The sequence below is a fragment of the Schistocerca americana genome, chromosome 7, assembly GCF_021461395.2.
Source record: "Schistocerca americana isolate TAMUIC-IGC-003095 chromosome 7, iqSchAmer2.1, whole genome shotgun sequence".
Lineage (NCBI taxonomy): Eukaryota > Metazoa > Arthropoda > Insecta > Orthoptera > Acrididae > Schistocerca > Schistocerca americana.
In genome coordinates, this window is record NC_060125.1 from 421578776 (window position 1) to 421650864 (window position 72089).

Below are 72089 nucleotides of genomic sequence, written 5' to 3' on the forward strand. Positions count from 1 at the left end.
TAGTGTGTCCTTTACAGTCTCGATCCCCAAGGTTGCCTACATACCTCAGATCAGGACTGACCTCTGATCCTCTAAAATGTTATAACTCCTTACGTTTCCATGTTTCCACTTGGGCCATAAGAGTTCTTTACACAAACATGGGTGCCAATAAATTTACTTGACCAACCCTGGCAGTGCTTTTTAGACATTCATAATCTAGTATCTTACCAGTTTCAATAAATGTGGCAGTCACAACCCCATTCAGAGAAGTATGACCTCTCTTCTTCCAAGTTCCATCAAATGCTGTTACAATGTCTGTATTCTCAGACAAGGCTATTGCTTCTTCCGCTGCTCTTTTCATTGAATGTTCACTTACACCACATAAAGCATTGTGTATTAATTTATTGTATCTGTCAAACCTCAGTGGAGGTGAAGGCAAGTCCATCACTGCATAAAAAGTCTGGGCAGCTCTCCTTCCCCTTCCAATACATCGCATTGCATAAGCAAGCAGAATATTTACACTGTAATGTCAACTGTCAGTTACTGGCGATGTCATAGTATCACTGTGCAGCTTACACAAGTTACAGGCTATCACTAACCGACTTGAAAGGCCCTTCCTTACTGAAACGTCTTCAGAAATGTTAATACTATCTTTACAATTGCAGTACTTACATTTGGTCTTGAGAGCATATTTAGGTTCACAATAACATTTCTGTCGTTATTGCTGCTCGAAATACTACTAGGCTTGTTCTGATTACATTCAGAAATCGAAAATTTACGCCTAGAACCACTGCCTGAAGACACAGTTTCTGCGGGTGACTTTTGAAGCAACTGATGTCTATTACTCAGATGTGTCTGGAACTGGTTGCCGCGAAACATTCGTTTGGGGCTAAATTTCCTTACTCTCCGCATTTGTATCAGAGGAAGCACACACACAGAAACAAAACAACACACAATAACTACAAAACAACACGTGCATGAAATTCCGAAATCGTATATTTCAGATCTTTGTTTACATTCGAACCATAGACTTCTAGACATGCCTTTACTTTGGTTCCAGGAGACAGTGCCTTCTAGAATACACCTGTGTTAACGATCCATAACTAACGACGGAAAAAACAGAAGATCAAAATAATGCATCACATATTCTGACGCTCTTCAGACTGGCAGATGGGCGTGGGCCCTGTGCAACATTACGTTCAACCGCAATTTTAGAATGAACGGAAAATGGTAATGCCCTTAAACTATACATATTTGAAATGAGGATGAAATTCTCTTTTCTATAGACCAAGAAAATGTTTTTCTGATTTCCACGAGCATGTCCCTTTAAACCACGGACGACCATCGATAACAAGAGGCCGCGAAGCCAGTGTACACGGCTCAAGCACAAGCCCAAATGTACCCAAACTCAGTCATTATCATTCTCCGTATTGCCAGTTGCTGTTTTGCTGTATACACCAGTGGCAGCCGCCACACCCAACAGCAGCCTTAGTTACCCAAGAGGAAGACACGCTTTGCCGGCCGCTGGTGGCCGAGCGGTTCTAGGCGCTTCAGTCTGGAACCGCGCGACCGCTACGGTCGCAGGTACGAATCCTGCCTCGGGCATGGATGGGTGTGATGTCCTTAGGTTAGTTAGGTTTAAGTAGTTCTAAGTTCTAGGGGACTGATGATGTGAGATGTTAAGTCCCATAGTGCTCAGAGCCATTTTTGAAGACACGCTTTACCTCAATATACTGCATATAAAGGTACATTATAGGAGACACAGTAGCAATGACGTAGAAATCTTTTTCCACCAATCGTCTCTATATTGCTTCTCCGAGTAGGAGTCTTCCATTACATGCTCTGAAGTCACAGTCAGCTCCCCAGTCAAGAGACAGATTTAGCATTCACAGGGGAAGACTGGCATGGGAGCCAAGACGTCATTCGTTTTTTTTTTAAAAAAAAAGAAGAAAAAAGAACCCACTCAGCTCTAGGAATGTAAGTGCAGTGGACGTCATGCCACGTCGACCCAGTAAGGCGACCGTAGCGAAATATTTTCCTACACAAGCCGATACGGCGTTTTCAGGAAGATTAATGGAAAAAATATCGTTAGGGCTACCTGGAGAAACAGAGACGCACTCTCTCTTCTGCAGGGATAAATTACGAGCTCCCGGTCCCGACGCGACCTGGTAAAGGAGCCATAAACTCAGGCGGTGCCTTTTGCACAGAAATGCTTTCTGACCCAATAAATGCGTGTCCCTGAGGGACACAGGCAAACTTTCTGCTGGTGTAGGTCCACCCATCGCCGTTTCTCAAAAGTGGTGGCCATGACTCGTTGGCCATCGCAGCAGTGTACCAGAGCTCAGTCATTCTCTTTCTCCATATTGTCAGTGGCTGTTCTGCTGTCTACGCCAGTGGCAGCCGCCGACTGCATGCAGAAGTACATTAAAGGAGGCACCGTGGCTGATCGCTCTCAGTCCTATATATCATTTTGCTGAATTGGTCATAATGCCTCTTTAATGCAACACGATTGGCCTATCTACATGCGTTGCACAGTTGTGCATATTTAGATGAAAGAGAGATGAGCCCAAAGGGATAGCCACCTTTCAACTTGCGGTCAGTTTTAAGCAAAAACTAGTTCCTCATGCAACTCCGTTTTTATGAAATCATATCTCTCGTAGTGTTATAGACAATGAAGTACAGCAGTTGGACAACAATATGGAAACAACACAGATACAACACATCATACTGCCTAAAATTGTGTAGGAAAACCGTTGGAGCTTAGAAGCGCCTCCAGTTGTCTCAGAATGGACAAATACAGACCCATTATAGTTTACAAGGGAATCTTACACCATTGTTCCTGCAAAATAATGGCAAGCTCAGGTAGTGATTTTGGAGGTGTACAGCGATCACGCGCTCTTCTCTCCAAAGTAGAGCACAATGCTTCAGTAATGCTGATATCTGCTGGTAGTGTTGGCCATGGCAGATGCGAATATACATCCTAGCACTCACAAAACCAGTCCTGGGAGATGTGGGCTGTGTGAAAGGAGCCTTGACGTTTTGGGACGCAGAATCACTGTTGCGGAACAAACATTGCACCAAGGGATGCATCTGATCAGCCAAATTGGCCACATCGTCTTTGGCAGGGGAACCGTTGGGCCCTTGGAACACCAAAACATGGCTACCAAAATCCTCTCTGTACCCCCGACATGTTTCGCTCTTCGGACGTAAAATCGGCCACAAAATGTAAACAGTGTAAAATTTATCAGACCAAATGACATTATTCCACAGGCCACGTTTTGGGGGTTCAGCACCACATTTTCGTGTTACTGGCATTTGTATCACTTATGTGTGGATTTGGAATTCCAATTCGCCCTGCAGTTCCTAGCTCCTTTCGTTTCTCCCTTTTTTTTCTTTTGTCTGACAGGGTTTGCGAGTATTTCTCGTCAGAATCGGCTTGAACAATCATTCCTGACGCTTACTCAACGCACACTGTCGTGTGGATTGTGACTTAGCAGGTGATATTTTTCCTCTTTTTCTGTATGTGGTTACGGTGCCTCTTGAAACACCAGACACTTCGTTACGGAAGGCCCCGCCGTAATAACACCAACAATTTTCCCACGTTCAAATTCGCTTGCCTCTTACATAATGCACCCACAACTACACAGAACACTGTTCTGACCACGAATGACACCTGCAAAGTATTGAGGACTTTGCACTGGTGTCGTTCGTAGTCAAATACAACAGCACAACCTCCTGGCTTGGCTGGAGTCTGCTTTATACCCTGGCACGAGTTTCTCGCGGTGTTTCTATATTTTTATCCAAGGTCCATAATTTTTCAGGTACATTCAGTGACATATGTAGATACTGTCTACAAATTGTATCGCGAATTTAAACGTCATGCCTAATGAAGTTTTTTCTGTGAGACGTCTTACACAAAAGCTGTTTTTCGCGCATCTAAATGTTTATTACGTCGTTCAAATGGTTCAAGTGGCTCTGAGCACTATGGGACTTAACTTCTGAGGTCACCAGTACCCTAGAACTTAGAACTACTTAAACCTAACTAACCTAAGAACATCACACACACCCATGCCCGAGGCAGGATTCGAACCTGCTCTATGGGTGGGTTTAGTGATATCTCTGAACAGTCAAAGGGACTGTGTCTGTGATACAATATACACAGTCAACGTCTATCTTCAGGAGTTCTGGGAACTGGGGTGATGTAAAATTTTTTTTAATGTGTGTATTTGAGAAGAAGGCAGTTCAGATCTCCGTCCGAGAATTCAGGATTACGTTTTCCATGGTTTCAACATGGCTGCGGTCGCGCGGCTCCAGACTGTAGCGCCTAGAACCGCTTGGCCACACCGGCGGGCTATTACGTCGTACAGTGATATAATTATTCAGGTACATTCAGTAGTTATGTGGGTACTGTCTGCAAACTGTATTGCGAATGGAATCGGTAATAAAGATGTAACAAGTCATGCATTACGCTGAAGTTGGCCTGCACGAACAGTGAAAATGTAAGCGATAAACGTTTCCCCTTTCATCATCTTGTGGTGGTATCAGCGAGAAAAATTTCGCAAAGGTTTGAAACTATGTGAATTGGAAATAGCTAAGTGTTTTCATTATCAAATACCGGTTGCATTGCCGGCAGGAGTGGCCGTGCGGTTCTAGGCGCTACAGTCTGGAACCGAGCGACCGCTACGGTCGCAGGTTCGAATCCTGCCTCGGGCATTGATGTGTGTGATGTCCTTAGGTTAGTTAGGTTTAATTAGTTCTAGGCGACTGATGACCTCAGAAGTTAAGTCGCATAGTGCTCAGAGCCATTTGAACTGGTTGTATTTAGCCGGGGTATTTGCGCGCCGTCAATTACGTCGCTTCAAGGCAAACACACGGTTTCTAACTGTAATACCTGCCTTACTGTATTGAACTTTTAAGGTAATATTATACGTCTGAATGGGTGAACTATAACAGTATTTTAAGGTTTTATTCGTTCAATAACTACGCGGAATACTGAAAATCAAATTGGTGTCGGTGCTGCAAGCTGTTAGATAGACAACCTGCCACTGGTACTGGCTGCTGGGACGCTGGTTTAGTAATACAGATTAACATACAGGTTTGAGGCCAAGCGACACAACCGGCCGCTTGGGGGCGTCAAGCTGAGAGGGCGCCAGGCACGCAGGGTGTGTCACAATTAGCAGCGAAATCTGACACGGGTGAAAGTAAACAATAATGGAAGCAAAAAACATTGAAGTAAACAATGGTCCGAAAATGAGAACGTGTTTGCGAGTTATATGTGGTTACGAATCGCCACTGACTTCCGTATCAGATATCGTGTTAGTTAGTACAAAGTTCCCACGTGATTGGGGTCGAATTTCACTCTAGGCCTATCTTAACAAGAAATATAGTAACACTTCAGCACGTTCCCTGTTACAGAACACTGGCCACTCGTAGCTCTTAGAGGAGATGTTCCACGTGTCGTCCTCATGTTTGGAAACAATACTGAACTTACATCTGCAACGAGTTCCGAATTCTATCAGACACCCTCGGATCGCCTTGTAAAGCTTGACAAGACTGTACTATTCCTTGTTCTATCGCTTAAAACGCTTAGGCAGAAGTGCTGTACATTTCAGTTTTGACATGACCTCAGTCTCTCTCCCTCTCTCTCTCTCTCTCTCTCTCCCTCTCTCTCTCTCTCTCTCTCTCTCCCCCTCTCTCTCTCTCTCTCTCCCTCTCTCTCTCTCTCTCTCTCTCTCTCACACACACACACACACACACACACACACACACACACACACAGGATGGAGGGTAGGTGACTTTGGATAAGATCTGCTGTGTCTGATACTCCTCTAGTAGAGGATACTGGCACAAAAAGTATAGGGTGATTTTGATACTGCTACCTACGTGTTTTATGCAACCAGCAGCTCCTTTAAACACCCCCTGCAAGATTTTTCACAATCTCTCGCTCTCTGCACAGAAACAATTAGTCGTACAGAACAACTGAACACGACCTCTTTGAAGGAAACTCGACCTACTTATATTTTGTACTGGAATACATTATCGTCGGAGGCCACGATTTTCTAGTTATTCAAGAAAAACGTACAAAACTGACCTCGCAACGTGATATCCGTTGCCTGCAGCGAAAACGTATCTCAGTACAAAAGTTAACTACAGTAAATTTCCTACATTTTTTTTAAACCTCACCTAATGTGTCGTTTTCGAAGGCGTTGCAGGCTGCATAAAACCTGTAGGTAGGGGCAGCTGAATCACCCTGTATGCCTGTCCACCATCATGGTGTACCACATTCTCCAATGAGACGAGAAGTGGGATGGACAATGAGTGAAATTTGAGCCAAAATATATGAGAACTTGATGTAAATGGCTCTAAGCGCTATGGGACTTAACATCTGAGGTCATCAGTCCCCTAGACTTAGATCTACTAAAAACGTAACCGACCTAAGGACAGCACACACATCCATGCCCGAGGCAGGATTCGAACCTGCGATCGGTGCAACAGTGCGGTTCCAGACTGAAGCGTCTACAACCGCTCGACCACGACGGCCGGGAATTTGATCTAAAGTTTTGGATTTCAACCACATTTGTAGTAACGAAGACAACATTTCACGCTGGAGCCAGTGTCGGCTAGTAACAACATTTTCATATGCTCTCATAAATGGCTTGTTTGCGGACCCATGTTATTGGAACGTTTTTGCTTCTCTTATGACATACTTTCACACTGTCGATTTTCACTATTAGTGGTGATTCACCTCCAGATATAATGACAGACTTTGTATCTCTAAAAGCTTTCCAGTATCTCAGAATTTCCTTAAACTGAAATAAATTACTTCTCTTCCTAATATTTAGCACTGGAATAAGATTTGTAATTTTATCATTGAAACTATATGATTCCCGATACCTTTTCAAGTCTGAAACATCTATGATGTATATGAGCAGACTGATGCGACGAATGAAAATGGTACCAAGTCTGGGATTTGAACCACGGTCTCCTGCTCATTAGAGATGCGTTGACCACTAAGCTGCCCTTTGCACAACTGCATGGACTACCCTAGCAGGACTCTTTTCTCAAACCAAATTCCCATTGACGACTCAGACCAGTCGGTATTCCGCCAACTCCCCCCCCCCCCCCCAAAAAAAAAAAAAAAAATACCTTGAACAGCATTGCAGAGGCTCTCCAATTATGTTGGACTACCCAGGCGCATATACGTTATGAAACGTAGTATCAAGAATTGGGTCAACAATCTCTGTGGTAGGAATCATCATATTCATTGTAATTATATGAAATAGAATTATTACAAATCGAGCAATTATATTCAGAGCTAATATAAGCTGATAAACCGACTGATTACAAAATAAACCTCCTGCATTTTGTTAGAATAGCCACTCAGCATCGAATGAAATGGTAATCCTGCCTGAAACCCAGCATAGGCGGGACCTTTCCTAGTTTGAAACATGTATGACGCATAAATGCAGACTGAAGTTATAAACGAAAGTCTAGGAGGTACTATCAAGTAGGCTGAAACGTGAGTGGAAATCTGGACAGAGAAGGGTGGTGAGCTAGGATTTTTTGTGCAGTTGTGCGCTATTCCAGGGAGTACCGCTTCGAGTGCCGAGCGGGAAAGTTCTTGCTTATTTCCCTTGCCGCAGCGTCGCTTGTGTGAACGTTTCCTGGTTAGTGTTGTTCTGTCTGCGGAGAGAGTCGTAGCGCCTCTGCTCCGCCTTATTGTCTGTTTGTGTTCGTCTACTTGCAGCGGTGTCGGCCTGTCCGCTATGGCTACCATGGTCTCCACGTGTATTCCACGATAAGGTACTGTGAGCTTTACTGTCGATAAAACAACGCGACACGTGCAGCCCGTGTCTCTAGAGATCCACGACTGGCTTGTCGATACAATTCATGTGAACTCTGTTCAGGCCCACACGGCTTATTTTGACGCAGACGACTACGTGTTTTAGGTGAAATTTATGGATCCCCTTCCCGTTCAAAGATTACTGTCGCGACATGGTTCTCAAGTCCCGTTCAATTATCGCGATAATTCCGTTAGTATGGTGTCACTCGCAGATGCTGAAATAAAATATATCAATGTTTGGCCGGCGGGAGTGGCCGAGCGGTTCTAGGCGCTTCAGTCTGGAACCGCGCGACCGTTACGGTCGCAGGTTCGAATCCTGCCTCGGGCATAAATTTGTGTGATGTCCTTAGGTTAGTTAGGTTTAAGTAGTTCTAATTTCTAGGGGACTGATGACCTCAGAAGTTAAGTCCCATAGTGCTCAAAGCCATTTGAACCAATGTTTGAATCTTCAATCTCCAGCCAGAAGCTGATGACAACTGTCTAAAGGACATATTAACTCCTTAAGGGAACGTGAAAAACGTCCATCATGAACGCTAGTCTTTTCAACACAGATTACAGAGTTATATTGGAATACGTTCCGTGAAAATGTAAGTCCTACGCCACATTCCATCGCATTTACAAGTGTGTGGTTACCGCGTTCATGTCATGTATACTGGTCAAGAGGGAACCTGCTTCCTATGTAATGAAAGTGGAGACGTTCGGTCGAATTGCCAGGGGAGGGTTTTTGTATCAAAGCCGTCATTAGTGCAGCGGCGCAAATTGACGGTTGCTGATCTTGTTCCTTCCCCTAACGACATCGGAACTACTTCTGCTTCGAATCATAATGAACAAAGTCAGTTCTGATAATCGTGTCAATGACCTTCCGCCTTTACTTCTGCGACAGGTTCAGAATCCTATTGCCCCCAGAACAGAACCTGTAACAGTGACAAACAAGAGACGTCGCACTCAGGATGGTGAGGATTTGCCAGTCTGACACCGCCGTGCTGCTACGGTCGCAGGTTCGAATCCAGCCTCTGGCATGGATGTGTGTGATGTCCTTGAACCATTTGAGGATTTGGCTGTGCCTTCTGCCCCGATCTCCTCCGCATCCATTGTGTCCCCTGCTCCTCTCGATGCTACGATACGTCCGTGGTACGCTGAGCGGTGAAGAAGTTATCTCCAGCATACCTCCTGCTCGCGAAGTAGCTCCTTCTGAGCTGCCTGGGTGTGGAGAGGGAGCGGCGTCCCCCCTTACGTCTCTGTGTCCTCCGTTACACAGTCTGAGTCGATGCAATGTCCTCCTGCTCCTTCGTCTTCAGCCGCCGACGGTTTCCTGAATTTGTCGACTATAGTAACTCCCGAGGAGAATCAAATTAGCGACCGAGTATCACCTGTTGCATTGTCAGTTCCACAGAATGCTTCCGCCTTAGCGACTGGAACTACCTACATGTCCTTAATTCTGAGGGGCAGGAAGCTGTTCGTATGACCCCTCCCACATCTCCGTCTGCAGAGGCCGCCATGCCATGTAGCCGACAGAAAGCGTATAAAACCTGACCGTGTGGTGACACGAAAGTAATCTAAGGAGAAAGGTTGCGATGACGGGGTTCTGGTCCCCCGATGTCTGATTCCTCTGTGGACTCCACCATGGACCTTGACTCTCAACTGTCTAAATAATTGGGCTCGAACACTTCCCGTACAACCCTGTATGGCTGTGATCAATGACCCACCCCTACGCATCCCTTTCCTTAAATGTTAATCGTGTGGAAAAAGAATTGTGATTGGATTCACTGCGTCAGTTCATTTATGATTCATGTGCGGACATAGCCTTCTTACAGGAGGTGTTATGTTGGCATCCCTCCTTACGTGGTTTTCGTGCGATCCTTAATGTAGCACCCAGATATTCTACGGGTACGGCCTCATTTTTTTCGTGAAGGCCTTCCTATCGCAGAGATGGAAATTTTGGATTCTGGCACGGGCATAGGTTGTCAACTTTTTAATATTACCTTGGTTCTTTTATATGTTCCTTCTGGCACTGGTTGTGCAATGGATCGTTAACATTTTTATAGAGAGGATATTGTTTATCTGTTGCGTAAGAGTCTTCCGGGTGATCTGTTGGGTGGTGATTTTAACTGTGTCTAGCGTCCTGCAGATCAATCTCCGAATTTTAATATCTGTCTTGAATTACATGTATTGGTTTACTCCTTATGCCTGAAACACTTCTGGATATATAAACACCCGACGTTAATTAAATTTACTCATTTTACTCCAGCTTCTAGTAGCCGGTTAGATAAGTTTTCCTTATCAGACTGCCTGAGAGATTGCTTTCTTAATGTTGAAGTCATCCCAGCTTCTTTACGGATCACTGTACAGGACTAAAACCCTCAATCTATAATGGCAACCAGTTAAATTGTTTCGCACTTCGTGGATGTCAAACGTCGCTCACCTAGCTGACCCCTCTCTCGATGATGCGAGCCGTGTGGGAGCGTACTCTACGTATCACTGGGAAGTACTCTTACATCCTTGACTGATGGACACATCAGTGCTGCCAAAGCGCGAGAATTTTGGAGAACTTACGAATATTACTATTCCATCCTGCGTGAACTTTATGATGCCGCGGATCAGGCCTTCTGCGAATAGCGGATGTTAGGTGTGTAAAGGCAAAATTTTTGACCTTGAAAAGAATACAAATGGAAGGGCTGAAAATGCGATCCAAAACACGATCATTGGTGACGGAAGAACTGACTTCCTTATATCATTTGCTTCAGCATCACACCCTTCGCTGACGCAATTGTATTCAGTCTCTCACGACAAATATTGGACGCATCGTATCGGAGCAAGCCGATATAGTGCGTGTCTTACACCAGTACTATGTACACATCTACGACGTCGATGAGTTCAGTGCAACCCCTTGCGACTCAACAGCCAGCATCTTGGACACGACAATTACACCTGAACATAATGAAAAGCTATTAGCTGCATTTCAACCTGAGAAGTTTACAACCTTATTGTAGGATCGCCTTCTCAAAAGTCTCCGGGTCTGGATGGACTTCCCAAGGAATTTTACGTGCGCTTTTGGTCGCTATTGAGTGCTACCTTTACGTCTCTTTTGAACGAAGTGTTACAGGATAGAGTGATGTCGATCTCGTTCAAAGTGGGAAAAATGGTTTTAATTCAGAAACGCCCTGGACCAGCTTCTCCTGATGGCTTTCGCCCAGTTACTTTGCTTAACTTTGATTATAAGACTGTGGCGAGGTGCAATTAATAGTAGGATGACGGCTCTGATGGAGATGGTTGTTGCCAAACATCAAAGCTGCGTACCTGGTCGTACCATTTTCACTCTTGTAGTCGAGAACCGTGGTTTCAGTTGCTGCTGTTACGTCCGTCCCTTGTGCCCTTGACTTCCTAGACTTTGATAAGGCATTTGATCGTGTTAACCACGACTTTTTGCTTAGGGTTCTGGAAGCAGTTGGTTTTACTGTTTACACACAGCGAGTGCTCTCAAATCTATTTACGGGTATTTCGGCTTCGGTGGTTGATAATGTCCGACTGACGCCCCCAATAAATATCAGTCGGGGAGTGCGTCAAGAAAGCCCGCTGTCAAATACTTAGTTTGTGTTGTCTTTGGAGCCCCTAGTTCGGATGCTGGCATCCCAGCTGACAGATTGAACGCTTTCCGAAGGGACTATAGCTGTTCGCGCACACGCGGATGACGTGAAGGTTCCACTCCGCAGTTCTGCGGAGATAACTCGACTGAAGGCTGTAATCGATAATATTGTCGGAATTCCGTTCATCTACTTAAAGAAGGTAAATGCAGGCTTCTTACTTTGCGAGGTTTTGATGACGCCGTTGTTCCATGGGCTACTGTGGTGGATCGGCATACGTCTATTGGTATCAACATTGATCGTTGTCTACTCAAAATAGGACGCTCAACGAGAAGTCTGTTACGGAAAATATTCAGGGAGCGATACTAGACCACGAAAGGCGATATCTTGCACTGTTCCAGAGTGTCCGAATACTGGATACATATATCTTATGCAAAGCCTTTTATGTAGTCCAACTTTATCCGCTTCCCTAGATGATGGCGAACAAACTACAGCAACTGTTTGATCGTTTCTTATGGAAAAGCCATATCTTTCGCTTAGGGTATGAGGTGGTCACGAAGCCTCGTTCCTTTGTGAGGGTGTGGCCTGGCTCGCATACGAAGGAACACGCAGATGCTATATGTACGACGTACTATTTCGATAACTCAAGAGACTCACACATCCACGTCGCATTTATTTCTCTGCGCCCGCCCTGCTACTCTTGAACCCCCTATTGATGTTAGTCGCATAAATTACAAGTTGAAACACGTTCGTGACTTCTATCTTCAATGAGCTGTTTAGGGGCTGACATTTTATGGAGACCCGACCTCACCATGAAATTCCTACAGACTCGTTGGAAAGCAGTGTCTTGCCCGAACCTCGTTGAAAGAGGATCCCCACAAACAAATTGGGCGACAATTTGGTTCAATATCAGTCTTCCGATTTTGCCGATGCGTGTCGCACCTCTTGGTATAAGGCAGTCAATAACTTGATTCCAACGAACGAGCGACTTTTCCGTACTTGATCTTAGCGACACGGACTTATGTAGTCGTTGTACAACTACAGATACGATTCGACATCGCTTTACTTGTGGAGGTCATATGGCAAATTGGTTCTGGATTAGGACGTAATTGGCCCTCCTTGCTCGATCTTCTGAGACTTTATACACCACGGACATCATATTACGATCAGATTCTTCCTTCTTTCCACGATCGAAAACACATACCGATATGTGGTTACCGGGACACTTCGTTCATTGTTATAAAAGGCGAGGGGGAGGATCACATTAAGTTCATGAAGTATATGATCACGACATATTGGACATGCTTGCGAATGTCTCGATATCGAGACCTTCCCGCCAACATGTTGAATCTTGTCGGCAAGGTGTTGGTTAATGTCATTTTTCTGATGATAGGTGTTTTCCTTGTTATGTATGTTTCCCATCTGATTTGCTTCGGTTTCTTCTCTCCTAGTTTACATGCTCGTTTTAAGAACTATTATGAATAATAAATAAAAATTCGACAAAAAAATAAAAAATATAAAAAGCTATTAAAAATTGTTTACATATATCATGAGAGCTTGGTGTTGGTTTTTCGGCTATGTTCTCTGTTTTATTTTCCTTTCTCCTTCTCTTATTTTTTTGTTATCATAATTAATTTTTTTCTCCCATTTTCAGCTTATATTACATGACGATTTGACTATGATCTACTGAAGATTCAAGACAGTACCAAACCATGCTGATAAAAAAAGTGTGGTGTAGTGGTTAGCATATCCGTCCAGTGAGCAAGAGCCCCGGTTTAGGATCGCGGCCTTGGTATAAATTTTCATTCATCGCATCAGTCTGCGTATATACATTTAGAAAATTATATCTGTTACAGGGAAATGTCTGTTAAGTAGACATTTTAAAAGAAAAAAAGCGCTTCAACGTCCACTAGATTTAGTTTTATTTTTAAACGTCTTACAAAGATTCCAAGCGAAGGCAACTAACTTTTGAGGGATTGAACCAAATGATATACCGCTTGTGAGGAAAAATGTTCTATTTACAAGTATCTTTTACTGCATGAGCAGAGGCAGCATAGTTGCACAGACTACCTAAATTCATTTCCCCTACCTTGCTTCTACATGTTGCACATAGACGGCAAGTCTATCGTGCGTGGAAGCTTATACGACTTTACACGAATGCTGCCGACAGAAACCGAATCTCTCGCTCACGCATGATCTTACAAGAGGTTAAGATATCTACAGCTGTGAAATACACAGTTCCCCAGTCGTGCTGGCCAAGCGATTTTGAGGAGGAAGTGGTTAAATACGGCAAATTGTTGCAACAAAAACATGTGTAACTAACTGAACAGTATGAACGGAAGCCCCGTCTTTTCAACATCACAAGATCACCACAACAGGAACAAACGTATTATGCTATGCGGTAATGGAGTGTTGACAGCAGACAACACTGGAGGGGTACGTGGTCACCACACCGCTTTCCGGGCTATTATTATTAGTTTTAGTGAACAGAGCCGCTTCTCAATTAGGCTCACAATGCCTGAATGCAACCCTCCTGTCAACGGTCCTCGCTAGAACCAGACGGGCAACCATCCTAGTGTTATCCAAGTACGACAGCAGTTAACTTCGTTGTTCTGACAAGAACCGGTATTCTTGCGACAGGGCTGCTGACATCGTAGTTACTGGCGTCAGTTAATTCATTAAATGTATTCACCAATAGAATGTGTGTTAATTACGTAAAATATTTGCTGCTTAAGTGAGAAGAGCGTTTACCTGAAATTCTGAACATATTCACTCACTAAGTCTAAATCTCCATAAATATTTATTCGTCCAACTCCGTGAAATATAGCTTAAAACCCTTGTACAATAGCTATGCTGTACAGGGAAGTACTTAACCCGCCGATATAACCTCACGTCCTATGGCGTTATCGAAACGACGGACATAACGACGTCACAAATTTTTACGTAACACGCAAGCAGCCCAAGTGGCATCAGCTAGTATAGGGTTACAATGATCCGTGATCCAAACTACATTATAAACGCTCTCGTCACAGTTACCAGCACGAGACAGTTCCGCTTAAGGTTCCTGGCACGCAAAGCAACTCAAGCAATGTCATAACGCTGCGATAGCCGGGGCGCGTGCTTAGGACGCCGTTTTTCGCGGGGGCACAGTTTTACGAAGGGCGAAAAGAAAAGAGGAATGCTAAAAGAAAACAAAGTGAAAGGAAGAGTTAAGGAGAAGGAGGGATGAGGGAAAAAGAAGGGACCAGCGACAATATTTTGTACATTTATTAAAACTGCTCTTAGGAAAAAATGTAAAAGATCACTTCAGATAGTGCATCACAACAACAGCCTTTTACTTGAGCTCCAGTAAACAGAGATAAGATTAACACAATGAACAACTGTACGAAACAAAACTCAGAGGCAAAATGACTCTACCTCTTGAAATGAAATAAAATAAGATAAAATAAAATAAAAACCACCACGCACCATGCTTAACAAAACATGTTTAAAAATATAGCTTAATGGCTGAAAAGCCAAAATTTGTATGACTTCACAGTTTTAAAACTCAGATATTTAAAAAGATTCACTTTATGATGAACTTGGTTGGTACCGGGTTTGGATCCTAGTCAATGTTGCGCAAATCAGGCTGCGATTAACAGCCCCCTGGTTGCTTTATCACGCATACTGGTGTAGACAATCAGTCTGCATCAACATGCATAGTTTAGATCATAATAAACCACTAAAATGTTCGTCTGAAATGATTCAGTGTCAGCCACGGGACACAACGTGTTTTAACATCAGTTGAAATGGATGTAAAAAGAGACTGATTCTCGAAGGTTGCACACATGAAACATGAAAGGCACCCTGTGGCATGAAACCTGGCCCGTAAATCAAACCACGAGTTACACCATTTCCCATGTAAAAAAAAAGTGCGGTCATGGTTTAAATAATGAAAACAGCACCTGTTACTTATTTTTTAATGATTAGCACAACGAGGTTTGAGAATTTATTGTTATTTTCAAGCGTATTTGTGCATTTGTTTACGTGTATACGTGTAGTGATTTTCATGTAAACATTGAAGTAAACAAATGCATGCACTTGGAAATGAGAATAAATTCTCGAAGCATGTTGTAAGCATCAAAAAATAAGTAACTCATGCAGTTTTCATTATTTAAATCATAACTGACACAGTATCAAGTTTTCCTGAATCACCTGATACAATGAAAGAGAAAAGTGCAGTCACTGTGCGGCGGGGCAGGGTTTTGTTCTCTGTGCAGGCTGCACATTAAAATGCACCTACCTCAGAACGGCGTCTGCTCGATGTCCCTTCACTCGGCAACGTAGATACTTGGAAGATAATGTAAAAGCAGCGTTGATAAAAAACACCTTCTAATATCTACAATTACTGAGGCCGCGCAACTCTAGTAACGAAAGAAAGATCTGTAGAAAAACTGTCATTCAATTTTAACGGGCAGTAAGAAAATGGATTAGCTTCTGGAAAATAATGTACGAAATTTCCACACAAAAATGTTAATTTTGTCCTTATAGTCAAAGAAACAGTACTACTCAGTCCACATTTAAACTATTAGCTATTTTCTTCCAGTTCACATTCATAGACACATTTCATACACACAGCAGCCAGTAATCTGTCCAGACCCGACCCGAATTAAACAACGTTTTCACAGTCATTAATTTCACCATTAATTTGAGTTATTACATTCGGTCCTTCTTGTGGATTTCTGAAAATGAACTTGCCCACCAAAAATGCTCAATGGTTGAATACTGAAACATGCCATGCGGATTCTATAAAGGCCAAATTTTCACACGCAAATATCTTTCCAACAAGACTACTCCAAAACTTCCAAACTCCACAAAACTGTTCGTAAATGCAACTGCTATTACGGCCACACAATCTGGACGCGAGGAGGCAAATATTTCTTCGTTTTAAACATTATTTTGACTTGCACTAGCACCATGACCATCCGATTCAGAGCTAGCGAGCGACTTCCTCCTTGCATGCAGCCTCACTCCCAGTATAAATATCAGGTAACGAGCGGGAACCGTCTCAATTCTGATTGGCTGATCATACTCGCTGCCAATCAGAATGCTCGCTCATGATCATACTCGTGCCAAATCTGGCATGCACCAATCCTTATACACAGACGCATTTGCGTCAATCTGACATGCAAATATTAATGTTTAATTAGCGAAAACGAAAAGACAATAATTCTGGAAATATTCTTTAGATACTGATTTTACTCCAGCTGACTGCTCTGTTACAATAGCAATCACACCTAGACATACGTCATCAGGCTTCTGTAACTCTTGCAGGTTACTTAAGATGGTATATCATGCAACATTTAAATCTGACGAATGTCCCATGTACACACTGTCATTTGCTCACATTTATTCCCACAACAATATTAGAAACAAATAATAATTTTGTCTGATTTTTATATTACGAAAACGAAAAATAATTAAAGCTATAATATGAAAATCTCAGTTAATTAATTCTGCACACTGAGAGTTCTGTTTATGTTTACCAATTATACCAAAAGATAATCTATTATATCTCCTAACTGAATTTAGTTCCCTAAGCGTCGATTATGACTTTTTTAGCAACTTTTCTATCTCCGAAACTATGATAGTTACAATGTCGAAATTTTTATACAACCTTCTCCTGAATAACAAAACGTAGTGTACCGATTTTGAAAATAATTGAATAATATTTAATATCATTCATTTAGGTTCATAGGTGCCATTAATGTACAGTCGCTCGAAGAGACACACGAGCAGCTGATGTATATGACATAGGTAGGACACAACTTGCGGTTCCCTTCACAGCGTCCGGCTCCAATACTACAGGCTGTACTGCAATGTAGCTTACTGCAATAGTTGTTATCGCGCATGAACTCGCGGCGTCGCAACTGAAATAAACATCAGCTTACACTGCCTGATCGAAGCGCTGCCTCTGTAGACACGTGGGTAATCATATTTATTAGCGGTACTCGCAGTAAGGTAGTTTGGTCAGTATATCACGAACCACAGTCTTAACTGCCCACAAAGTATCAGCGAGCCACACTTTCCAAACGCCAAATCTGTTCTTCGACTGATAGAGCTATTGGCTACTTCCAGTGCTGGCGTACAAGGGCATGCTGAAAATTTTTTATGTGAAATCTCTCAAAGCCTTCTAAATCAAACAAGCATATTAACATTCAACATCTTTATTCCCCATGAGTAAAAGTTTGCAGCAATCTGCCGCAAGACAATTCCGAACTCCAGCGTGTGACATAGCAGTGAGTGTCGTAACTACGACGGTGTGTGAGAAACAGCGTGTTATAACCTTGTTTCGATTTAAAAAGAGTTTGTCCATACATGTAGCACCCTCTCCTCCTCTATGACAAACCAAGTCTACACACGAGCTCTGCGGCATCTGCAACAATCCGACACCTTGAGTTCACTGCCATCTACATCTACATCCATACTCCTCAAGCAACCTGACAGTGTGTGGCGGAGGGTACCTTCAGTACCTCTATCGGTTCTCCCTTACATTCCAGTCTCGTATTGTTCGGGGAAAGAAGGATTGTCAGTATGCTTCTGTGTGGGGTCTAATCTCTCTGATTTTATCCTCATGGTCTCTTCGCGAGATATACGTAGGAGGGAGCAATATACTGCTTGACTCTTCGGTGATGGTATGTCCTCGGAACTTTAACAAACGCCCGTACCGAGCTACTGAGAGTCTCACCTGCAGAGTCTTCCACTGGAGTTTATCTATCATCTCCGTAACGCTTTCGCGATTACTGAATGATCTTGTAACGAAGCGCGCTGCTCTCCGCTGGATCTTCTCTATCTCTTCTATCAACCCTAACTGGTACGGATCCCACACTGCCGAGCAGTATTCAAGCAGTGGGCGAACAAGCGTACTGTAACCTACTTCCTTTGTTTTCGGATTGCATTTCCTTAGGATTCTTCCAATGAATCTCAGTCTGGCATCTGCTTTACCGAAGATCAACTTTATATGATCATTCCATTTTAAATCATTCCTAATGCGTACTCCCAGATAATTTATGGAATTAACTGCTTCCAGTTGCTGACCTGCTATTTTGTAGCTTAATTACCTTTTGATGCGTTCGCAGGTATAGCTCTGCAGCCCACGTATACATCACGTATACATCCGTTTGATTCCCACACAGTCCTGACTTGTCACCCTCCGATTTTCATCTGCTTCAAAAATTAAAGAACACCTTCGAGGACTTTACTTTGATAGATATGAGACTGTTGTTCTGTCGACAAAGTCAAAAATTCCACAGTGATGGTATTAAGAAACCCGTGTCCCGTTGGAAGAAATGTGTTCGTCACATGATGACTATCTTGTGAAATAAGTGTGGGGACATGAAGAATAAAGACGCAGAATGTTAATAACGTCTATTTTATTTAAAAAACACTAAGAATTTTCCCATAAAAATTGAGAGCCAATGCTATTCAGCACGCTCTCGTACATTACTGAACAGTAATGCAGCCAACAACATGCTACTCGGCTCACAGTGAAGTCTCCGTCCACCGCCCTGAGCCCGGAGGTGTGGCCATTCTCGCCAGAGGGGCAAACACCATCTCTGTACAGCGACTTTTGATTCAGGGCGGCGCCAACCTTGTCATCAAAAATAAAATCGTGACATCCTTGACATAAAGGGTGTATTGAGGAAATACGGACTGGAATGTCGACACTTCCTCCCGGGAAAAGAAGTTACATAAATAATTTTTTTCCAGGTTCACACTTGTATCAGCAGCCCTCGTACACAACAGAATATCCAAGCCATAGTAAGATAGAACTCCGCTAGGGGGCCCAAAAGAATATGGCGCAACGCATCTCCACTTTAGAATTGGGCCACACCACTTTGTAATGGGCCTCGAGCGGAGTCTTGCGGAACTGTGCGTAGGTACTCTGATGTATACGAGGACTGCAGAGCTAAACCTGCGAACGCATCAGACGATAATATCTTAACTTTGTTTTTTGTGTTGATAGTTAAAACTTTATATTTACCTCTCGCCTGCGTAGCTGATATACAGACACTTCTTTCTCGTTAGCGGCTACTAGTCGTAGCCAGTCTTCTTATAAGAAATGAGTTAATGCAGCAAAAGTGTGAGCAGTATATTTCACATTGTTTCCTTTTTTAGTTGGTTTATTAAGGTTTTGCACTGATCGACAATGAAACAGTGAAAAAGGAATCGTGTGATTGTTGCAAGGTATGTAGCGTTGGACTCTGTGTTGTTTCATGCTTTGAACCGCATCATAGAAACCGAATTATTGAAATGTCAAACTTTTACGTCACTCTAAAGACTTGGTCATTCCAGTTGTAACGACTTAAGTCACAGCCAGCACAAGTCCTGTATCTGGAACGCCAGCAGTCACTGTAATCCTACTGACACAAGTACCGCCTGAACTGTGTGCCCACTTCTTTGTCCTCACACTTCCAGTTGTCAATGATCTGGGATGCTGACCAGCTTCCAGGAAGCTCCTGCAGTTTGATACACTTTCATCTAATGCCAGATGTATTCCGGTCACTGCCTTTGTACCAGATTTTTCCGCCGCGACACACATCTACATCCATACTCCGCAAGCCACCTGACGGTGTGTGGCGGAGGGTACCTTGAATACCTCTATCGGTTCTCCCTTCTATTCCAGTCTCGTATTGTTCGTGGAAACAAGGATTGTCGGTATGCTTCTGTGTGGGCTCTAATCTCTCTGATTTTATCCTCGTGGTCTCTTCGCGAGATATACGTAGGAGGGAGCAATATACTGCTTGACTCTTCGGTGAGGGTATGTTCTCGAAACTTTAACAAAAGCCCGTACCGAGCTACTGAGCGTCTCTCCTGCAGAGTCTTCCACTGGAGTTTATCTATCATCTCCGTAACGCTTTCGCGATTCCTAAATGATCCTGTAACGAAGCGCGCTGCTCTCCGTTGGATCTTCTATATCTCTTCTATCAACCCTAACTGGTACGGATCCCACACTGCTGAGCAGTATTCAGGCAGTGGGCGAACAAGCGTACTGTAACCTACTTCCTTTGTTTTCGGATTGCATTTCCTTAGGATTTTTCCAATGAATCTCAGTCTGGCATCTGCTTTACCGACGATCAACTTCATATGATCATTCCATTTTAAACCACTCCTAATGCATACTCCTAGATAATTTATGGAATTAACTGCTTCCAGTTGCTGACCTGCTATTTTGTAGCTAAATGATAAGGGATCTATCTTTCTATGTATTCGCAGCACATTACACTTGTCTACATTGAGATTCAATTGCCATTCCCTGCACCATGCGTCAATTAGCCGCAGATCCTCCTGGATTTCAGTACAATTTTCCATTGTTACAGCCTCTCGATACACCACAGCATCATCTGCAAAAAGCCTCGGTGAACTGTCATCTACAAGGTCATTTATGTATATTGTGAATAGCAACGGTCCTATGACACTCCCCTGCGGCACACCTGCAATCACTCTTACTTCAGAAGACTTCTCTCCATTGAGAATGACATGCTGCGTTCTGTTACCTAGGAACTCTTCAATCCAATCACACAATTGGTCTGATAGTCCATATACTCTTACTTTGTTCACTAAACGACTGTGGGGAACTGTATCGAACGCCTTGCGGAAGTCAAGAAACACGGCACCTACCCGTGAACCCGTGTCTATGGCCCTCTGAGTCTCGTGGACGAATAGCGCGAGCTGGGTTTCACACGAACGTCTTTTTCGAAACCCATGCCGATTCCTGGCGCCGCCTTTCCGAAAACTCAACGCTGCATTTAAACCCCACCCAGTTCAGTACGTCATGATCGACACAGCAGGGCCACACGTGGCGGCTCTCATGTGTGAGCCACTGCTACGAGCATGTTGACATAGCCTTGAAGTCTTCACCGTAACTCTGACGCCTCCGGACCGCGACCCACAGAACTCTGCTTGTCTGCCCATCCCGAGCGGGCAACAGAGCTCCAGCCGCCCACAGTTGCTCCTCAGCACCAGTTCTAGCCATGCCAGTGGGAGGCCGTGGCCCCCCGTGATGTACCTCGACGCCTTGCTCTGTACTGCGCTGCAGCAGAGCCACGTCCGGCGTCCAGGCCGTGGCCATTGAGTCAACACGCCAACTCAGCTTAGTACTATGTAAGCAGTCCATATTCCTGCGCCCTTTGCCGTTGCTACAGCTGCTGCAACAGTGCTCGAATATTACGTGAAAACGGAAACACACTCTATTGACATTCAAAGTTGGATAGATTAATTAAAGGCTTATCACGCCTGTTTGCATCCCCTTTGACTGGTGACTTGGTTGACCTAGGTTGAATAAGTTATTTACGGAACATACTTTTATCAAGTGAATAAAAAAGTCCCAGAATGTTTTAGAAAACTGAAGATGAATAAAGACATATTTGGAAGTAGCTGGAGGCGAACCAGCTTTTTCTCATCTCGTAACGCTATCCTCTATCTTTTTTTCTGTTTCTTTGTCCTGTTTCTTCTGCAGTTTTATGTGGATGTCGCATGACATTTCTCAAATTCTTTCGATGAAAAAATACTCACATTTTTCCTTACTCCCTTTTTTTTATTACGGAGGATGGCCAGAATGCTGTGCCACCATGCCGCCTCTACTAAATCACAGTGAACGTTTGCAACTTGTGACTGTGGCCTTTCGCCTTATATCTTCCGCAGGTTGTAACCGTGGATACGTCATTATTTTGCATTTAATTATAGCAGATACCTACGACGACGCGTTTTCGATAAATCCAGAATGTGCTGGTGTTCTGGAACAGGATATGTTCATGAGACATTGCTATGCAAAACATAACAGTGAAAGTCACTTCCGCATGGTGTGGCACTGTAATGTAACATAGCTCCGTGAAATTTGGACCATACATATAACGAACTTCTGCAGTATAATACAGAAGGTAACTGAAAGAAAAAGGCAATGAGGGAAACGTAAATGGCACTTCCATTTGCGGGCTTTCAAAATAAATGAATGAAATGATGTGGTGTGGCCCTCAGACTCAGTTTTGATGTATTAAAAGTTTGGGCTGGTTTCGTTGTCTAGGTGCTGGGATACGTAGTTGCCGCATTAAAAGCCAAATACTGCTGGGTCTACAGTATACAATATGAATATACACATGAATCGAATATTCGTAGGTTCCTATCACTCGGCAATTGCGAGTTTTGAATGTCATATAAAAATTTATAAATGAAAGACTGCAATTAGATAATTTCTGCAGATACTATTTTGACGACTTTAAATGATGAGTACAGTAGCAGAAGTACCTTTTAAGAATTACTTCAGAACACTTATTGGTGTCGATGGTCCAGCAATTAAATAAAATAGAAGCTGAATAGCAGGGAAACAATAGATTCCTACTTCATGTAATTAGTTATGAACAACAACATAGCTAGCGAGATATTTACTTCTAAGCACATACTAAGTCTTCACTGCAGAAGCCATGGAAATCACATAAGAGCACAAGTCGGCACTCCGAAATATTTCTATCTCCCGCGACCATGCGCAAACTGCTCCAGCCTCCAAGTCTTGCCCGCGACCGTGCGTCCAGCGCACCGTACTTCCAGGACTTAACCGTGTTCTCTCCCGTACTGTCCAAAACTCCTCTGTCCTCTCTTGAAACAATGCTCCTCCCCCACCTCTATACAGTTTCTCCACGTGTCCTTGACAACTCAAAGGGTGTAGGCCTGGTTGGTTAGGAAGGAGTTGAAATTTGTGATGTCTGGAGATGGGTGTAATCCTGAAACGCGTAGCATGTTCTAATACAGGAGTCAACTGAACATCTCATGACTTTCTTGCGATTTTACAGCATTGGTTGCCAATTATTAACATGTAAATGACGCAAATTATGACCTGTATATCATATTTTGTTTCATTTACAAATTTCCAGAAGTGGAACTCCATTTTCAACTTGTTTGGTTTTGGTGGAATAGTAAACTGTGACTTAATGATTTGTGCCTCAAAAAATTGGACAATGACGACTTATGACGACGGCAAGTGTTCATCTGAGACAAGGGCATCGTCAGGAATAAGCCAGGGAAGTGTAAGAGGACCGCTGTTTTTCTCTACGTATATAAATCATTTGAGTCGCATGGTGGCCAGTGATCTGCCGTTGTTTGCTGATGATGCCTTGGTGTACGCTAAAGTGTCGAGGTTGAGTGGCCGTAGGAAGATATGAGGCGACTTAGACAAAATTTCCAGTTGGTGTGATGAATAGCAGCTAGCCCTAAATGTGGAAAAATGTAAGTTAATGTTGATGAGTAGGAAGATCAGACCTGTTATGTTCGGATACAGTATTACTAGTGTCCTGCTTGACACAGTCAAGGCGTTTAAATGTCTGGGCATATCGTTGCAAGGCGATATCAAATGTTACAGGCATGTGAGAACTGTGGTATGTAACGCGTAATGTTTGGATACAGTATTAGCAATGTCTTGCTTGACACAGTCAAGGCGATTAAATGTCTGGCCATATCGTAGCAAAGCGATATGTGGTACGAGCATGTAAGAACTGTGGTAGGGAAGGCGAATGGTCGACATTGATTTATTGGGAGAATTTTAAGAAAGAGTGATTCAACTGTAAAGGCGACCGCACACAGAACGCTGGTGCGACCTGTTCTTGAGTACTGCTCGAGTGTTTGGGATCCGTACCAGGTAAGATTGAAGGACGGCAGCGAAACAATTCAGGCGGGCTTCCGGTATTTGTGACAGGTAGGTTCGAACAACACAGAGTGTTACGGAGATGCCTTGGGAACTCAAATGGGAAAGCATGGAGGGAAGGCGGCGTTCTTTTCCAGAAACACTATTGAGAAATTTCTTGGAAGACATCATGTTTACGCCAGTGACTGTTAAACTTTTTGTTTCCACTACTGCAATTTGGACATGTGTGCTCGCACTACTTAGTAGCGTTACGAATGTTGTTGTTGTTGTGGTCTTCAGTCCTGAGACTGGTTTGGTGCAGCTCTCCATGCTACTCTATCCTGTGCAAACTTCATCTCCCAGTACCTACTGCAGCCTACATCCTTCTGAATCTGCTTAGTGAATTCATCTCTTGGTCTCCCTCTACGATTTTTACCCTTCACACTGCCCTCCAATCCTAAATTTGTGATCCCCTGATGCCTCAGAACATGTCCTACCAACCGATCCCTTCTTCTAGTGAAGTTGTGCCACAAACTCCTCTTCTCCCAAATTCTATTCAATACCTCCTCATTAGTTATGTGATATACCCATCTAATCTTCAGCATTCTTCTATAGCACCACATTTCGAAAGCTTCTATTCTCTTCTTGTCCAAACTATTTATCGTCCATGTTTCACTTCCATACATGGCTACACTTCATACAAATATTTTCAGAAACGACTTCCTGACGCTTAAATCTATACTCTGTGTTAACAAATTTCTCTTCTTCAGAAACGCTTTCCTTGCCATTGGCAGTCTACATTTTATATCCTCTCTACTTCAACCATCATCAGTTATTTTACACCCCAAATAGCAAAACTCTTTTACTACTTTAAGCGTCTCATTTCCTAATCTAATACTCTCAGCATCACCCGACTTAATTCGACTACATTCCATTATGCTCGTTTTGCTTTTGTTGATGTTCTTCTTATATCCTCGTTTCATGACACTGTCCATTCCGTTCAACTGGTCTTCCAAGTCCTTTGCTGTCTCTGACAGAATGACAGTGTCATCGGCGAACCTCAAAGTTTTTATTTCTTCTCCATGGACTTTAATTCCTCCTCCAAATTTTTCTTTTGTTTCCTTTACTGCTTGCTCAATATACAGATTGAATAACACTGGGGAGAGGCTACAACCCTGTCTCACTCCCTTTCCAACCACTGCTTCCCTTTCATGCCCCTCAACTCTTATAACTGCCATTTGGTTTCTATACAAATCGTAAATAGCCTTTCGCTCCCTGTATTTTACCCCTGCCACCTTCAGAATTTGAAAGAGAGTATTCCAGTCAACATTGTCAAAAGCTTTCTCTAAGTCTACAAATGCTAGAAACGTAGGTTTGCCTTTCTTTAATCTAGCTTCTAAGATAAGTCGTAGGGTCAGTATTGCCTCACGTGTTCCAACATTTCTACGGAATCCAAACTGATCTTCCCCAAGGTCGGCTTCTACTTGTTTTTCCATTCGTCTGTAAATAATTCGCGTTAGTATTTTGCAGCCGTGACTTATTAATCTAATAGTTCGGTAATTTTCACATCTATCAACACCTGCTTTCCTTGGGATTGTAATTATTATATTCTTCTTGAAGTCTGATGGTATTTCGCCTGTCTCATACATCTTGCTCACCAGATGGTAGAGTTTTGTCAGGACTGGCATTCCCAAGGCTGTCAGTAGTTCTAATGGAATGTTATCTACTCCCAGTTATGAAAAGTTAATTATTGAGAAAATTTAGTGAACCGGCATTTGAAGTTGGCTGCCGGACGATTCTACTGCCACCAACATAAATTGTGGTTAAGTGCCATGAAGAGATAAGATATGAAAAGTTAGGGCTCATACGGAGGCATACAGACACTCATTTATCCCTCGCTCTATTTGCGAGTGGAGCAAGGGGGTGGGGGGGTCGGATGACAAGCAGTGGTGCAGTGTACGCTCCGCCACCCACCGTACAAGGGCTTGCAGAGCATCGACGTACATGGTATGAATAAAATGTGTTTCGTTTTGCCTATTTGTGTGTTCTTGTTCCACCAAATAGGACAGAATACAATATGACGCCTCCCACTTTTGGAACTCGATACGACCAGGAATGTCGATAGACATCCCCAACGGTCGAAACTAGGCGCATAGACTTCACAGTGATGACCCGATGAGAGAGGGATCCGGGGGAGATTACCGTCTTTCCGCAGAATCCGGCAGCCAGAGGACGGCGCTCCACCTCGGGCCCACGGCCCGCCACCGCTGCTGCCGTCCCTGCGCCCTCGAGGCGCCCTAATGAGCGCCGCGCCAACTCCGTCCTCTCGCGGCGGTCCCACTCCGGGCCACTCGGGCGCGCGGTGCAACCAGCCGTCGACTGCAAAGCAAGGTCACGTCGCCCGCTTACCTCGCGCTCCCCACCTCACGTCGGCACACGTTGCCACGGTCCGCCGCTCACACGTTTCCACGCGTATCCCACTGTCGACAATCGCTGCCCTCGGCTGAGAGGTTTCCGTGGTAGCGCAACAAGATCGACGTGGAAGCGAGTTCCCACGCCACCTCCCTTGTCTACCAGTGAAGCGATTGCGCATCGCCAATTCTCTGTGGCACTAAACAATGGCTCCATACTCGACACACGATGGAGGCTTTATTCACTATTAGGCAGCTGGCCAGTTAATGATGCGACAAACGCGATGCATACAGCTTCAGCCACGAGTTCGCCATGCGTAATGCGCCAATATGAAGGGTAGGGATGGAAGGGAGGTGGAACCCTAAATCAGGGAAGACGTTATAGGCACCACAGGAAAATCGTATCATATAGATGTCCTGCCAAATAAAGCTGTCAAAAGTACAAAAACTAGTAAAAAGAAGAGAAGGGCAAAATGCAATAAAAAAATCTCGTCTACAACAACACTGAGACGCCCTGCTAAACCCGCAGGACATGACAGGTAGTTTAAATTCTGGAAAGGGCCTCAAGGGCAAGGCCACTTTAATTTAAAATCGGCTGAAAGCCAATAACTTAAGACTCAAACCAAAATCAGAATTTTTAAAAGGCAATAGGCCGTATCTTAAAATAGTTCTATAACTAGGGCGAAGGAGGACCCGTGGTCTAGGGGTAGCGTCTTTGATTCATAATCTAAACGTCTTCAGTCCCGGGTTCGATCCCCGCCACTGCCTAAATTTTGATAAATAATCAGCATTGGCGGCCGAAGACTTCCGGCATAAGAAGTCAGCCTCATTCTGCCAATGGCCTTGTCAAAGAGGGTGGAGGAGCGGATAGAGGATCAGGGCACTCTCTTGCCCTAGGAGTGGGAAATTGCCCCTAAAGGCAGAAGAATCAGCAATGATCAACGACGTGAGGATGCAGAAGGCAATGGAAACAACTGCATTAAAAACACGTAACGTGTATCCACAGGACATGTGGCCTGTAATTGAAGAAGTGTCATGATGATCTCTCCATTGGCAAAAGATTCCGGAATAGTCCCCCGTTCGGATCTCCGGGAGGGGACTGCCAAGGGGGAGATTACCATGAGAAAAAGATTGAATAATCAACGAAAGGATAACGTTCTACGAGTCGGGGCGTGGAATGTCAGAAGCTTGAACGTGGTAGGGAAACTAGAAAATCTGAAAAGGGAAATGCAAAGGCTCAATCTAGATATAGTAGGGGTCAGTAAAGTGAAGTGGAAGGAAGACAAGGATTTCTGGTCAGATGAGTATCGGGTAATATCAACAGCAGCTCAAAATGGTATAACAGGTGTAGGATTCGTTATGAATATGAACGTAGGGCAGAGGGTGTGTTACTGTGAACAGTTCAGTGACCGGGTTGTTCTAATCAGAATCGACAGCAGACCAACACCGACAACGATAGTTCAGGTATACATGGCGACGTCGCAAGCTGAAGATGAGCAGATAGAGAAAGTGTAAGAGGATATTGAAAGGGTAATGCAGTATGTAAAGCGGGACGAAAATCTAATAGTCATGGGCGACTGGAATGCAGTTGTAGGGGAAGGAGTAGAAGAGAAGGTTACAGGAGAATATGGGCTTGGGACAAGGAATGAAAGAGGAGAAAGACTAACTGAGTTCTGTAACAAGTTTCAGCTAGTAATAGCGAATACCCTGTTCAAGAATCACAAGAGGAGCAGGTATACTTGGAAAAGGCCGAGAGATATGGGAAGATTTCAATTAGATTACATCATAGTCAGACAGAGATTCTGAAATCAGATACTGGATTGTAAGGCGTACCCAGGAGCAGATATAGACTCAGATCACAGTACAGTAGTGATGAAGAGTAGGCTGAAGTTCAAGACATTAGTCAGGGAGAATCAATACGCCGAGAAGTGGGATACCGAAGTACAAGGAATGACGAGATACGTCTGAAGTTCTCTAACGCTATAGATACAGCAATAAGGAATAGCGCAGTAGGCAGTACAGTTGAAGTGGAATGGACATCTCTAAAAAGGGTCATCACAGAAGTTGGGAAGGAAAACATAGGTACAAAGAAGGTAGCTGCGAAGAAACCATGGGACGAGAAGAAATATTTCAGTTGATTGATGAAAGGAGGAAGTACAAACATGTTCCGGGAAAATAAGGAATACAGAAATACAAGTCGCTGAGGAATGAAATTAATAGGAAGTGCAGGGAAGCTAAGACGAAATGACTGCAGGGAAAATGTGAAGACATCGAAAAAGATATGATTGTCGGAAGGACAGACTCAGCATACAGCAGAGTCAAAACAACCTATGGTAACATTAAAAGCAACGGTGGTAACATTAAAAGTGCAACGGGAATTCCACTGTTAAATGCAGAGGAGAGAGCAGATAGGTGGAAAGAATACATTGAAAGCCTCTATGAGGGTGAAGATTTGTCTGACGTGATAGAAGAAGAAACAGGAGTCGATTTAGAAGAGATAGGCGATCCAGTATTAGAATCGGAATTTAAAAGAGCTTTGGAGGACTTACGGTCAAATAAGGCAGAAGGGATAGATAACATTCCATCAGAATTTTAAAATCATTGGGGGAAGTGGCAACAAAACGACTATTCACGTTGGTGTGTAGAATATATGAGTCTGGCGACATACCATCTGACTTTCGGAAAAGCATCATCCACACAATTTCGAAGACGACAAGAGCTGACAAGTGCGAGAATTATCGCACAATCAGGTTAACAGCTCACGCATCGAAGCTGCTTACAAGAATAATATACAGAAGAATAGAAAAGAAAATTGAGAATGCGCTAGGCGACGATCAGTTTGGCTTTAGAAAAAGTAAAGGGACGAGAGAGGCAATTCTGACGTTACGGCAAATAATGGAAGCAAGGCCAAAGAAAAATCAAGACACTTTCATAGGATTTGTCGACCTGGAAAAAGCGTTCGACAATATAAAATGGTGCAAGCTGTTCGAGATTCTGAAAAAAGTAGGGGTAAGCTATAGGGAGGGACTGGTCATATACAATATGTACAACAACCAAGAGGGAATAAGAGTGGACGATCAAGAACGAAGTGCTCGTATTAAGAAGGGTGTAAGACAAGGCTGTAGCCTTTTGCCCCTACTCTTCAATCTGTACATCGAGGAAGCAATGATGGAAATAAAAGAAAGGTTCACGAGTGGAGTTAAAATACAAGGTGAAAGGATATCAATGATACGATTCGCTGATGACATTGCTATCCTGAGTGAAAGTGATGAAGAATTAAATGATCTGCTGAACGGAATGAACAGTCTAATGAGTACACAGTATGGTTTGAGAGTAAATCGGAGAAAGACGAAGGTAATGAGAAGTAGTAGAAATGAGAACAGCGAGAAACTTAACATCAGGATTGATGGTCACGAAGTCAATGAAGTTAAGGAATTCTGCTACCTAGGCAGTAAAATAACCAATGACGGACGGAGCAAGGAGGACATCAAAAGCAGACTCGCTATGGCAAAAAAGGCATTTCTGGCCAAGAGAAGTCTACTAATATCAAATACCGGCCTTAATTTGAGGAAGAAATTTCTGAGGATGTACGTCTGGAGTACAGCATTGTATGGTAGTGAAACATGGACTGTGGGAAAACCGGAACAGAAGAGAATCGAGGCATTTGAGATGTGGTGCTATAGACGAATGTTTAAAATTAGGTGGACTGATAAGGTAAGGAATGAGGAGGTTCTACGCAGAATCGGAGAGGAAAGGAATATGTGGAAAACACTGATAAGGAAAAAGGACAGGATGATAGGACATCTGCTAAGATATGAGGGAATGACTTCCATGGTACTAGAAGGAGCTGTAGAGGGCAATAACTGTAGACGAAGACAGAGATTGGAATACACCCAGCAAATAACTGAGGACGTAGGTTGCAAGTGCTACTCTGAGATGAAGAGGTTAGCACAGGAAAGGAATTTGTGGCGGGCCACATCAAACCAGTCAGTAGACTGATGACGAAAAAAAAAAAAAAACTAGGCCGAAGGCCCAAACAATCTGACACCTTAAAAGCAAAACAACTTTAATTTAAATATCGGCTGAAGGCCCATCACTTAAGACTGAAACCAAAATAAATTTTTAGAAGGCCAAAGGCCTTACTTTAAGGCAGTTCGTTAATTAGGCTGAAGGCCCAAATAAACTGACACCTTAAGAGCAAAACGACTTTAATCCAAATCGGCTAAAGGCCCACCGCTTAAGACTTAACAAAATTAATTTTTTTTTAAAAAAAGGCCAAAGGCCTCGTTAAAACAGTTCTTTAAATTAGGCTGAAGGCAAAATCAATGTTACGCCTTCAGGACAGAATAACCGTAATTTAAAAATCGGCTAGAAGCCATACAATGCAAACAACAAGATCAAATAAGAAAAAGCAGTACATCCAATGGCGCTCAGAAGTTTCCGAGGGTCGGCCTGGAATTCAAACACTAACGCTCGCTTAGGTGAGCAGGCAGTCGGCATAACCATTCTCCCTCCGAAGACAACCCAACCGACAGACAGTCAACGGACCCATCTACAAGATAACTTCCGCTCCACCCGACCAGCAACTAACAGGGAGTTCAATGAAACAACTTAAAAAGTATTGGCGCCCACCACCAATTATACATTGAGCTGTCGAACTACACACCGTGCTGGAGAATGACAACACGATGAGGAAAATACACTGCCTGAATTTACGTCAACGGCCATGGCAGGTAACCGGAACGTTAACGGCCACATGGCATAAGATTCCGCTGGTGATCTTCAATTAGAAATAACCAAGTACAGTTAAACTCCACCGGAGGGTGACTAACATTTGCCAACTTGAAAACACATGTTGTTGCTCGCGGGAATGTCCCAACAGCCGACAACGAAATCCAAACGACACATGTGAACAGTCGTTGCAGGTTTTTTTTTTTTTTTTTTTTTTCATCAGTCTACTGACTGGTTTGATGCGGCCCGCCACAAATTCCTTTCCTGTGCTAACCTCTTCATCTCAGAGTAGCACTTGCAACCTACGTCCTCAATTATTTGCTTGACGTATTCCAATTTCTGTCTTCCTCTACAGTTTTTGCCCTCTACAGCTCCCTCTAGTACCATGGAAGACATTCCCTCATGTCTTAGCAGATGTCCTATCATCCTGTCCCTTCTCCTTATCAGTGTTTTCCACATATTCCTTTCCTCTCCGATTCTGCGTAGAACCTCCTCATTCCCCACCTTATCAGTCCACCTAATTTTAAACATTCGTCTATAGCACCACATCTCAAATGCCTCGATTCTCTTCTGTTCCGGTTTTCCCACAGTCCATGTTTCACTACCATACAATGCTGTACTCCAGACGTACATCCTCAGAAATTTCTTCCTCAAATTAAGGCCGGTATTTGATATTAGTAGACTTCTCTTGGCCAGAAATGCCTTTTTTGCCATAGCGAGTCTGCTTTTCATGTCCTCCTTGCTCCGTCCGTCATTGGTTATTTTACTGCCTAGGTAGCAGAATTCCTTAACTTCATTGACTTCGTGAACATCAATCCTGATGTTAAGTTTCTCGCTGTTCTCATTTCTACTACTTCTCATTACCTTCGTCTTTCTCCGATTTACTCTCAAACCATACTGTGTACTCATTAGACTGTTCATTTCGTTCAGCAGATCATTTAATCCTTCTACACTTTCACTCAGGATAGCAATGTCATCAGCGAATCGTATCATTGATATCCTTTCACCTTGTATTTTACCTCCACTCGTGAACCTTTCTTTTATTTCCATCATTGCTTCCTCGATGTACAGATTGAAGAGTAGGGGCAAAAGGCTACAGCCTTGTCTTACACCCTTCTTAATACGAGCACTTCGTTCTTGATCGTCCACTCTTATTCCCTCTTGGTTGTTGTACATATTGTATATGACCAGTCCCTCCCTATAGCTTACCCCTACTTTTTTCAGAATCTCGAACAGCTTGCACCATTTTATATTGTCGAACGCTTTTTCCAGGTCGACAAATCCTATGAAAGTGTCTTGATTTTTCTTTGGCCTTGCTTCCATTATTTGCCGTAACGTCAGGATTGCCTCTCTCGTCCCTTTACTTTTCCTAAAGCCAAACTGATCGTCACCTAGCGCATTCTCAATTTTCTTTTCCACTCTTCTGTATATTATTCTTGTAAGCAGCTTCGATGCGTGAGCTGTTAACCTGATTGTGCGATAATTCTCGCACTTGTCAGCTCTTGTCGTCTTCGAAATTGTGTGGATGATGCTTTTCCGAAAGTCAGATGGTATGTCGCCAGACTCATATATTCTACACACCAACGTGAATAGTCGTTTTGTTGCCACTTCTCCCAATGATTTTAAAATTCTGATGGAATGTTATCTATCCCTTCTGCCTTATTTGACCGTAAGTCCCCCAAAGCTCTTTTAAATTCCGATTCTAATACTGGATCCCCTATCTCTTCTAAATCGACTCCGGTTTCTTCTTCTATCACGTCAGACAAATCTTCACCCTCATAGAGGCTTTCAATGTATTCTTTCCACCTATCTGCTCTCTCCTCTGTATTTAACAGTGGAATTCCCGTTGCACTCTTAATGTTACCACCGTTGCTTTTAATGTCACCAAAGATTGTTTTGACTTTCCTGTATGCTGAGTCTGTCCTTCCGACAATCATATCTTTTTCGATGTCTTCACATTTTTCCTGCAGCCATTTCGTCTTAGCTTCCCTGCACTTCCCATTTATTTCATTCCTCAGTGACTTGTATTTCTGTATTCCTTATTTTCCCGGAACATGTTTGTACTTCCTCCTTTCATCAATCAACTGAAGTATTTCTTCTCTTCCCATGGTTTCTTCGCAGCTACTTTCTTTGTACCAATGTTTTCCTTCCCAATTTCTGTGATGGCCCTTTATAGAGATGTCCATTCCTCTTCAACTGTACTCCCTACTGCGCTATTCCTTATTGCTGTATCTATAGCGTTAGAGACTTCAAACGTTTCTCGTCATTCCATGTACTTCCGTATCCCATTTCGTGGTGTATTGCTTCTTCCTGACTAATGTTTTGTACTTCAGCCTACTCTTCGTCACTACTATATTGTGATCTGAGCCTATATCTGCTCCTGGGTACGCCTTACAATCCAGTATCTGATTTCAGAATCTCTGTCTGACCATGATGTAATCTAATTGAAATCATCCCGTATCTCCCGGCCATTTCCAAGTATACCTGCTCCTCTTGTGACTCTTGAACAGGGTATTCGCTATTACTAGCTGAAACTTGTTACAGAACTCAGTTAGTCTTTCTCCTCTTTCATTCCTTGTCCCAAGCCCATATTCTCCTGTAACCTTCTCTTCTACTCCTTCCCCTACAACTGCATTCCAGTCGCCCATGACTATTAGATTTTCGTCCCGCTTTACATACTGCATTACCCTTTCAATATCCTCTTACACTTTCTCTATCTGCTCATCTTCAGCTTGCGACGTCGCCATGTATACCTGAACTATCGTTGTCGGTGTTGGTCTGCTGTCGATTCTGATTAGAACAACCCGGTCACTGAACTGTTCACAGTAACACACCCTCTGCCCTACGTTGCTATGCATAACGAATCCTACACCTGTTATACCATTTTGTGCTGCTGTTGATATTACCTGATACTCATCTGACCAGATACCCTTGTCTTCCTTCCACTTCACTTCACTGACCCCTACTAAATCTAGATTGAGCCTCTGCATTTCCCTTTTCAGATTTTCTAGTTTCCCTACCACGTTCAAGCTTCAGACATTCCACGCCCCGACTCGTAGAACGTTATCCTTTCGTTGATTATTCAATCTTTTTCTCATGGTAACCTCCCCCTTGGCAGTCCCCTCCCGGAGATCCGGATGGGGGACTATTCCGGAATCTTTTGCCAATGGAGAGATCATCATGACACTTCTTCAATTACAGACCACATGTCCTGTGGATACACGTTACGTGTCTTTAATGCAGTGGTTTCCATTGCCATCTGCATCCTCAAGTCGTTGATCATTGCTGATTCTTCTGCCTTTAGGGGCAATTTCCCACCCTTAGGGCAAGAGAGTGCCCTGAACCTCTATCCGCTCCTCCACCCTCTTTGAGAAGGCCGTTGGCAGAATGAGGCTGACTTCTTATGCCGGAAGTCTTCGGCTGCCAATGCTGATTATTTATCAAAATTTAGGCAGTGGCGGGGATCTAACCCGGGACCGAAGACGTTTTGATTATGAATCAAAGACGCTACCCCTAGACCACGGGTAGATTAAGTCAATACGCAACTTTCGTGTCCAGAAGCGGTGAGCCACGGACCTCGTAGTAATGGGAACAGCACCACACACTCCGACCGCGCATAGACGCCGCCAGCGGCCTCGGCCAAACTACGCGCCGCGGAGATTTCGTCGCTGTTCCACGCCAACCGACCAATTGGTCGCACACAGCATAGCCGGAAACTATAAGCGCCAAGCGAAAGATAGTACGAGGTGGGAATATCGTTACACACCGCTGCTGCCAATCGCGTTGAGAGAGGCCTAATCGCGATAACCGCAGGAGACTGAACACAGAATAGCAACCAAGGTTTAATCCAGCGCATAACATGAGCCAGCCACGGCTCAAGCACTAATGGCCAAGATATAGCAGGATATCCTCCACAGTCATACAATCATGCCACCAGTAAACCATGACAACCGAATGATTAGACAGTGACAGTAGTTTAGAAGCGGCTCTCCACGAATTCCACTCCTGTGCCAATCTCAGAGTAGCACTTGCAACCTACGTCCTCAGTTATTTGCTGGGTGTATTCCAATCTCTGTCTTCGTCTACAGTTATTGCCCTCTACAGCTCCTTCTAGTACCATGGAAGTCAAGCCCTCATGTTTTAACAGATGTCCTATCATCCAGTCCCTTCTCCTTATAAGCGTTTTCCAAATATTCCTTACCTCTCCGATTCTGCGCAGAACCTCCTCATTCCTTATCTTATCAGTCCACGTAATTTTCAACATTCGTCTGTAGCACCACATCTCAAATGTTTCGAATCTTTTCAGTTTCGGTTTTCCCACAGCCCATGTTTCACTGCTATACAATGCCGTAATCCAGATGGACATTCTCAGAAATGTCTTCCTGAAATCAATGTCTGTGTTCGATACCAGTAGACTTCTACTGGCCAGGAATGCCCTTTTTGCCGTTGCTAGCGTGCTTTTGATGTCCTCCTTGGTCTGTTCGAAATTGGTCATTTTACTGCGTAGGACGTCGAAAACAGCTAGACGCAGCTAGAAAAATGAGGCTGTAGCCGAAGTAGTCTTATCGCAAATCAGTAAAGCACTAAAACATAGCAGCGATTTTTATTTCTCTGCTAGCCGCTGGCCCTCAACTATATAAACGTTCATATTTACTTACAAAAGGAAACAGGAAGTAACAACTTGAACTTGAATTACAATAAAGTTGTTTATTTCATCCGTTTTATTTATTGTAAAATTTTGTACAAAAGCCACGTACACATTTCCGAAAATAACAGAACTTCAATGTGCATTTTCAACTTCTCGCGGCGTAATGAATAATCCATTAAATTTCGGGCATGCAGCCGCGGAAATAAAATTTCTTCTACTGATATTTCGGCCGCGTATCGTCTGGCCATCTTCAGAGCGAGTTCATAGACTGACGACAAGTTGCCAAGCGCGGCCTTATATGCTCCACCGCGGCGGTACTGCGCATGCGGGTCACAGATGCTGCGCCGCCTGTGGCGAAGGCGTACGGACATTCGATGTGCTTATCGATATTTGATCGGCGGCGGTGACACGGTGACGCCTTCTCTGCAATTTAATTACTCCAAGAGCCGGATTCCATGCTTTGTCCAAATTAAAACCATTGTCTCTGTTTATTAAATTGTTGGCTAATCGAATTTCTATGGCTTCTTTGAATACAGATTCCCAAAAAGAAGAGGTGGATGTTTAAATCTTCACATCACTGTAATTCATGGAATGACCCGTATCAATACAATGTTCGGCCACAGCTGACTTGTCTGGTTGTAATAAGCGTGTGTACCTTCGGTGCTCCACACACCTCTCATGAACGGTGCGTGTTGTTTGACCTATGTATGACTGCTCACAATTTCCGCACGGAATCTGGTACACACCCGCCTTACGAAGCAGTAAATCGTCCTTCACAGAGCCGAGTAAGGCCGCAATCTTCATGGGAGGCTCTGGTAGCTAATTTATTTATGGAAGACTTCGAGGACAAGGCACTGGACTCAGCATGTTTTAAATCTACGGTCTTCTGGAGGTACGTGGACGACACATTCGTGGTATGGCCCCATGGTATGGATGAATTACATCGATTTCGTGAGCATTTGAATTCCATCCATGCTAGCATTAAATTTACAATGGAAATAGAAAAAGACGGCTGCCTCCCCTTTCTGGATGTTGTCGTTCGCCGTAAAAGTGATGGCACATTAGGACATGCCGTACATCGGAAACCAACGCACACAAATCTATACCTTCATGCCAGTAGCTGCCATCACCCTTCTCAGAGCATGGGTGTCCTTAAGACCTTAGTGCATCGGGCGCACTGTATATCCGATGAAGACAATTTACAAGGAGAGCTAACATACCTCAAGAGTATTTTTAAATCGAATGGATATTCTCCGCAACAAATTCGTAGAGCATTCGACGCAAAACCTAAAAAGAAGGTATGCGATGGGGAAGAAGATAGTAATTTCTTCAGATCTAGGGCGTTTCTGCCTTAGGTGGGTGCTCTTTCTTCAAAGACAGGCCGTATTCTTGAGAAACACTGTGTTAAGGTGATCTTCCGGCCCCCCATGAAGATTGCGGCTTTACTCGGCTCTGTGAAGGACGATTTACTGCTTCGTAAGGCGGGTGTGTACCAGATTCCGTGCGGAAATTGTGAGCAGTCATACATAGGTCAAACAACACGCACCGTTCGTGAGAGGTGTGTGGAGCACCGAAGATACACACGCTTATTACAACCAGACAAGTCAGCTGTGGCCGAACATTGTATTGATACGGGTCATTCCATGAATTACAGTGATGTGAAGATTTAAACATCCACCTCTTCTTTTTGGGAATCTGTATTCAAAGAAGCCATAGAAATTCGATTAGCCAACAATTTAATAAACAGAGACAATGGTTTTAATTTGGACAAAGCATGGAATCCGGCTCTTGGAGTAATTAAATTGCAGAGAAGTCGTCACCGTGTCACCGCCGCCGATCAAATATCGATAAGCACATCGAATGTCCGTACGCCTTCGCCACAGGCGGCGCAGCATCTGTGACCCGCATGCGCAGTACCGCCGCGGTGGAGCATATAAGGCCGCGCTTGGCACCTTGTCGTCGCCGGGCTCTACAATGTAGTCCTGTCCACCGGTTACTACCCCGACCTGTGGAAAACCTCCCGTATCCTCATGTTCCTTAAACCTGGCAAACCGCCGTCCGCCGTCTCCTCCTACCGTCCCATCAGCCTTACCTCGGTCTTCAGCAAGGTCCTGGAATCTCTCCTCACCCGCCGCATCCACCAGCATCTCCGCCAGCACCGCCTCCTTCCCGTTACCCAGTGTGGCTTTCGGCCGTCCTTCTGTTCCGACGACCTTCTCCTTCACCTCACTCATCTCCTTTCCGAACAGCTTAATTCCCGTCGCTCCGCAATCTTCCTCTCCCTGGACCTCGAACGTGCATATGACAGCGTATGGCATTCCGGTCTCCTCTTCAAGCTCCAAACCTTCGCCCTTCCCATTAACTACGTCCGTCTGATCGGCTCCTTTCTCTCCCGCCGTCCTTCCTATGTCACCATCCATAACACAGATTCCTACTCCTTTCTCCCCTCTGCCGGTGTGCCCCAAGGCTCCGTCCTCTCCCCCCTTCTGTACCTTTTGTACACGGCGGATATGCCGCCGCCGTCAGCCCCCGTCCACCTTCTCCAGTTTGCCGATGACACCGCCTTCCTTGCCCTTGCCCCCACCCTACAGCGCTCCCAACACCTTCTCCAATCCCATCTTGACCGGTTCACCACTTGGTGTAACCAGTGGTTGCTCAAGGTCAATCCCTCCAAAACCCAGGCGATCATTGTAGGCAAAACCACCCCTTCCTTCCGCCTCCTTGATTTCTACATCACCATCTATGGCCGTCCTATCGCCCTCACTCCCACCCTTAAGTACCTTGGCGTCACCCTCGACCGTCGCCTGTCCTGGACTCGCCACCTCCGGACAATCCAAGCCAAGGCACGCTCCCGATTCAGTCTCCTCAAGCTCCTCTCCGGCCGTACGTGGGGTCTGGACCCCTCCACCATCCTCCACACCTATAAATCCCTCATCCGCCCTATCCTTTGTTATGCCCATCCGTCTTGGATCTCTGCCCCCCCTCCCTTTTATAAATCCCTCCAAATCCTTGAACGCCATGCTCTCTGCCTCGCCTATCGTATCCGTCTGCCCTGCCCCACGTGGATCCTGTATGATCTCATCCCCTTCCCCCACCTCCTCCTTTTCCTTGAAAGGATACGGATCCTGTACACCTCCCGTAAACTCGATCCTCCTCACCCGCTCGTCTCCCCGATCCTCACCCACCCCCGCCCGCTGCCGCGCCTGTATTCCCATGTCCCACCCGGTCTCCATCTCTCCACCCTCCTTACCCTCTCCCAAGGTGGCTTCCGCCAGCTCCCCCTCCCTGATGATGTCCTCCTCCCCTGCATCTACCCCTCCTATCAACTTTGATCCTCCCCCCCCCCCACCTCCTGTGTCCTTTCCTTTAGGCACCCTCCCTCCTTCCCTTTCCCTTCCCTTCTCTTTCCTTTCCCCCCTCCCTCCTCCCCTCTCCCCCGGGCTTCCCCTCCCCCTTCCTCCCTCCCCCTCCCTCCTTTTCCCATGGCATCTCTGCTCTCCCCTCTCCCATTTCCCCTTCCTCCTCCTCCACCTCCTCTCTTGGCAGGTCCCCGGACTCGTACACGCTCAGTGAACATCCATGCGCCGGAGATCATCGCCATCAGTGTTTAGTGTGTGTGCATCGTTTTGTGTTTCGTGCAGTTACAACTCAACTGTTCACATGTGCCGTCGCCGTTCTCCGTGTTTTGTGCGCCGTGTATCCAAGTGTTAGTGTTTTTTTCGTCCAACGTGAACGGCTTCTTGTTTGTTTATTTTGTATCTCCATTTTTTGCCCGCCGTTTTTTGTATTGTATATCTCCCCTCTCTGTCATGTTTATTGTTCCACGTAAGGCTGAAGAGCAGCGTACTATGCTGCTGACAGCCCGCCTGTATAGGTGTTTAAAATTACAATAAAGGGAAAAAAAAACCTTGTCGTCAGTCTTCGAACTCACTCTGAAGATGGCGGCCGAAATATCAGTAGAAAAAATTTTATTTGCGCGGCTGCATGCCCGAAATTTAATGGATTAACAGAACTTCAATTTTACTTTGTAGAGAAATCGGTTAACTGTTCCTGCTTCAGTTATCTTCAGCATTACTGGTGAAGCGCATTCTCTGATGTGACCAATGCTGAAAATACGTCACCGTCTACTTACATTCTAAGGATGTGTGTTCATGCTGTATACCAGCCTTTTACGTAGCTAACTAAATAAAGTTAATCGCTTTCGGATGCTTTCAATCCAAGCCCTCTCAACACCGATAACTGTAACTAATTAGGCCGCCAGCCTCACTATAAAATCTTGACCGCACGAAACAAGGGTAATGTCTGTGACGCATCAGTCTGTCCTGGCTGCCCCTGTCCCGAAGACCCAGCATACGTTCAAGTGATCGGCGAACTGTAGGTATACCAGCGTCTGTAACGGCACAGCAAGAAACCGAATTAAGTACTCTGCTCTTGCTTTCACTTACATCTGCCACACACAAATTTTGCAGAACAGACTGGATTGCTGCGACAACGTAAAATAGCTGAAAGCATTTTAAACGACTCGTCAGTATGAATTGATAGTGAGCTCTTTAATTAAATTTAAATTCAAATTCGACCGTTCTGGCCGAGTGGTTCTAGGTGCTTCAGTATGGAACCGCGCGACCGCTACCATCGCAGATTCGAATCCTGCCCCAGGCATGGATGTGTGTGATGTCCTTAGGTTAGGGACCGATGACCATAGCAGTTTGGTCCCTTTAAGCCCCCCCCCCCCCCAAACCAACCAACCAACCAATCCTTAGGTTAGGTAGGTTTAAGTAGTTCTAAGTTCTAGGGGACTGATGACCTCAGAAGGTAAATCCCGTAGTGCTCAGAGCCATTTAAATTCAAAATTGCACTATTACAGTAACGCCCAGTAATTTCCGACTTCGTGTCTTAAGTAATTGCTAATACTTTCTTAAGTGTCAGTAACATCCTTAGTAGCTCAGTCACAGTATAAGAAAAGTAAAGGTGCCCCAGTCTTACACGTGTAAACTACCAACGAGGTGGCGCAGTTGCTAGTACAATGGACTCGCATTCGGGAGGACAACGGTTCAATCCTGCATCCGTCCCTCCTGATTTACTTTTTCCGTGATTTCCCTAAATCGCTCCAGGCAAATGCCGGGATGGTCCCTTTGAAAGGCCACAGCCGACTTCCTTCCCCATCCTTCCCTAATCCGATGAGACCGATGACTTCGTTGTTTGGTCTCCTCGCCCCAAAGAATCCTGTCCAATCCCTCCAGCTCGGCACCTTCACACGTTCGGTGCCGCCGTCCCGCCAAGCGTGGTAGCACGAGGCACGCCATGTCCCCGATCCGTCGTCTTGGCTAGCGTATTTCGGCCATCGGCGCCGTCTGGTCTACAGTATGTTTTGCTTACTGTGCTGGGCGGATTCGCCTCAGTGCGTGCCCAGTCACTCTACATTAAACGTAGGCTTACCTTTCTACCATTCTGTCGTGAAACTTTTGGAGGTAAGAGCATTTCTTTCCAAGCTATCTTTCGTTATCTATAAAATAATTATTTTCGTCGTAATTACACACAAATATTATTATTATAGATACGTCCACCCCTGTTTTGAGACATGTCCACATAAACAAAATTTGTGTGTAACTACGCTCAAAAGAATTATTTTGTATGTAAAGAAAAATTACAAATAAAAGCATTAGCTGCATGACCTTCACCAGAGAATGGTAGAAAGATAAGCCAACAGCTAAAATGCAACCGACGGTCGCTTCAGGGTGCCCGGGCACGGACTGAGGCAAATCCGAACCAAACAGTAAACAAAACATATTCTACACTACTGGCCATTAAAATTGCCACACCAAAAAGAAATGCAGATGATACACGGGTATTCATTGGACAAATATATTATACTAGAACTGACATGTGATTACATTTCCACGCAGTTTGGGTGCATGGATCCTGAGAAATCAGTACCCACAACAACCACCTCTGGCAGTAATAACGGACTTAATACGCCTGGGCATTGAGTCAAACAGAGCTTGGATGGCGTGTACAGGTACAGCTGCCCGTGCAGCTTCAACACGATACAACAGTTCATCAAGATTAGTGACTGGCGTATTTTGACGAGCCAGTTCCTCGGCCACCATTGACCAGACGCTTTCAATTGGTGAGAGATCTGGAGAATGTGCGGTCCAGGGGAGCAGTCGAACATTTTCTGTATCCAGAAAGGCCCGTACAGGACCTGCAACACGCGGTCGTGCATTATCCTGCTGAAATGTAGTGTTTCGCAGGAATCTAATGAAGGGTAGAGCCAGGGGTCGTAACACATCTGAAACGTAACGTCCACTGTTCAAAGAACCATCAATGCGAACAAGAGGTGCCCGAGACGTGTAACCAATGGCACCCTATACCATCACGCCGGGTGATACGCCAGTATGGCGATGACGAAAACACGCTTTCAACGTGCGTTCACGGCGATGTCGCCAAACGCTGATGCGACCATCATGATGCTGTTAACAGAACCTGGATTCATCCGAAAAAATGACGTTTTGCCATTCGTGCATCCAGGTTCGTCATTGAGTACACCATCGCAGGCGCTCCTGTCTGTGACGCACCGTCAAGGGTAACCGCAGCCATGGTCCCCGAGCTGATAGTCCATGCTGCTGCAAACGTCGTCGAACTATTCGTGCAGATGGTTGTTGTCTTGAAAATGTCCACATCTGTTGACTCAGGGATCGAGAAGTGGCTACACGATTCGTTACAGCCATGCGGATAAGATGCCTGTCATCTCGACTGCTAGTGATACGACGCCATTGGGATCCAGCACGGGGTTCCGTATTACGCTCCTGAACCTACCGATTCCATATTCTACTAACAGTCATTGGATCTCGACCAACGCGAGCAGCAATGTCGCGATACGATAAACCGGAATCGCGATAGGCTACAATCCGACCTTAGTCAAAGTCGGAAACGTGATGATACGCATTTCTCCTCCGTACACAAGGCATCACAACAACGTTTCACCAGGCAACGCCGGTCAACTGCTGTTTGTGTATGAGAAATCGGTTGGAAACTTTCCTCATGACAGCATGTTGTAGGTGTCGCCACCGGCGCCAAGCTTGTGTGAATGCTCTGAAAAGCTAATCATTCGCGTATCAGAGCATCTTCTTTCTGTCGGTTAAACTTCTCGTCTGTAGCACGTCATCTTCCTGGTTTAGCAATTTTAATGGCCAGTAGTGTAGATAAGACGACGCCGGTAGTCAGCACAAGCCAGGCGTGGCGCCGGCCACCTGCCACTCCCCAAGCTACCACGCTTAGCGAAGCGGAGGCATCGAACGTGTTAAGTTACGCAGACGGAGATCCTCGGCTTTCTGTCGCTCTACGGAGAGCTCCCAGCATCTTCCTTCGCGCTGCGTACAACTGCTGCCTTAATATGTCTCGTCGCACTACACACTGACATCCTACAACACCCAGCTTGGGCGGCCAACGTCAGCCTAACACTGACTCCGCTCCCTTCCAGCTCCTGTAACCCGATATACACTCTTGGACTCTTCACCGCTCTGATTGGTTATCTCGCGAACGTTGACAGAGGCGCGCCTCGTTGCTTCTAGATCACGGGGTGCCGGGTTCAATTCCTGGCAGGGTCACTCACAAAGACTAGCAAGTGGCTGAGAAACACGTAAAGCATATCCTGGTCATCATTTCATGTCATGGAGACGTTCTAACGTAGGTCACCCAAATCCCTCCTGAGTCATCGCCTTGCTTACTCCTCCGAAGTGAATATTCCGGGATTTTACCTTTAACAGGAAAGTGAAACTCTGTAGCACATATGTTCGGTGTTTTGCAGGAAGCCTGAACAATAGTTCCCAATTTTGGTGAGCGTCTTGCACGTTACATTCAGGAGGCTGACAGGCCCATAACTTTTTATAACGTTTCTACCACCTATCTTGTGAAATGAAGAAGTGCAGCATCGTTCCAGCTTTGGCGAACTGACTTGTATAATGTCTCTCCCCACTTTATTCATTTCTATTGAAACGTCATCGTCTCTCAGCAGCCGGCCGCTATGACCGAGAGCTTCTAGGCGCTTCAGTCTGGAACCGCGCGACTGCTACGGTCGCAGGTTCGAATCCTGCTTCGGGCATGGATGTGGGTCATGTACTTAGGTTAGTTAGCTTTACGTAGTTCTAAGTTCTAGGGGACTGATGACCTCAGATGTTTAGTCCCATAGTGCTTTGAGCCATATGAACCATTAACCTCACAGCACATTCGCTATCTTCATATCCAGACTGTAGCGCCTAGAACCGCTCGGCCACCCAGGCCGGCGTTTCATTTCCTTTTCTTGTTTATTAAGTCTGCCCTCTGCCATTTACAATGATAAAATGTGGGGACAGTATGTAAATGAGTGCTTTGTTTTCTATAATCAGATTTTTATTGTACCTTTACACATCCGCTCGAAGAAATTTAAGAATAGTTGTGTTTACCAGATGCCTCGTGTCACTTAATACTTCCTTTTCGTTTACTCCTATCGCACTTGCATCATCTTTTGTTGTCTGCGTACGCCCGTTTGGCAAAGTATGCCCCTTTTGCACTTGAATCATCTTTTGTTGTCTGCGTACGCCCCTTTGGCAAAATATTCCCCTTTTGCCTACGTACAATCCTCTTCTTATACCAGAGAAAAAAGCTCCTATCGGAGCACAAAAATGACCGACTGAAAAGTGGGTTACCAGCTGCCTCATTCTACCTTCCTTAGCACCATTAAAGTTTTCCCAAAAATTTTGGCATGCGAGTATATTCGCGCTCTTTCCAATACGCAACTCACCTCTCACTCGCACAAGCTCCCTTCATTGTACGTCGGTCAACCCACTAGCCAGTCGCTATAAGCCGCTCGTATCCATCCACTCCCACTTGTCCATCCTCAATCACTCATTCAACCCAGCTCATTTGCATTATCTCTTTACGTCTCCTGTTTCCTTTCTCACAGCCACAGTCTCCTTCGCTCTGGCTTACTGCTACTGTCTGCTCTCGCTGTCTCCCTGTTGCTCTCTTTTACTATCACAGCCACTTCTTCCCGCTGCCCCCTGTTTCTCTCAGTGCCATAGTATCCTTTGCTCTTTCCATAACATAACCAGTTTCCTCTATCTTCCAGTATTTATTACTTTTTCGTCTCCTTCCCATTACCACTGTCTATTCCTCTCTCAGCCTAAAACCACGCGAATATGTTGGCAGGCCAAAATTTTTGGTAAAATTTTACAGGTGCTCAGCTGGCAACTGATACCACACTTTTCAGTCCGCATCTTTTAAACAGGAGCAATGTCGTCCTTTTTACACTCCGATAGGACCACTTTTCTGCAATGTCCATTTTTTCCCCTGCTACAGCAGAGCATGTTGCTCATATATAAGAAATTTATGCGCCAGTAAAATTTTGATAGTTTACTTATGTGAACCTGAAATAATGCTACACAAATTTTACATCTCTGACCGGATTTTCCCTGCAAAATGTTTGGAATGTGCTTCACTACTATAACACGGTGTTCCCAGAATCCTCCTTGTAATAACGAAGACACTTTATAGCATATATCACTGTTCTACGTCATTGTATAAACACGTTTTCGCCTCGCACTGAATTTTACTCTGCAGGTAGGGTGGCACTGATCCTCTGTACATCGGAAACGGATAAATATTTCAAGGGATCAGTTTAAAATAATGTAAATGCAATTTGGCACTGAAGTATTTCTCCAAATATGCAATATCAAGAAAATATTGAAGATAGATCGAGATCGGGATCTTAGAAATATATAGCAAATATTTCAGCCATTTCCTGCGCGTAGCCGTTTGGCATCTGCGATTTGGGTAAGGTACCCAAAAACCATGTTTTTGCGTTGTTCCTCGATAACGGCTAGAGGTTTTTGAAAACAGAAAGATGACACTACTAGTTAGAAGTCTAGAGACTATACCGTTCAAACTTGAGCAATTGGCGCTTTACATTGGAAGTTTCGAAGTTTGTGGTAAGATATTATGGGACCTAACTGCTGAGATCATCGGTCCCTAAGCTTACAAACTACTTAATCTAACTTAAACTAACTTACGCTAAGGACAACGCACACACCCATGCCCGAGGGAGGGCTTGAACCTCCGCGGAGGTAGCCGCGCGAACCGTGAGACGACGCCGAAGACCGCCCGGCTACACCGCGCTGCATTACATTCGATTTTACGTGTGCGAGTATGGTAATTTATGACCTCTGTATCTCTAAATCGGATAAAGGTATCAAGAAAATTTTCAAGGTGGTTGAGATCAGGCTCTTAGGAATATATCGTAAAAATTTCAGTCATTTGCTGTGCGTAGTCGTCTTAGATACCCCAGCTCGGTTTTAGTATGCAAAAACATACGTTTGGGGTTTTTCACGAAAATGGATAAAGATTTTTGAAAACGGAAAGACGGTACCTCTAAATAAATTAATAGAGAATACATCTTTAAAATTGAAGAAATTTGCTGGTGTTAGTTATTCAGATATCTGGGTGAAATTATGAAAACCAATTTTTGAGTTTCCTCGGGAACTGCCCATGACCTAAATGGTGTTTCCATATACCTCTTAAGGCGAATCGTAGACCACATGTAATTCAAAAAGAGCCAACAGACTCTCTCCGTTTACTTAAGCTGGAGGTAGTGTGAAATATTCAATATTTGACATTTTACTGTAGGAAAGTTACAATAAGACGACCCTTCTGTTGGGTGTACAAAAGGCCCCTCGTCAAACAAATACCCAAAAACGCTTCATCCTATCATTCTGTCACCAACAGAGCCCAATCCTGTTCCTATGCGCGGCGTTTTAGAACGTATTGGTAGCACATACTGTCGTATGCATGTGGAATATGCTGAACATATTGTTTAATTTATGCTGGTATACCTCCCTATTTTTACTGCCTACTTCATAAACCTGTTTCTTTCAATCTACCTTTACTGTGATCTTGCAGGGTCTATGATCACTTGCAATAAAAATGTGACTGAAGACCATCACATGTCTGTGGAGTATTTTTCACAACTTTACGATCCTGACTATGAGTGACGGCATGGTGTATAGTCTTGCTGAAACAAAAGGTCGCCTTGAATAATGCTGTCGGCTAACAAAGGGATTCATCCGATACCGCGGTAGTTTCGTTTATTCTTCGCCGGAATTAGGTGCCACTTTCCATTCCATGTAATTATCTCCCCTTTTGACGAGCGGGTTGTATTGCCTCACGTGGTTTGCAACGACCCGTATCCATCTTCTAGGTGCACCGCCATGTATGCGTTAAAGCAACTTTCTTCTCAAGCTAAAGAGAAAATAAATTAATTGTCTGTCCCATGGACGTGCCGGAGTAGCGGCACACTGAACACCGTTACACAGGATTAACACACGAAGTTGGTGTGCTAAACTAGCTTAGTGCTATATTTAATTTAATTATAAGCGAGAACCTATTACTACCTGAACACATGGGAAGGCTGTTCGATGTACTTTAATTTAATACAGTCTCTGGGTTGATGGTAGGTACTTAAATGTTTACCTTACAAAGCGAACTGATTACGACGGAATGGAGCTGATTGCTCATGACTGTTGTCTGTCTCAACAGGTTGTCAGTCACCCTAGACGCTAGCCAAGACAGCAAATTCGTGGTTGCAGTGCGCTGCATATTATACAGGTATTACGTGATTGTAATTTTGTCTCAAATAACGGGACAGTGTGAAGAGTTGAGATATTGGGACACTGAGTAACGTAAAAAGTATACGCGGTAGCCTGTGGACTGCAATGACCTTAGAATCACTTTGTGGGTATATGATATGGACGACTCTTTTTGGCAGTGTGCCGCAGGAGAAAGGAAGGTTTTCAAATGGACGGTAGTCCATACAGAACCAACAGGCATTATGCCACGAGGGAGACAGTGCAACGTTTAGGCCTGACTTGAGGATTGTTGTGGAAAGCAGGTATTCCGGCTTGAGTTTTACACGGGAGTGCGCTGTTTTGTTGTTTCCTGGCAGATTAAAACACTGTATAGAATTGAGACTCGAGCTTGGAATCTCAACTTTCACGGATAAAGCACTTACCAGCTGAGTGATAGACATACGATCCCCGATCTCACTCACAGCTAGCAGTGACAGTAACTGTTTCCTGCTGTTTGAACATCAAAGAAGTTCTTCAGCATTGCTCGCTGGACTTGCACTCCTGGAAAGAAGGAATTGAGGGACTGTCACAACCGGCCACAACGACGGAAGCATTTGTTTTCATTTTAACTCGGGAATAGTGCTATGTCGTGTACAGGATTCTGCTGCACGTAGAGGAGAGATTGCCCATATAAAGCTCAGTCTACGCGTGACACGATGCCACGGTAGGTCAAAGGAAATAACATTGCAGCTTCTAGACTTCAAGGCCCAGTCGAACTTGCAATTTTAACGTGTTAACGGGTGCCCAGTGAGCCCCCTGCGCTATCGCGAGGCCGGCGGCTAAAGGCGGCGTGCATTTGCTTGTCTTAACTCCATTTGCTGCGTAGCGGAGCGGCACAGCCCTGCCGCCTAGGAACTTGCCCGTCCAGAACACGGGCCGGGCTAACGTCGTTACGGCTACGCGAGGATAGCGCGTCCTGCCACAGGGGTTCATTAAGCGGACCGCCCATCTGCTCTCGAGGCCAAACAGTCACTCAACTTGACAGAATTCGATCAGCAGCGGCGCTGCACGCTAACTTGTGCACACCTGCTGCCTATTCTCGCAGCTGAAGGCGGCTTTCCTCTGAGGTGGCCGTGTGGAAGGTCCGGACACGTCCTAATGTCTACATATCTACACATCAAGGTGGAAAGTTTGGCGTGTAGCGGAAGGGGCAGGTATTCCGAAACAAGAGCACCTTTCCATAACAGAGAGAATGAGGCATATCTATTTTGGTGTGCTAGGATTTTTCCAACTTTGCTCTAATGATCAATGCGTGAGATATATGACGCAGATAGTAAATCTTTCTTTGTATCCCAGCTGCATTCAACTTTCATTGCTGAGCCAAAACATTATGATCGCCTGCTTAATAGCATGGTGATCCACTTGTGGAGACGAATACAGAAGCGATTCTGCGTGACGTGGATCCAACAATTCCTTCGTAGGAAATAAAGGACCAATGGTTTGAGGGCAGCCTATAGCTTACCAAATGTGTAGTAATCTCGTGGACAAGACATGAACGTGAGTTAACTATCATGCCCCTCTAACCACTAACGCAATACTGTGATCTTATGGCACCGACAGTTTTCCTACTGGAAGATGCCATTGCTATCATGGAAGAGATAAAGCATGAAGGGATGTGGGTGGTCTGCAGCGCTGTTCACGTAGTCAGCAGCTGCCATGGTGCCTTAAGTTATTACTACATATGAAGCGGAAGCCAAAATTAATGCCCCTCGTTGGATGATGCAGCTATCACCTACCTGAATCCATTGTGTGGTGCATCTGTTCGTCTGGATGAAGCCACATCTAGATACAACCGTCAAACTGATGAAACAACAAATGTGGTTCATCCAGTCAGGGACACGTTTCCATTGATTCAAGATCCATTCTCGATGACCCCGCTTCCATGGCAGTCGTAATTGATGATGTCGTTGGGTCAACACGGAAAGACATAGGGGTCATCTGCAGAGAGCCCCAAGTCTACAACGTGCGCTGAAGAGTGTCCTCTAAAACATTTATTCCTGTACCAGCGCTTAGCTCTGTCGTCAAACCTACCACAGACAGCCACCAATACTGCTTTACAGAGGGGATAAACGTCTAACATCCATGTTCTGTGACGAGGCACGAACCTCCGACACCTTCTCGTCTAGTCGCGGTATCACCATTTTCCATAGGTTGTATTGTATTGTGTGTTAATCGGGGGTCTACAAACGACGGAGAGGTTCCGTCCCCGCCGCAGCCGCAGTGGTCCACAACCCGACAACGACTAACGCAGTCCACTTCACCCCTCCGCCGCCCCACAGCGAACCCAGGGCTATTGCGGGGTTCCGCCCCCAGTGGATCTCCCCCCCCCTCCACCCTCCCAGGGAAAGTCTCACACCAGACGAGTGTAGCCCCTATGTTTGCGTCACAGCTCGTGGTCGTGCGGTAGCGTTCTCGCTTCCCACGCCCGGGTTCCCGGGTTCGATTCCCGGCGGGGTCAGGGATTTTCCCTGCCTCGTGATGGCTGGGTGTTGTGTGATGTCCTTAGGTTAGTTAGGTTTAAGTAGTTCTAAGTTCTATGGGACTGATGACCATGGATGTTAAGTCCCATAGTGCTCAGAGCCATTTGAACCTATGTTTGCGTGGTAGAGTAATGGTGGTGTACACGTACGTGGAGAATTTGTTTGCGTAGCAATCGCGACTTAGTGTAGTTGAGGCGGAATAAGGGGAACCAGCCCGCATTCGTCGAGGCATATGGAAAACCCGCTAAAAACCATCCACAGACTGGTCACACACCGGACCTCGACACAAGTCCGCCCGGCGGATTCGTGCCGGGGACCAAACGCTCCTTCCCAATCTGGAAAGCCGTGCGTTCGACCGACGGCTAATCGTGCGGTCTTCCATAAATGCTGGCGACGAAAGTACGTGAGTTGCAGACAGCATCGTCATTTCCGAGATGCTCGTTCCCAGGAGCAAGGCCATAACTATTTGCCTTTAGTCAAAGTCACTTTTATCGGTGGTTTTCCCCAACTGCAGCCCGTAACATTGCCAGAACGATTCACCATTCACTATTCGTATATACTTCCGTTACCGCGTCACGTTCCCGCAACGCAAAAAAGGCGCGGACATTGACCATTACGTTTTGATTCTTCAGCGTATATGTCAGGAAGGAGAACGTCTCTTATTTCTAGCTCAGAATCATTCAACACGCTTACAGCCGTAGTCTCATAAACTCTTTAAAAAATTAAAGAAATTGGTAGATTATTCACGAGAAAGCCTTAACGAAGCATTGATTGACAGAGTTGTTAGATGTTCTCCTGAAGGCTATCGTGCCAAATTATATCCAAGTGCCACTTAGACTGTCAAAATCTCGAGATATTTGGTGGTCCCTGCTCATAATGCTCTAAACGTTCTCAGCTGAGAAGAGATCTGGCGTCTTTGCTGGCCAAGGTAGGGTTTGACAAACATGAAGACAAACAGTAGAAACTCCCGCGGCGGGCATTATCTCGCTGAAATGTAAGCCCAGGATGGCTTGCCATGAAAGGCAACAAAACGGGGCGAAGAACATCCGGAGCGATCTGAAGTGGAATTATCACATAAAACAAATAGTGGGAAAAGCAGGCGCCAGGTTGAGATTCATAGGAAGAATTCTAAGAAAACGTGACTCATCGACGAAAGAAGTAGCTTACAAAACGCTTGTTCGTCCGATTCTTGAGTATTGCTCATCAGTATGGGACCAGGTTGGATTAATAGAAGAGATAGACATGATCCAGCGAAAAGCAGCGCGATTCGTCATGGGGACATTTAGTCAGCGCGAGAGCGTTACGGAGATGCTGAACAAGCTCCAGTGGCGGACACTTCAAGAAAGGCGTTACGCAATACGGAGAGGTTTATTATCGAAATTACGAGAGAGCACATTCCGGGAAGAGATGGGCAACATATTACTACCGCCCACATATATCTCGCGTAATGATCACAACGAAAAGATCCGAGAAATTAGAGCAAATACGGAGACTTACAAGCAGTCGTTCTTCCCACGCACAATTCGTGAATGGAACAGGGAAGGGGGGATCAGATAGTGGTACAATAAGTACCCTCCGCCACACACCGTAAGGTGGCTCGCGGAGTATAGATGTAGATGTAGATGTAGACGTACAGTTGTACTGTAAGGTTGCTGTGGATGACAACTAAAGCGGTCCTGCTATGAAAAGAAATGGCACCCCAAACCATCATTTGGTTTTCGAACCGTGTCGCGAGCAACAGTAAGGCTGGTACCGGGAAGTCTCCACACAAGTCTTCAGCCTGAAATCTCATCGACTGTGGTAGAATTATCTTCAGTGATGAGTTCCACTTCGACCTGAGCCCCTACTACCAGTAATTGCATGCCATACGCTGGGCACCGTTGAAATAAGTAGTTTGCTTTTGGATAGGTGTGTACGGAACGGGTCTGAGATCTGCTTCTTATAAATAAGTTAGTAAGAATACAAGCACTGCCAGCTACGTAATTTTTGAGATCTGGGCACCAGAAGCCTAGGAATGACATCAGGAAGTTAACCCTCGCCTGAAATTAATATACGTGCATGAAAACAATAATCAAACATACATTGTGGTGGTGGTAATTCTGATTGGAAAGTAAAATTGGTGAGATGAGTTTCTGGGTTCCAGTAACTAAAAAGCGGTTTATGCTGAAGAACTTCATTTATAGATACCTCATATAAAATAACAACTAGTTACAAATGAATTTCTCATGACGTGAATAAAAAATGACGCAATGCATGGCTAAACTTCTTCATCCAATGTAAAGAATTAACTGGCCTGCTGCTACTATGTACGCGGCGCGTTTTCATCTCTCTATGTGCCAAATGCACACTTTGCCGTAGCTTCGTTACTCATAATGTAGGTCACACGACTCGCTACACAATGTCCATCTGTCACTTTCACGTCCTGCAACAGAATGCCCAAATCAACTCTCATCAGTTCACATGATCACCCGGTCCTTATTTCTCGTTGCTTCGCTTCCACATAAGGCGATCTCAAGGATTTTCTTTTCTGACTTCCGAAGAGGAGTGCTTTCATATATCCTAATATTCTGGCGTTTGGTTGTTGCTTCCTCTGCTTCTGGTAGAATTCCAAGATCTTTATGTTTCTATCTATCCTGCTTGTTACCGGTATTGTCGTGCTGTTTCCCACCAACACAGAAATTTCCAATAGAGCTGCAAGCAACGAAACTCGCTGCTGTGGCGAGTCTGCCACTTGAGATTCCGAGCGTATCTGCTTTTCGGGGAATTCCTTCCTGGTGTGCAGGCAGCCCGTCAGCTACAACGAACTGAAGGAGCGAGATGACCCGCGTCTGCATGTTAATATAAGATTACGACTGATCCAAAGCAACGCAGGCAGTCCGTAATTAATGTCCATTAAACTCGGTATCTCCCTGTGTTCCTGCTAGACAGGCACACCTGCATAGTGTACACTCTCACACGTACGTCACAGAAAATTTTGAGAACGTACGTTCCAAATGAGTCAAGAAGCGTATTGCGTATTGTCAATTCATATGGATATCAGGTAGCGACTCATATTCAACCGCCTTACGTGAATTTCATTCAACCAACTGTACAGCAATGTTCACGTGTGTTGAAAGGCGTATCGAGATTGTGGTATTCCCATTATCGTCATATTTTAATTTATTATTGATAATCTGTCTCGGCTTCTCAGAGATTTTCGTATAGAAGGGAAGTAAAAATAAATGAATTTCAGAATTTGTGAAACGTGATGACCCTATTGTATGGCCACAGAAAACCAATTAGCTAATTACCTTGTAAATTCAACGACCAGGAGGAAGTTTGGTCATTAATTAATGGTTTAACAATATACACGATAAATAATAAGGGGCAACTGACACTAACCTTAGCGCTGTTGCCAGTGGTGTAAAGCGCTGTGACAGAGCTTGAATAAACCTATATTTACTACGAATAATAAAATTTCAGGAAATATAGTCGTGCCTATTAGATACCGTAATCATTTTATTATAACGATAAACAAATGTAGTTCACTTCTGAACATAAAGGATTTAGTTACATACAAAAATAAAATGATCTTTTAAAATTGATATCAGTAATGTAAAATATGCTTTAAAGTATAGGATTGTAATAAATTTCATACACGCAGAAGAAATGGTGGTGTGACTATCAGCTGCCTGTATGAACTACGACAAAAGTTGTCTCACTGCGTTATATATATATATATATATATATATATATATATATATATATATATATATATATATATATATATATGTGTGTGTGTGTGTGTGTGTGTGTGTGTGTGTGTGTATATGAAGGTCAGTGGTTCTTGCAAAGCGACCTCATTTCACGTTTAGGGTTACATACTTCACTTTTTATAAACCACATACATAATGTAACTGAGTCGCTGGTGAATCTCCCGGGTTTTACGGTCGTTTTTGTTCCTGAGATTTCGTCCAGAGTTGTGGTCGTGAAAGCCCTCTTTTTGCGAATGCAAAGAACGTTGCGGAAAGCAGCTGTAACCACTGAAACACAGTGACAAGGTCGTTCAGAAAAACCATACGCACAAGTGCTCTACAAAATGTTAACTTATGATAAATCCAGTAGATGATGGAGTTGTTATCTCCTAAAATGTATAGTGGAGAGATCAGTGGAAGTGTCAGCTTACATTTATTTGTGTATGTCAGTTAACAGCAGGGCTTCATTTAAACTTCGTTGAAAATCCAGTGACTTAATCCGTGAAACCTACTGCCGTAAAGTCCCATTCCCTTCTCTCTCTCTCTCTCTCTCTCTCTCTCTCTCTCTTTCGAGATCGAATAACTTACAACAGTTTCCGAGACATTTGAAATTATTGAAATATTCGTAGGTGTCTGGTTACGCTGGAATTATTGGCAGGATATAGATGGAAGTAACAAGTAGAGAACACATGCTATGAATGTTTCCGGTACATTAGTCGCGTACGTGTGTTGCACGGGACTTCGAACACAGCCTTCCATTTAAACAAGAGTTATTATGCGTAAGGCGCTTCTGTAGAGTGTAAGATGCATTGTAGGAAAAACTCTTCGAGTATGTCTAAGCTATTCGCGGCCATTCTCTTTCTCCCGAAGTACTAGTTCAGCAAGAATTTTGGGAGAGCTTCTGTAAAGTTTGAGAAGCAGGAAAAAGAGGTGGATGTTTCGATTGAGGCTGTGAAGCGTGAATGGAAAACTTACTAGGTAGGAGTGCTACCTGCTATGGAAAGGACCCAGGTTTGTGTTTCGCTCTAGCTCAAGGAGGGCATGTACGGGAAATGCCGATTGTTCAACTGGAAATGTTCGACGGACTAGCGTTCACATACGCACGTTGTGTAAGTGAACCAAACCTTGAAAACTAAAGCTGTTTCACTATGTACAGTGTCTTTGCTCATAACAGCAGAAAAGACGTGTTCTGTCGAGAGTTGTAACTTTATGTTAAGTGTAGAGCATTTTCTACCTTTATCTGTGTGCAAAGCTGTATAGTATCTTTTGTTTTCAAGGTTCAGCTTACTCACATACTTAAATCCTTGTGGTTGCTAATCAGTTATTACCTGGTACGGCCAAATAAGACGAAAACCTATATGTAACAAAATTTAAAATTGTGAAATTACGTACAAGCTCTTTCTTTTCCTTTAAAATGTAACTGATGTACTTCATTGCAACGGAAGAGTGTAATGTTCAAAAATGTGTGTGAAATCTTACGGGACTTAACTGCCAAGGTCATCAGTCCCTAAGCTTACATACTACTTAATCTAAATTATCCTAAGGACAAACACACACACCCATGCCCCAGGGAGGACTCGAACCTCCGCCGGGACCAGCCGCACAGTCCTTGACTGCAGCGCCTTAGACCGCTTTTTTTTTTCGTTGTTGATCGTTGTGTTTGGTCATTAAGGACGTCACATGACATCCGTTCAAGCTCGTTTGTTGATCCTTCCACTCAGTTTTTTATTACAGAGGCCAACCGGCTCTCTGGCCAAACACGCTGAGATACCGTGCCGGTATCGGCTAATCCCAAGCGTCTAATGATATTGCGTCTGAGTCTCAGTCGCTTATGCGCCCTCCAACTTCCATGTACCTATTTTACTTGTCTGACAAACCCTGTTCTCAGGGCTATATTATATGTGACTAATGAAACTATGCAGATGTTTGTCAAAACGATAAGGACATATCACTTCATGTTATTATAATACTGCCGTCTTCTGAACTGGTCGGCTGCTCTTAATCTGATTACGTGGAACCGTTGCTGTAGCGCAGCTATTTTTAAAATATTTTACGTATGTTTTGAATCTATCGCCCGAAAAGCAAAACGTATTTTGATATTACACTCTATCTTTTCAGAAAGGTTGGACAGAGTAGCAGTCACTCCTCCTGCACACCTTTAGACAGGACAGAGAAAAGTCACTGGTCTGTTACTACGGCTCGGTCAGTAATTTAGTGTCAGATTAAAAACCGAAAGGTTGCTTTACTGTTAGTTGTCGCTTCTTTCACCTCTGAAAACGAATGGAATATGCCAAGCCACATCGTCGTTCGCAGTCCACGTTATACAGTTGTCTCCCACATAACTGGGTACGTAACTCATTTTTAGTAAACACTGAGATATTCAAACCAACATCTGGATTGAGGAAATCATTATGTTTTACTTAACTACTATAAAACAGCATCATGCACAAAATGGAAACAACGTATCAACAGAATAGAGGAATTATTGACAAAAGATTTGCTGCAACCAGTCTCTATTATGTTTCCATTTTTTAACTATCCTTTATCAGTTTCGAGTGCTTTCACACTCCTGTAAGGAAGGCGCCCTATCAGTTTATTACATGGAAGAAACAGTTGGTCCAGTATTTATTCTCAACGCTTATAATTTCTACCTTCTTATAAGCTTACAGTGCACTATAAGCACAGTTTACAAATTTTAGTACGTAAGGTTACATCATAACAACATGTATGTTGCAGGTGTCACAAGTTACATATTACTGTGCTTAACTTCTTGTGTAAGACACAGGCCATCTGTGACTACATTGCACAACATAGTGCAATGTAGTCAGAGATGGCCTGTGTCTTACACAAGAAGTTAATATTACGATAGCCACGCGTATGAGGAGAAGAAAATACGAGCGTTCGGAGCAGACACTGGACGTGTTACATGTTTTATGTAATAAACTAAGCGTGTACCAGCCGCGCATGGGTATAAAAGACATACACTGGACGTGCGCTTCATGTTTTATGCAACAAACTGAAGTGCACCATCCGTGCATGTGTGTGAAAACACCGAAACTGTTCAAGGGCAATAAAATAAATTGAACATCTTCAGTGGCAGATGCTGAAAATTCTTCCTTATCGACATATGACATTGTCACAACATTCCTTAATTCATTTAGTTAATACACACAAATGATATAAATATACATAAGAATTTTTTACTTGCACTTTCAGAAGATGCAAATATTGTCCTTGTGCAGGTGATACAAGTATTGCAATAAAAAGTAGTACCAATCCTCTTAGTGAAAAGACAGCTAGTGAAATATTCGAAAACATTACAGATGACTCAAGAGAAAAGAATTACCACCGAATTTTGTTGAAGTCAGTAGATGCAATTAAGGACTTGTCATTGAAGGTCACATGCTACAAAAATAGGTTTCTAAACAAAGAAGAAAAGAAGCAGAAAATTTTGATTTCTTGGGACTGTATAATAGGACGCAGCCTTAATTAGAAAACCCACTGCCTAGAATTAATTAAGCGTCTTGGTCCTGTTACCATTGCAGTACGCATGTTTACAGCTGTAGGTGATTTAACGATGAAGAAAGTGGTTTTTTCTGCATATTTACAATCAGTAATGAGTAACGGAATCATTAATTTCAGGAAACTCAACTTACAGGGATATTATTTTCAGAATACAGAAGCGAATTATGAGTATTTTTATTATGTGTTGTTAAGTTTAGAACGTCCTGTAAAGACCTGTTAAAAGAACTTGTCATTATGACAACTGCTTCATAAGATATATATTAATTTACCTTCTTTGCCAGTACTAATATTTCTCTTTTATCAAAAAATTGTGAGAAACATGAATGCAACAAATGGCTCTGAGCACTATGGGACTCAACTGCTCTGCTCATAAGTCCCCTAGAACTTAGAACTACTTAACCCTAACTAACCTAAGGACATCACACACATCCATGCCCGAGGCAGGATTCGAACCTGCGACCGTAGCGGTCGTGCGGTTCCAGACTGTAGCGCCTTTAACCGCTCGGCCACTCCGGCCGGCCTGAATGTAACAGTGGGACACAAAACAACCTCTTCAAAGTCATCAAGGAGTTAACGCTAGTACAGCAAGGAATCAGTTACAGGACCAAACTGTTATATACACTCCTGGAAATGGAAAAAAGAACACATTGACACCGGTGTGTCAGACCCACCATACTTGCTCCGAACACTGTGAGAGGGCTGTACAAGCAATGATCACACGCACGGCACAGCGGACACACCAGGAACCGCGGTGTTGGCCGTCGAACGGCGCTAGCTGCGCAGCATTTGTGCACCGCCGCCGTCAGTGTCAGCCAGTTTGCCGTGGCATACGGAGCTCCATCGCAGTCTTTAACACTGGTAGCATGCCGCGACAGCGTGGACGTGAACCGTATGTGCAGTTGACGGACTTTGAGCGAGGGCGTATAGTGGGCATGCGGGAGGCCGGGTGGACTTACCGCCCAATTGCTCAACACGTGGGGCGTGAGGTCTCCACAGTACATCGATGTTGTCGGCAGTGGTCGGCGGAAGCTGGACGTGCCCGTCGACCTGGGACCGGACCGTAGCGACGCACGGATGCACGCCAAGACCGTAGGATCCTACGCAGTGCCGTAGGGGACCGCACCGCCACTTCCCAGCAAATTAGGGACACTGTTACTCCTGGGGTATCGGCGAGGACCATTCGCAACCGTCTCCATGAAGCTGGGCTACGGTCCCGCACACCGTTAGGCCGTCTTCCGCTCACGCCCCAACATCGTGCAGCCCGCCTCCAGTGGTGTCGCGACAGGCGTGAATGGAGGGACGAATGGAGACGTGTCGTCTTCAGCGATGAGAGTCGCTTCTGCCTTGGTGCCAATGATGGTCGTATGCGTGTTTGGCGCCGTGCAGGTGAGCGCCACAATCAGGACTGCATACGACCGAGGCACACAGGGCCAACACCCGGCATCTTGGTGTGGGGAGCGATCTCCTACACTGGCCGTACACCACTGGTGATCGTCGAGGGGACACTGAATAGTGCACGGTACATCCAAACCGTCATCGAACCCATCGTTCTACCATTCCTAGACCGGCAAGGGAACTTGCTGTTCCAACATGACAATGCACGTCCGCATGTATCCCGTTCCACCCAACGTGCTCTAGAAGGTGTAAGTCAACTACCCTGGCCAGCAAGATCTCCGGATATGTCCCCCATTGAGCATGTTTGGGACTGGATGAAGCGTCGTCTCACGCGGTCTGCACGTCCAGCACGAACGCTGGTCCAACTGAGGCGCCAGGTGGAAATGGCAAGGCAAGCCGTTCCACAGGACTACATCCAGCATCTCTACGATCGTCTCCATGGGAGAATAGCAGCCTGCATTGTTGCGAAAGGTGGATATACACTGTACTAGTGCCGACATTGTGCATGCTCTGTTGCCTGTGTGTATGTGCCTGTGGTTCTGTCAGTGTGATCATGTGATGTATCTGACCCCAGGAATGTGTCAATAAAGTTTCCCCTTCCTGCGACAATGAATTCACGGTGTTCTTATTTCAATTTCCAGGAGTGTAGATAACTTCGCGGAGTTTCAGAATGCGTTAAAGAACTCTCCGTTGCGTAACTCCTACTTCATCAAAGAGGATCTTCACAAAAGCTCTTAATTTTAACGTTTTAGACTATATTATAATTAGAGTTGAAACTCTAATACAAAAGCCCTTCATAATGTCAAGCTGTTTCAGTATATTGCATTTGTTTTAAGTTAAATTAAATGTACATTTTTAACTTCTTACCATATCCGAGAGACCACTATTCAGGATTCATGAAATACGTGTAATCTAATTCGAAGCTACATGGAAAAGTGAGAACAACAGGGACAGGCAAAGTGGTTAAACAAGTAGTGAATAATAAACCTGTAGGAAATACAGAAACAGTCCGAGGAAAGACAGATACAGATCGATTGAGAAACAGATGGCCTTGGGGTTAGCGACGACATGCCCAAGTTCAGAGGATTACATTGGCTTTTTGCAGTGTTACATTCGTGAACAACAGTTCGTCTGCGCCTCCGGTTTGCTCTAGTGGATAGCGTTTCGTCTCGTTTTCGTCCTTTGTGTCGTTGATAAAAACATTACATGTAAAGCGCATGTGTGAAACTCAGATTCAGGTGAAAAGTATTCTAAAGTGTTCGTGTGCCACAGTTCCTTATTTGGCGTGTTTGTGCTCTTCATATGTAATATTTCATGCATCCATATAGAAATTCACAGTGACGAAATAGAAGGGCCAAGGACATGGTGCTGACGAACCTGATACTGTAATAAAGCATCCGTAGTCATCTGAAGATGGGTGTGGTTACGCTAACCCGGTCTTGGCAAAGACAAATATTTTGTAATTTAGCTGTCAAGAATACTTCGCTGAATAACAGCTTCGGAGTTCAGCATTGTATGGGTGCATTGTCCTGGGAGATTGATATCAGTGTGAAATCAGAGGAACAGATCAGATGAAGGAAGGTGGAAGTAGTGAGAGAGGAAAGATAGTTGCTGTGAGATATTTCTGGGGATTTAACGTATTAAAATAGGGATTTGAAGGACTCCAGGACTACTAGGTAGTGAAAAAGGGAATAAGAAATTTGTATTCCAAATGATTAAATTTATTGAGATTCTACAGTTTATTTATGAACATAGAGGAGGTGATGTGTGGTATGGTCATGAAAGAATAACAATTGCTCTATTAATTGCGAAGCCCCATCTTGAAGTGATGAACCTGATCATGTTACCATTAATTTTCTAATAAAAGGTGAAACCTCTGTTTGTATAGTTTTAATCGAGCTTTATATTATAGACGAATGTAGCATTTTGTTGAATTACAGTGAGGGTTAGGAATGATTGATTATTATATAACACATGCGTAGGCGTGGTACATCTAATTGCTTTATGTGTCTTTCCTGCTTCATAAATGAACGCGCTCATAAAGTTGTGTGTCAGGCGTTGTAACTAAATTCTGAAAATCGGCCAAAAAAATAAAATATTGGTCCTAACTCAATATCCCTTTGTAGACTTCTCCGAATTTATTTTCAGAAATGCTATTTGATTCAAGCCAGTTTATCACCAAAATACGTCAATAATGATTTTTGTGTATATTATCGTAAAATTAAGAAAGGTGCCACGCGATCTTAGCAAAATCAGCGAGTAGAAAGTTTACAGTATCACTCGCCATCTTTCTACCTCACTAGGTAGGAGAGACATCTAAGTATATTCATTTGCGCATTGAAATACATTGACAGCAAAATTGAACAACGCAAATGCAATTACGTGTACATTAAAGGAACTAACGTACAGTTTAAGGACTTCCTTCTCTTACGTAGTAGAATATATATGTAGATAAATAAAGAAATCAATATGAAGGCGAACCTAACTGGATAGTCGATATATTCATCTGTTTTACCTGGAGCACAGATAATCCTCTTTTGTGCACACCTCCTCATCTAAGAGTAGCGTTTGCACCACTCGACCTCATTTATTTGCCAGATGTAATACAACCATGTATGTATTACCCTCTCCAGCGACGTCTGGTGCCAAGGAAGTTATTCGCTGATCGTTCAATGCATGTCCTACCACGCCGTCCCTCCTTCTTGTCAGTGTTTCCCATATGCTCCTTTCGTCTCCGCTTCTACGGAGAATGTTCTCATTTCTCATCAATGTACATATATTCCAAAATCATTCTGCAGCATCAACTTTCAAACGTTTGTATTCTTTTCTTCTCCGGTTATGCCACAGTTTATGATTCACTGTCACATAATGCTGTGCTCCAGATGTACCGTCTCGGAAATTTATTTCTCAGATTAAGGCCTATTTTATCTACTAGTACAGTTCCTTTGGCCAGAAAAGTCATCTTTGCCTGTGATTATCTGCTTTTTGTGTTCTTCTTGCTTTATCGGTCATGGGTTTTTCGCTTCCAAAGTAGCGTAATTCCTCGGTTTAGTTTCCTTAGTGTTCACGAATTTTTGTGTTAAGTTTTTCGCTACGTACTTAATTACCCGTCCAATATCCTCATATATTTTTCCTATCTCTTCATCTGCAACTTGTGACGTCAGCATGTATACGTCGCTATTGTTGTTGGTGTTCGTCTGCTGTCGATTCTGATACAAAGGACTCTGTCACTCAACAGCTACTAGTAATTCCGTCTCTGCCGTGCCTACCTACTTATAATAACTCTTTCTTTCGTTATAGCATTTTCTGTCGCTGTTGATATTACCCTGTATTCATCTGACCTGAAATACACCAATGGAAAAAAATACAACACAAAAAGATTATTAATGTAGAGTAGTGAAATTTCGGGAATTCATTCGTCCGGGTAACATTCGTAATCGATTATCATTGCAAGATCAGAAGTTAAAGTACGCGCGAAATAAAACATTGCAAATGTGAAATCCTGGTACATTAATAACGGGTGTAGCCGTCGGAATATCGAGTAGGAGCATGCAAATGTGCATGCATTCTATTGTACAGGTGCGTTTATGGGATGGAGATCCACGCCTGTTACACTTGGTCGCTCAAAACAGGCACGGTTAATGCTGTTTGTGGATGACACAGGAGATGTCGTACCGTATGTGCTCAATTGGAGACAGATCGGGTGATCGAATAGGTCATGGCGACAAGTCGACACTCTTTAGAGAATGTTGGTTACGACAGCGTAATACGGCGAGCGTTATCCTGTTGGAAAAGCCTCCTGGAATGCCGTTCATGAATGGCAGCACAACAGGTCGAATTGTCAGACTGACGCACAAATTTGCAATCAGGGTGCGTGAGAAAAGCATGAGAATGCTTCAGCTGTCACACACAATCGCGCCCCAGCTTATAACTCCAGCTGTAAATCCAGTGAGTCAGTGCAAGGCCTCAGCTGGCCTCCTTCTAATCAACAAATGGCCATCACTGACACCGAGGCAGAACCAGATTGCACCAGAATACAGTGCTGAAGTCGCAAGTGACGGTGTTGAAATTGTAACAGTTATAGGAAGAATAAGTCTTGATTTTTGAAATTTTATTTTTACTGATTATGAAATTTCGGTGTATGATAGAGGTTCGGGGCCAGTGGATTGCAACCTACAGCGAGCCCGGCTGGGAGCTGTCCTTGAAGTAACCGATTTGTAACAGTTCGCTGTGTCAACTTCAGCTCAGATTTCTGCTGCAACTGCAGTACGATGCGCCTAAGCCATACGCCGAACACGATGGTCGTAACTCTAGGTAGTGAAACTTGGCCGTCCGAAGCCCGTTCTTCTTTTCACTGTACGTGACAACGATGCCAGCTACCATGTACAGTGGCTACATTCCTGCCAAGTCTATGTTCAATACCGCAGAAGAAACATTCAGCTTCTCGTAGCCCTAATACACGACATCGTTCAAACTTAGTGAGGTACTGATAATGGCGTCTTTATCACCCTAAAGACATTCTAGACTAACACAAACTCACCATGTCCAATCTCAAAGATAACTGATGCTCACGACCGTTACAGCGTGTATTTAAAGAAAACGTGATTTGCCTTGTCATAATGGCGGTACTGGCGCCACTCTTGTGCGACCTCAGTTCAAGTTGCACAACTCCTTGGTGTTGCGTTTTTTTCCCGTCGTTGTATCTTTGTTCGCTTTAACTCCACTGAGTCCCACTGTATTTAGACTGAATCTTTGCATTTCTCTTTTCACAATTGCGAGCTTCCCTACCGTGTTCAAACTTCTGACATTCCACGCTTCAACTCTTAGTGTGGTACCCTTTCGGTTATTTATCGCCAGCCAGTGTGGCTGAGCGGTTCTAGGCGTTTCAGTCTGGAACCGCGCGACCGCTACGGTCGCAGGTTCGAATCCTGCTTCGGGCATGGATGTGTGTGATGTCCTTAGGTTAGTTAGGTTTAAGTAGATCTAAGTTCTAGGGGACTGATGAACTCAAATGTTAAGTCCCATAGTGCTCGGAGCCATTTGACCCATTTGGTTATTTATCAGTATTTGTCTCTTGTTTGCTCCAGTCTTGGCAGTCCCTTCGCAGACACCCGAATAATGGTGTCATCGGGAATCTTTTGCCAATGAAGATATAACCATGACACTTTATCAGTTACAGACTGCTTTTGCTTTGGGTAAATACTGTGTGTCTTTAATGGAGTGGCTACCATGGCCTTTAGTATTCTCAGGCACTTGATCATTGCTGATTCTTCTGCCATTTAGGGGAAGTTTCCCACCCCAAGGGCAACAAGATGCTCTGAAATTCGCTCCGCTCCTCCGCCCTCTTTGAAAAGACGAGTAGCCTTGAGGCAAGCTATCCATAAAAGGATAAAATATTTTGGAATGCGTAATAAACTAATTAACTGCATGCAACATTAAAATTTTAGCTAGTAGAAAGGTTCGTACTGTATTTCATAAAATTTCTCAGTTAATAGTGATGTGCATCTGAATGCAATTTGGCCACCGAAGTAAATCTAAGAACCGGGAGAACTTCAGTAATAAGGTGTAGAAAAATACCCGTTACCAGTCACAATAAAAGGTTATTTATTTGTCAACCGACCGGTTTCGGGCTTGCGCCCATCCTCAGGTGTTTATACATTCATGTAAACGTTTATACTGCTGGAGAGCAATAAAGATGAAGCATCATTATTATAGTTACGCTGTGGTGACAGTTTTGCTACAGCATAGCTATAATAATGATGTTTCATCTTTATTGATCTCCAGCAGTATAAACGTGTACATGAATGTATAAACACCTGAGGATGGGCGCAAGCCCGAAACCGGTCGTGTGACAAATAAATAACCTTTTATTGTGACTGGTGGCGGACATTTTTCTACACCCTATAAAGGAACAGTCACGGAGTTCATTTGCATCCACTATGGATAAAATTCATTGAACATCAGTAACGAAATAGATAGGTAAACTACAGACACAGCTACAGCATGACAACTGCGACATATTTCAGATACTGCGATGATACGCCATGCCCGAAATGCACCAGCGAAGTCCTTGGAGCAAGTGAATTCTTGATATTTAGCAGAATGGAGCAGTGTTCACGGTCCGTTGAGTTAACCGCATAACGGGCGCAGGCCGTGTGTCGCGAGTTAACCTGTAGCCACGCTGAAGTATGAAAGGTTTCTAAGTGCTCAGCTACAGCAGTGAAGCTGTAGCGAGGCCCGGAGTCGCTTCTTTTGATGCCACAGGGACAGTGTGTTGGGACACTGCCGGCTTTGCTCCTCTCAGAAGCTGCCATCGACGGTAACAAAGCAGCGTCGGGGATTAAAGGGAGCCGGCGGCAGAGCTGGTGGGCAGCGGCTGCCGCCTTCCCGGAACGCTCGAGGCGGCGGTTCGCGGCCCGCGCCCCGCGAGGCGAGCACATCCTCCTCAGTCATCGCCGCCAGCCATGCTGTCGGCCGCTCTTCACATGTCACACACGCTGCATCCGCCGCACTCTGTGCACCCTTCTCTCCGCGATGCGCTCACTGCTCGCTACTCCTGACTGCCTGGCCTTGTATCCCTTTTCATACAGCTTTTTCTATTGCGACTGAGCCTGGAGCAAGAAACGTTTTCCGTGCTTTTTTGGACACGGCGTGATTCTATGTATTAAAGTAATAAGTCTTCATCAATAAAAGAGATTACGTTTTATTAATGCTCTCCGGTTACAATCTATACAAATCATCTGTCAGGTGGCGGCTTCTTGGAGGCCTTTCTTCTCACTTTTGCATGGTCATCTTCTCACAATTTTCCTCAAGCGAACTATATTGTATAGCAAGTATGGATGTGGGAAAGGGGCGACACTCGTTTCCCACGTTCATACACGCATATCTCATTGGCAGACAAATATGATATATGGTACGTAAGTATGTACATACTGTGTACATAGGAAACGGGAGTTTCACTGTTTCCATTTTATACTAGGGTAATCCCAAAAGTAAGGTCTTCCATGTTTTTATAAGTACAGTACTCTGTTTGTGTGGCAGTTGGTCACACTGTTATGAAGAGTGCTTCACGCGCTGTGTGTAAACATGCGTACGCCGCGCTGAGGCGCTCAGTCTTGGCTTGGTTGCCGTTGAGAACGGAGCTCCCGTTGGATGTCACCCCCAGGTGTGAATTTCCCGCAGTTATTCGATTTTTGAACCCAAAGGGCACTGCGCCGATTGAAATCCAACGCCAATTGACAGAAGTTTATGGTGGGTCGTGCATGGATGTCACAAATATTGGTAAGTGGTGTAGACAGTTTGCAGCTGGTCGAACCGAAATTCACGACGAACAAAGAAGCGTGAGATCGTCAATTTCCGAGGAGACGGTGTTGAAGTTTGAGCAAAGCATATGTGAAGATCCGCGGATCACCCTGGATGATCTCTGCACATTGGTTCCTGAGGTTTCCCGAAGCACGGGAAACATTGAACTGCCGGAAGGTGTGCGCAAGATGGGTGCCACACATGCTGACTGAGCACTATATGCGGCAATGAGTTGATGCTTCCCACGCATTTCTTCACCGCCTTGCAGCCGAACAGGACAACTTTCTGGCTCAATTGTCACGGGTGACGAAACCAGGGCATACCACTTTACACCTGAGACCAAGCAATAATCACGCCAGTGGCGGCATCCTTCTTCGCCAAAGACGCGGAAATTCTAACAAACACAGTCTGCCGGTAAAGTCATGACTACCGTTTTTTGGGATCGGAAAGTGGTATTGTTGGTCGACTTGATGCCCACTGGGACCACAATTAACGCTGACAGATACTGTGAGACTCTAAAAACACTCAAACGGGCAATTGTGCATGAACTGATATCTCGATGAAGTCCAAAAAATGTCGGGCCATCTGGGTGGTCAAATCACTCGCTCTAGCTGTCCAGGCTGTTCTTCAAACCAATCGCGAACCTTGAGGACTGGTGACATGGCGCGAAGTTGTTGGGGAGCATGAAGTCGATGAATTACTGCAAATAGCCTCCAAGTATCCGAAAATAAGCATTTCTAGTCAATGATCAGTTCAATTGGTCCAGAGGACTCAACCATTCCGTGTAAACAGAGGCAATACCGTAATGGAGCCACCACCAGCTTGCACAGTGCCTTGTTGACAACCGGAGTCCAAGGGTTGGTAGGGTTTGGGCCGCACTGGAACCCCAACATCAGCTCTTACCAACTGAAATCGAGACTCACCTGAAGAGGCCATGGTTTTTCAGTTGGCTAGGGTCCAAATGATATGGTCACTAGCCCTGGAGAGGCGTTACAGGCGATGCCATGCTGTTAGCAAAGACACTCGCGTCGGCCGTCTGCTGCTACGGCCCATCAACTCCAAATTTTGCCCACTTTCAGAACGGATACATTCGTCGTACGTCCCACATTTATTTCGCGGTTATTTCGTCCAGTGTTGCTTGTCTGTTAGCATTGACAACTCTACGCAAACGCCGCTGTTCTCGATCGTTAAGTGAAGGTTGTCGGTCACAGCGTTGTCCGTGGTGAGAGGTAATGCATGACCTGAAATGACACTTGAATTCCCTAACGATTTCCGAAATGTAATGTCCCATCCATCCAGCATCAACTACAATTCCACGTTCAAAATCTGTGTTAATTTACGAAACCTTTCCACATGAATCACCAGAGTAGAAATGACAGATCCGCCAATGTACTGCCCTTTTAAAAGTTGTGTACATGATAGTGTCGGCCATCTGTGTACCTGCCTATCGCAATTCCATTGCTTTTGTCTCCTCCGTGTAGACGTTTTGTGAGTAAAATGTATACTACTGTATAAAGATAAGTCGTTATTTACCGTTGTTACAATCTCGAAAAATACTTGACCAGTTTACTTCACATTTTTACGCGATACTCAGATGACAGTTTGGACAGGCACAGGATATTTGTTTTTCAATATACATTAATAATAAACATATGTGTAATATATCAACGGGAAACATTGTTACCAACAATCTCAAAATGTTTTTTGCTTCAAATTTTTATACTCTAACAAACAATTTTTTTTCTGTGGTTCCTCTAAAAAATGGAGAGCGTTATTGCCCATTTCCGTCGTCACTTCGTTTGTTTTTCGCCCCATTCTGCTATTCCATGCTCTACCAAAGCTCAGTATGTACAGTCCTTTATTGGTGCTGCCGAAGTCACTTGCTTCGCACCCGTCGAATACATTCTGCGCCAGTCTTGTGTTTCCACTATTACACCCATTCAACTACTTGCCTTCTCTCATCATGGATGAAATGTTCGCAGTATGTAAAATAATCAAGAAGTTGATTGTTTTTAAATTGCTTTGAAAGAAGGAACTGATGAATAATATGTATTTTTATCAAAACGCTTTACCCAACAACTTCAGCTCAGAGCTGAAAGAAATGAGGGGGCATAGTTGCAGCCACTGATAAGGTCTGCATCACCTCGGTTTCGAGAGTTCCGGGACCTGTACAGAAAATTGGAACAGAGATCAACATAAACATCATTTCCACTATTTTTATTGTTCAAGAAAACCACACATTGCATGTTGTACCATCATACAGCGAGACCTTCAGAGGTGGTGGTTCAGACTGCTGTACACACCGGTACCTCTAATACCAAGTAGTACGTCCTCTTGCTTTGACGCATGCCTGTATTCGTCGTGGCACACCATTCACAAGTTCATCATTGCACTGTTGGTCCAGATTGTCCCACTCCTCAACAGCAATTCGGCGTAGATCGCTTAGAGTGGTTGGTGGGTCACGTCGTCCATAAACAGCCCTTTTCAGTCTATCCCAGGCATGTTCGATAGGGTTCATGTTTGGAGAACATGCTGGTCACTCTAGTCGCGCGATGTCGTTATCCTGAAGGAAGTCATTCACTAGATGTGCACGATAAGGTGCGAATTGTCGTCCATGAAGACGATAGCCTCGCCAATATGCTACCGATATGGTTTTGCACTGTCGGTCGGAGAATAGCATTCACGTATCGTACAGCCGTTACGGCGCCTTGCATGACCACGTACGTCGGTCCCACATATTGCCACCCCAAAACAGCAGGGAAGCTCCACCTTGCTGCACTTGCTGGACAGTATGTCCAAGGCGTTCAGCCCGACCGGGTTGCTTCCAAACACGTCTCCGACGATTATCTGTTTGAAGACGTGCGATACTCATCGGTGAAGAGAACGTGATGCCAATCCTAAACGGTCCATTCGGCATATTGTTGGGCTTGCACTGCATGGCGTCGTTGTTGCAAAGATGGACCTCGCCATGGGCGTCGGGAGTGAAGTTGCGCATCGTGCAGCCTATTACACACGGTTTGAGTCGCAACACGACGTCCTGTGGCTGCAAGAAAAGCATCACTCTACGTGGTGGCTCTGCTGTCAGAGTTCGTCGGAGCTACAGTCCTTAGGTAGCGCTCATCCACTGCGGTAGTAGCCCTTGCGCGGCCTGAGCGAGGCGTGCCATCGACATTTCCTGTCTCTCTGTATTTCCTCCATGTCTGAACAACATCACTTTTGTTCACTGCGAGACGCCTGGACACTTCCCTTGTTGAGAGCCCTTCCTGGTACAAAGTAACAACGCGGGAGCGTTCGAACTGCGGTATTGACCGTCTAGGCATGTTGGAACTACAGACAACACGAGCCGTGTACCTCCATTCTGATGGAATGACTGGCTCAAAAATGGTTCAAATGGCTCTGAGCACTATGGGAGTTAACATCTGAGGTCATCAGTCCCCTAGAACTTAAAACTACTTAAACCTAACTAAGGACATCGCACACATCCATTCCCAAGGCAGGATTCGAACCTGCGACCGTAGCGGTCCCGCGGTTCCAGACTGAAGCGCCTAGAACCGAACGGCCACGGAATGACTAAAACTGATCGGCTGTCGGACCCCCTCCGTCTAATAAACGCTGCTCATGCATGGTTGTTGACATCTTTGGGTGGGTTCATGACATCTCTGAACAGTCTAAGGGATTGTGTCTGTGATATATTATTCACAGTCAACGTCTGTCTTCAAGAGTTCTGGGAACTGGAGTGATGTAAAACTTTTTTTGATGTGTGTATTTGAGAAGAAGGCAGTTCACATCTCCGTCCGGGAATTCAGGATTCGGTTTTCCATGGTTTCTTATGAAACATGGCGGCTTTTTCACCTCCTTTCCGTACTTAATGTAAACTGTTTTTACGCAATGAAATTTCCAAAGCTGCATGGATGACTCTACAGCACACACTATGCGACTATGTATGAGCCGACAGGCGGCCAAGTGAGACTGGAGGATCGTGACTCGCGGCGTAATTTTTGAGCAGCGACCGATAGAGACTTGGTTGACAAAAATTTGAAAGGGTCGAATCTTGTTTTAGGCTCTCGTGAAGGAACCTCTGTACTGAGTCTGACGCAGATCGGGGAGGAATCACATGCTGCTTCATTTGGTTAGATCGCACGATCGTGCTGACATGAGGAACGTTTCCAACCGATTTCTCATACACAAACAGCAGCTAACCGGCCTTGCCTGGTGAAACGTTGTTGTGATGCCTCGTGTAAGAAGGAGAAATGCGTTCCCTCACGTTACCGACTTTGATAAAGGTCGGATTGTAGCCTATCGCGATTGCGGTTTATCGTATCGCGACATAGCTGCTCGCGTTCGTCGAGATCCAATGACTGTGACTGTTAGCAGAATATGGAATCTGTGGGTTCAGGAGGGTAATATGGAACGCCGTGCTGGATCCCAACTGCCTCGTATCACTAGCAGTCGAGATGACAGGCATCTTATCCGCATGGCTGTAACGGATCAAGCAGCCACGTCTCGATCCCTGATTCAACAGATGGGGACGTTTGAAAGACAACAAATATCTGCACGAACAGTTGGACGACGTTTGCAGCAGCATAGACTATCAGCTCTGAGACAATGGCTGCGGTTACACTTGACGCTGCATCACAGACAGGAGCGCCTGCGATGGTGTACTCAACGACGAACCTAGGTGCACGAATGGCAAAACGTCATTTTTTAGGATGAATCCGGGTTCTGTTTACACCATCATGATGGTCGCATCCGTGTTTGGCGACATCGCCGTGAACGCGCATTGGAAGCGTGTATTCGTCATCGCCATACTGGCGTATTATTCGGAGTAATGGTATGGGGTGCCATTGGTTACACGTCTCGGTCACCTCTTGTTCGCATTGACAGCATTTTGAACAGCGGACGTTACATTTCAGATGTGTTACGACCCGTGGCTCTATCCTTCATTCGATCCCTGCGAAACCCTACATTTCAGAAGGATAATGCACGACCGCATGTTGCAGGTCCTGTACGGGCCTTTCTGGATACAGAAAATGTTCGACTGCTGCCCTGGACAGCACATTCTCCAGCTCTCTCACGAACTGAAAACGTCTGGTCAATGGTGGCCGAGCAACTGGTTCGTCTCAATACGCCAGTCACTACTCTTGATGAACTGTGATATCGTGTTGAAGCTGCATGGGCAGCTGTACCTGTACACGCCACCCAAGCTTTGTTTGACAATGCCCAGGCGTATCAAGGCCGCTATTATGGCCAGAGGTGGTTGTTCTGGGTACTGATTTCTCAGTATGTATCCACCCAAATTGCGTGAAAATGTAATCACATGTCAGTTCTAATATAATATATTTGTCTAATGAATACCCGTCTATCATCTGCATTTCTTCTTGGTGTAGCTATTTTAATGGCCACTAGTATATTTTTGCACAGGCGTTTCAAACGCCCCTCGTATCTAATAACCTAAGAGCTAGGAGTGCACATCTACGTTCCAGGTTCCCCCGAGAGTATGTATGTGTACGTACTCGGTAATGCGCCACGCGACGCCTTGGCCGCCCACTCGTCATCGTCATCTTCCGCGGCAGGCACGGCTGCCGCCGGCCGTGTGTGCGCCGGGTAAACACTCGTCGCAGAGTCCGCAACAGGCGGTGTTGACTCTGCGCGCGATCGCGTGCGTAAGTGTGCGTGTGTGCGTGAGTGTGCGGGCGTGCGTGTGTGGCGCGCCCTCCTCCAGGGACAGCTCGCCCGCTAATCCCGGCTAAATGAGAACTCCGCGGGGCAGCGCAGCCACTGTCTCATTAACACGGCGCCGATCCCGCGCTCTAATTGCGACCGGCCCCGCGTCCTACCGCCGACAACGGTGACAAAGGCGCTTGTCAGGCCCTGGCAGACGCTGATTGGTCACCACACCGTGTTTGCACAGGTGGCGTATTGAAAATATTAATTTACATACTGCACTGACGGAAAACAATCGCGGGCATCAAAAAATAGTTATTCTAGAGTAATGAAAGTTCAGGAACGCATTTGTCTAGGGAACATGTTTGGCGATTAATACTGCATATTCACAGGTTAACAGAAGTACGATGTAAGCCATAGTAAATGAGAAATGCTAGGACAGTAGTAACCAGTGTAACCGTCAAAATGTGCATGCAAGCATGCAAAC